Source organism: Phaeoacremonium minimum, assembly GCF_000392275.1.
Source record: "Phaeoacremonium minimum UCRPA7 unplaced genomic scaffold PA7_03_scaffold_496, whole genome shotgun sequence".
NCBI lineage: Eukaryota > Fungi > Ascomycota > Sordariomycetes > Togniniales > Togniniaceae > Phaeoacremonium > Phaeoacremonium minimum.
In genome coordinates, this window is record NW_006921398.1 from 11470 (window position 1) to 81536 (window position 70067).

General features: G+C 43.0%; 6 protein-coding genes across 6 annotated transcripts; 2 read left to right on the forward strand and 4 right to left on the reverse strand.

The window, feature by feature from the left end:
• Positions 1-38895: 38895 nt before the first annotated feature.
• UCRPA7_6767 (hypothetical protein) lies at positions 38896-39769 on the reverse strand (the record flags this gene model as incomplete). Its single annotated transcript, XM_007919303.1, has 2 exons — positions 38896-39495; positions 39707-39769. The coding sequence occupies 2 exons, from the start codon at positions 39767-39769 to the stop codon at positions 38896-38898; spliced, it is 663 nt and encodes a 220-aa protein (XP_007917494.1).
• Positions 39770-45311: 5542 nt separating this feature from the next.
• UCRPA7_6768 (putative major facilitator superfamily transporter protein) lies at positions 45312-45936 on the reverse strand (the record flags this gene model as incomplete). The annotated part of the gene is made up of 3 exons (XM_007919304.1): positions 45312-45507; positions 45572-45856; positions 45923-45936. The coding sequence occupies 3 exons, from the start codon at positions 45934-45936 to the stop codon at positions 45312-45314; spliced, it is 495 nt and encodes a 164-aa protein (XP_007917495.1).
• Positions 45937-53424: 7488 nt separating this feature from the next.
• On the forward strand, positions 53425-54099 carry UCRPA7_6769 (putative c6 zinc finger domain protein; the record flags this gene model as incomplete). The annotated part of the gene is made up of 1 exon (XM_007919305.1): positions 53425-54099. One exon carries the CDS (start codon positions 53425-53427, stop codon positions 54097-54099), a length of 675 nt encoding a protein of 224 aa, XP_007917496.1.
• A 269-nt stretch (positions 54100-54368) lies between these two features.
• Positions 54369-56270, reverse strand: UCRPA7_6770 (putative beta-n-acetylhexosaminidase protein; the record flags this gene model as incomplete). Its single annotated transcript, XM_007919306.1, has 1 exon — positions 54369-56270. The coding sequence occupies one exon, from the start codon at positions 56268-56270 to the stop codon at positions 54369-54371; it is 1902 nt and encodes a 633-aa protein (XP_007917497.1).
• A 1977-nt stretch (positions 56271-58247) lies between these two features.
• UCRPA7_6771 (putative aldo-keto reductase protein) lies at positions 58248-59376 on the reverse strand (the record flags this gene model as incomplete). Its single annotated transcript, XM_007919307.1, has 2 exons — positions 58248-58915; positions 58980-59376. The coding sequence occupies 2 exons, from the start codon at positions 59374-59376 to the stop codon at positions 58248-58250; spliced, it is 1065 nt and encodes a 354-aa protein (XP_007917498.1).
• A 6940-nt stretch (positions 59377-66316) lies between these two features.
• On the forward strand, positions 66317-67949 carry UCRPA7_6772 (hypothetical protein; the record flags this gene model as incomplete). The annotated part of the gene is made up of 3 exons (XM_007919308.1): positions 66317-67144; positions 67204-67274; positions 67325-67949. 3 exons carry the CDS (start codon positions 66317-66319, stop codon positions 67947-67949), a joined length of 1524 nt encoding a protein of 507 aa, XP_007917499.1.
• Positions 67950-70067: the final 2118 nt, after the last annotated feature.

The following is a 70067-nucleotide window of genomic DNA, read 5'->3' on the forward strand; positions in this document are numbered from 1 at the left end:
TAAGTATAATATTATAATACCTAGGATTCATACATTTAAGTCGAAAAAGTTTGTGTAAACTATATAGCTTATTATTCCTTACCGCTAATGGAAGATATAGACTCTTCTATTTACTTAAAAAATCATAATAAATAAGCTAGATAGACTAATTAAATAATAGCGTCTAACTACTCTATTCTAAACGATATCAAACATAATAAGATTCTTTCGTTAGTTATAGCTTAAATTAAATTCTAAAGAGTATATAAATATATTTGAATATAAGTTAAAAAAGTTTAATTAGGTTTTTAATCAAAGTTTAGAATATACCTAGCGAAAAGCCTCCCTTCCAGATTATATAATATATCTTTTATCTTTCCTATCGTAACTTCTAAGAGGCAACGATTCTCATCAAATCTTTGAAAAATATTTAAACCTCTTTTAACTCTCTTTAAATAAAGGTAAGCTGATTTTATATAACTTTTGTGGTAGACTTTAGTATAAATAAGAAAATCTAAGTTGCTAGAAAATAGACCTACAACCTTAAATAAACTTTTTATTTTTTTTTATACTTTAGTTTTACGGTTTTAGTAATAGATATACTGTATATTTTCAATCTTTAGTATCATCTTTTTAAGTTTGAGTACTATTCGATCTAACTATAATCTTTCTATCAACTTAGATATCTGACTTTTAATCATTCGATAGGTTGACAATCTAGAGTTAAAATCTTTTTCAAACTTACTTTATATATTTTGATCTAAATCTAAACTATTATACTTATGTTTCTATCCGAAAGAAGTGTCATACTCTTATAAAAGATTCTACTTATATTTTTCATTATTGTCGGTTTGTGTAAAATCGATAATATTGCTTGAATCGTTATTAAGAATATTATTATTAGCAACAACTTTATTAATACCTTTCTTTCTTTACAAAGAGTTGTTTGGTTGATATAAATCTAATTCTCTAAAACTCTATACAATAGACAAAGAACTTAAGACTAAGTGAGAATCTCCAATATAAGCTACTTTAATTTATTGAATTTATAGCTTAATTATATTGTTCAATTCTGTCTAAGAACAGTTAATAATATAGCTTTTAATATATAATAGATATATAAGCAAATGATCATAATTAATTCTATAAAAGGTATTAAGAATCCTTACCTTATGGCTTATTAAGTCTTTATTAACAACCTTCTTTAGTTTTTGTCAGATTTTCCTAAGAAAAACCTAACTAAGATCGGCTGTTGAAAGTAGTTGATTGATTAGAAGGATATACTATTGAATATCCTCATAGGCTAATATCAATTACTAAGTAGCTAGAGATTTATTTTCAAGGCTTTTATTTAAAGGAATACTTATGGCATATAGAATGACTGTTTGTCTTACTTTAATAACCTAATGAAGAGAGAGAAGATTATTTCTCTAGCTTAAGGTATATTATACTAAAGATTCTATAAAACTTAAGTGTAGGCTTAACTGATAGAATCCCACTATACTAAGACAAAAGTATTAAAACAGTGTTGCCACTCTTATCATAAGCCTTTTTAAAACTTATGGTTTTAGTAGATTCGATGCTTATAGGATATTGGATGATCAACTAGGCTTATAGAGTATATAGTATGTAGGATACTTTGAAGATCTTATATATTAGAAGAAATATTTTGAGAGTCTATAATAATATAAAGAGAAGTGAATCTACTATAAAACCAAGAAGAGGATTATTTAAATACTATATAGTATAATATAGGGTTTCTTATACGATAAGAGAAGTTCATGCTAGACTATAGTATAATTCTAAACTAGGTTATCTTCCTCCATCCTTTATCTTCTTTAGGATTATATTATCCAAGATATCTAAAGAAGTATGTAAAATATATGGTAAGTCTACTCATTTGATTATATTGTCAATATAAAAAAGGAGGCAAAAGAGGTTTCTTTCTTCTAAGGTATTACTGCTCTTAGATCATCAGTCATTAAATCTAAGACTTTATTAAAGTAATGATAATATAATCATATTAAAGTGGCTCAATCATTTATACTTTCTCTCTCTATAAGTGTAACTTTACCTAGTCTAGTATTGAATCGATTATAGTATAAAGATAAATAAAGTTAGATTCACCCTAAAACTATCATAGCTTGTTAATATTATCTACTATAAAATGACAGTTAGATAGGATAGATTCTGGCTAAATAGAGGAGAGGTTAATGCTAATAATATCTATAAAAGGAAACTTACTTATAAAGTCTTTAAATAGTTTATAAATATAGATTAAAAGAGAAAAAGATAAATAATTTTATATTGTCTAAAGATCTATACTATACCTAACATTAAGAACTTGCTAGCTTTAGGTTAGTATTGTAAGTACTATAGTTATCAAACTATATACCTATAGGTTTTCTAAGATTAAAGTAAGATTAAGCTTATCGTCTAAAATCTAAAAGCATATTTTATAACTATTTAAATTATCAAATATATTTAAAACGTTAAGATTCTATCATACCTAATATCCTCAGCTTTTTATTGAATGTCGTCATTTAAAGCCCTACAAAACGCTCAATCATATATACTTAAGAGTAGATACTTAAAGAGATATAATACTAATACTATCCGTCTTTATATATATAATATCTTTGACTATACTTAGTCTTAAAGTTTAGAATAGATGATGATAAAGACTAAGTACTTAATAGTAGTCTATATCAACATTAGTAAAACCTGATAATATAGTGGCAACATCACTTCTTACGATTTAGCATATATAGAGTCAAGCTCTTATATAGTATCCTATGATACTAAGTAAACTAGATAGATAAGAGAATAAAGTCTTTTCAAAGTTATAAGCTCGATTATATTAAAAATATATTGCTTATTAATATATTAAGGATAAGTGATAAAGACATCTTAAATAAAGTATAATATAATATAAGATAGAAGGAATATAAGATATTTCACTACTTAGACTTTATCACTTAAACCCAACTGCTAAAGCCAAGTTTAAAGAGTCTTAAAAGCCTATATGAAAGGGTGGCATAAGATATGATAGTTGACGGATCCGCTAGATATTAGATGATTAATAAGATTACTTTATAAGATTGTCCCTAAGTAGCCCTACTGTCAATAGCAGTAGTATAGCTATATAAAAAGTATCAGACATAAAAGTATTAAGACATCTGATACTATATAAGGGCGGTGTTCTACTATAGGTATAAACGTATTGATTTTAAATATTACCCTAGTTTCTACAAAACAAAGGCAAAGTTAAGATAGTGATTAGACGCCGCCAGCTAAATATTATAATAGATTTTGACATATTTAGCATTTAAGGCTTCACTATCGGCTATGAATATATAGTAGAAATGTTTCGCTAGCTAGAATATATATTGAATATATCTATATAATGATTATGCTAGAATCTATAACAATGATACTTGGCAAAGGTAGTAGAATGGTAGACAACAATCTCCTATTCATAGGTCTTATATAGCCTTTATAGTCACTTGACTATAACTTTCTACTCAAAGGATACTAGTATCGATATCAAATCGCTTTAAGTATTTATATTCTATATGTTTAAAGCTTACGTTAGCCTAGTTAATAATTCCTAATTAGATAATTTAAATATCTTTAGACTTATCTATATAATATATCCTTACATACACAAAGACAACCATAATAATCATACCTATAGGTTTTCTCCTTCATATATATACTCTTATAGTATCTTTGAAGGTCTATTCTATATATAAACTTTTTGTTATAGTCGTTGATTAGGTAAGGGAATAAGTATTTACAATTTTTATTATATGTCTTTAGATAAGTTTTATAGTTATAGCTATAACTGAATAATTTATCATACCTCTTTATATCATACTGGTAGTTTGCCTCCTCCTTTATGGTCAGTCGTTTAGATACTCTTTGTTAGGTATATACTATATATACTACCTTTCTACCATCATTAAATATAGAAGGTATCTAACTTTCTGTCTTCAAATAGTTATAGTCTAGCTTAAAGGGTAGATACTTTAGCTTATACTATATGGATGACTGGCTGTTGGATAGGTAGCTGATACTTTACTGAGAATATCTACTTAAATTAGTTGGCTGATGTGAATAGTCTAGCCTTAGGGATAGGTTTTATGGTATATTGTCTCCAACCTGATGGTACTTGCCTTAGCCTTTAAGCTTTAGCTTAAGTATTCTTTAAGCTATGTTGTCAGGCGTTAGGTTATGAATAGATGTTTTAGTTATAGATAGTCTAGAAGATTGAAAGTATATTATACTAGAGGCTAAAAGACTATATAAGATAGTATGGTTATTATATACTTATATAATATAGATTTTCTTACTATATAAATTATATAGTATAACTAGGTTATATTCTATAGTTAAAATGATAGATATTATACTGCCGGCAGAAGACTATTATAAGAAGATACTGATAGCATTTTGACTATTGTAAGCTATACTATCAAGAGAAGGTAGGAACATATCTTAGTCTATTAAAGGTAGTATAAAGTATGATGGCTCATAGCTTATATATCGAAGAGAGTTTATACTGTTTGATAACTAATTGACTGAAAGGTAGTCTGCTATAAACGGCTTGGACGGATAGTAGACATTCTATAGATAATATAGTTGATGGCAGCATAAGGTATATAACTTATTGGTTGTTAATATAAGCCGGTTAAGTAGGATGTTAATATATATTGTTATATTTTATATAATCTTTCCTAAAGGGAAAATTAAGAAGAATAAAATAGAGAGAATAAGTGATATATAAGCAAGTAGTCAATCTGATCTTAAGAGAAGATGGACGATAGTAAGGTCAACTAGGCTTCTAAGTTTTGTTGGCAATATCGTAAGTAGACTAAAGAGAATCTAATAAGTATCTTGACACTCGATTCTAAAGATATAGGTAGTATATATATATTAGTGGTTGAAGAGAAGGAAAGAGAGACGATAATATATATTTAATATACTTTCGCCCTTTATTATTCTAAGACTTTTCTAGCTATATTTATACTAAAGCCTAAAGCTATTCCTTTTAGCCTACTATTATATGTTAGAATTGCCTTAAAATTAGCTTATGATCTTAGATTCAGTTTTATACTATCTTAATAAGATAGTAAAACGAAGACTTTTATAGTTATAATATCTTAGAATATACTCTCTAAAACATACTTTGCCACCTTATCAAAATTAAAAGGTTTGTAAGGTTTATATAGTAAAGTATATATAAAGAATAACTTAGTTAGCTTATCTATCACTAGTATAGATCCACTCATATATATAAAGACTCTAATACTTAGCTAAAGGCTATAAAGAGACGGAAGGTGATACTTTAAGTTATAAAAGCTTTATATATATATAGAAAGTATATACTACTTTCTTTGAATATACTAATATAAACTAAATATACTCCTTATATATTAAAGAGTATATACTATTGCTTAATATAGTAAAAGTATATATCTACCTTATATAGCCATATATAAGTATTATAATCATAAATCTATAAACAAAGAGGTTTATTCTCTGACTATATAAGAAAGAAGAATATACCTTAATGTTGCCTAACTATATTATGTTCCCTAGAATTATCCAGCCAATCCTTAGAAACGATATATACTTATGCCTATTATAGCAAAAATACATACTTTAATAATCTACTTTCGATTTAAAAGAGTATACTATCCTTTCCTAGATTCTAGACTTTTGTCCTAACTTTATTAAACCTTCAAAAGATACTGACTATTATACTTTACTGTCAGTCTATTAGGCCAAAATATATGATAATCAATTTTTTAGGCTAAAGTAGTCGTCTATTTTTAGTGGCTATAGGCTAACAATATAGTATAATAATCGATATATTTGTTTCTAGCTATATCTTTATCTTTATCGTCTATCATCTTAAAAGGCTAGCTAGATCAAACAAAAAAGTTTGATATAAGAAGATAATCTTAAGATTTCTTCTTAAATTGAAAATAATTATCTTAAGAAGGAAATTATTTAAAGTTTTATATATTAGCTATCAACTTAAGCTTATAAAGAGAAGGTACTAAAGTAAGATTATCTAACAAGAAGCTAGCATTTATATCTATTTACAGCTTTAAGTGTGAAGATACTGCCAGATTCTATACTAAGATAACGCTAGATTCTATACTAAGACTGGCTTAAAGAAGGAAATTAAAATCAATTTTCTAAAGATGAAGATATTAATAGACAATAGGATTGGAACGACCTTTTCGTAACAGACGGAACTAATATAGTTTCTGAAAGTATATAGTTTTACTTTAAGCTACTTTTAAATAAATGAATGACTTAGTTTATATACTAAAACTCTCTACTATTTAATGGAGCTTATAATAAAGTCATTTTCTAAGCAAATGTTATAGATATAGTAGAAATTGAGTATTTAGAATATTTAGGTTATCTTTAAACTAGTTATATAATAAGTATAAGTTAAAAATATAACTAAAATACTAAAAAGATTGTCTACTTAGATTGAAATAAGGATATAGCCACTATTTTATATAAACAAGAGATATTTAATAAACACAAAATATCTAGAAGCTAGATTATTGATTAGACTAATAATGAGTCGAACTTAATATATATTGTTTCTAGCCCTAAATAGTGTTGGCAAAAGATATAAATTAAACTAATATTATGATAGAATAACTATAAATAACTTACTATCTAATCTAAAAAAGATCTTAATAGTTGTCAGTCATTTTATCTGTTGATCGCTTATCAATACTATCAATATATAATTATTAAAAACAATCGTTTTTTTATTCTAAATCTTATAAACAGTCCTATAATCTAAAAGACGTTCGATGCTTATAATGACATTTCCTAAGAAGATAAATATTATATAAGATATTAAAATAAAGATTTCGCTAGTCTTAAGAGTATTTTATATTTTTTCTTACCTTATTATGTTAAGCTATAAACAGTTAGTATCAACCTTCCTTTATAGTCTGGCCAATATATATAGTTAAAGATAAGCCTAACTATCTTATCGTTCGAACGTCTTAGCTTAGCTTACAACTTTTTTTTCTCTTTTAAAGTCTTAGTGATACGTTCGATGATAGACATCAGTCTCTAGCAAACCATTCTAAAGACTGATAAATTTATAGATGAAGATAAGTTATAATAATCGATGACTTAAGCTAATATAATTTACTTAAATATAGCTTTTCTTTATATTATCTTATATAGTGTCGATGATATAGCTTATTAGGTATCGCTACTTTAAAAGTCATAGGCTTTATTAAGTATAAGATAAGTAGGCTACTTTCGTCTAACTAAGCTTAGCTTAACATCCTATTTTATAGTATTAAGGTATGGTTTATATAGCTAAAGAAGCCTAACAGATTAAGGTATAGCTACTTACAGACTTAAGTCAAAAACAATTAAGTACTTGCCGACTTCTCACTATATTATGAATCTATGTTTAATGTCTTATAATAGCTACTAATTCATAGAACTTTGACAAAAGGCGTAAAATCGTGACTTAATTCTTTAATTTTAATCGAGACGAAAAGTTATATCTAATAGAGTGTATATTTTTCTCAACTTTGACAAGTCTTAGCGCTTTAAGGGTGCCTACTAACGTTCTTGTTTTAATAGCCTCTTATAGGATTATTTGCTAAATCTTTACAAAGTCTTTAGTTCTTGGTACCAGCTTTGACATAATTAATAACTTAAGGTAAGATTATTTCTTAAAAGATAGGTTATATTTGCTAATGGTTAGATATAGCTACCTTATCCTTCGACTATAACGAAGACTATTATCTATACGATCAATATGGTAGATACTGTATGATAGTATAGTATGCCTAACCTAATATCATTTCGGTCGTTGCCTTCTATTATCTTTGGATACTGATCCTTATACTCTACTATAAAATAACTGTTTAGCGCCAGCTGAGCCTATTATACTTGTTGAAATCTGAAGAGGAAATATAACAATCGGCAACTCGATATTTAAGGGTAAATCCTTCAGCAGCCGTCCTTAGGACACTGTCTTAGCTTATTGGCTGAAAACCGTGACAATGTACAATGGCTAGGTACTGACACTCCTATCTATGGACACTATTCTAGCACAATAGTATGTTGATAATGTAATATAGCACATAGTAAAACTCTTAAGAGGCTAGTAAAGATGATCTTGACACATTGACGTAGGCGCTAACAAGGGAGCTAAAGAGCTAGCCGACACAATAGCTGTCAGAATATATGGCATTTTGTTAAAGAATGAAAGAGGAACATATCTACGATTAGGCATTCTTCGAGCTCTATCGGCACTATCTGGGCTTGTCTAGGTTCTGGCAGGATGATTAGTAACAATGGTAGACTTACGATGTATACTTAAAGGCTTATCTAATCAATAGAATAATATAGTATAAATCATTAAGTATTGGTAAATCTATCTTTTATTTTGAACCTTCGATTAGTAATGAATGTTACTATCTTTATTTTAGTATTAAATTAGCTTAGTTTATAATAGTATACTTAAAACACTATTTATCCTTCAATATCTTAATTACTTATGCTAACAGTATCCTTTCTTATAACCTTCATAGAGTTTAAGCTTATAAGGTAGGCTCTTCTTACCAACATAATACTCTTTATCTATCCTTACGCCCGCCTACTTCTTAAGTCAATATACAATTCATTCGATATATAAGTCTTTATCAAACGTCAAAATACTAAGTCTATTATATGCTTAACATCTCTAATTAAATACGATAGTATTATACCTATTTCTAAGATATTTTCTTATCAAAATAAACATTTTTTTACTACTCTACCTATACTTTAAATAGCTGCCATTTTTATATCTGAATTTACTTATCATATTTGTTGAGTATTCGTTGTTAGCTTTACTAGTCTTTTGGTTAAACTATATCTTATAGATTTTGTCAAAGATTATTCTTAAAACGTTATTATAAAGCGATGGATATATATAGAAGACCTTTACCTTATATTTAAGTTTTAGCTTAGAAGTTTTGTTTAACATTATAGTTAAAGCTATAAGGAAGTTGGTATTATAAGTAAGGTAAAACTATTTGTATATAAACATTTATGGCAGCCTTCTTTCTTACATAATAAGCGTATATTCTCGATTGGTTAGATAAAGTCATTGATCTAGTAGTCGACCATCTACGAGACCTTATGCATGAATATAGTCTATAGTATCGTATCTTAAGGACGGTTATAGCGGAAGTTCCGTTCGAATGGTATATATATACTGTTGAGGATGAAGACTTAATTGACGTCGACCTTTAGTCTTCTCTCAACAGTACCATTCTGATATCATAGAAGACCTTAAGAGTATGAAGTCTTCGTACACTATATACCGTTCTCACGCCTGTCTGAATTGCCGAGAAGATGATAAACAATCTAATAATTAAGATAGCTCTAGACAAGGCTAAGCTGCTGGAAGTAGACGAGGAGACGTTTATTCGCTTAGGAGATTTAGCTTATCTTAACAGTCACTCTATACTGCTAGTATCCACCTCTTCCCAAAATAAGCCACTTCAAATATAAACATACCCCAGATACTCTAGAAAGAGACTCTCTGATTGGTCTTAACAGGAAAAGATAAAGAAGGTAGGATGTGGCGGAGAGAGCTATAAGATATGACGGAGATAGCTCTAGTCTGACTTCAAATCCCTTTATAACTATAATAGACTCTCCAATATATTCCTCCTTGATTTGGCAAAGAGAGATATTTCATATAGGTGTTTCTTATCCACACACTCTTACATATCGTTGCCGATTAGATTCTTATCATCTCCAATAGACCTTGATGTTGGACAAGCTGTAAGAAACTCATTGATGCTTCTATCAGGCTATCTACCTTACTGCTGGAAAGGTACGAATCTGATTTCATCATATTATGGCTTACAGACGATATCAATATAAGACTATTTAAGGTATCCATAGGTTCGTCAAATTAGCCAACCTTTGCTAGACAAGCCAAACTCTACCGCTACCTCATAATCAGTAGCACACTCTTACACTCTATTAAGGACAACAGACACAGCACCTACCACAAATAAGATAGGTTTCCAGAACCATACGATATACACCTGCTGGTAATGCATCTACGGAAAGGAGGAATGATCTCACCACTGTCAGTAGTATCATTCCCCAATATCCAACCAGACCGACACAAGCTAAGGACCTAGACGACGCAGAATTCAAAGTCACACCATACACCCGCTGCCACTACAAAGGTGACCCTACAAGAACCTTTACAAGACAAGATAGCATGAGAATGATTTGACGAAGATACGTTAGTCAAGCATGTCCCCGCCAATATAAAGTAACAATTGGCAAAGCTTGCTGACTTCCATCCTCACATACTCTCCACAAGAGCTTCTTGACACCATTCATATAAACATTTTCCTCAGTAATAGAGCTCTCTAATTCTATCAATAGAGAAGATACCATTACACAATTAACAAGCAAGGCATCATTCTGTCGTAACTCCTATATATTAGAGTCCATAGGCAACAGTAGCCAAAGGACAAGATTTCTAAGTGAATATATAATAGATAGATTATACCACATATAGATAAGCTATTATCTATTAAGTTATATCAAAACATATATTATGATAATCAGTACTTATTCAAAGCGGTTAAACTTGATTTATTTAAGTATATACAACAAAAGAAGACGTTTTCGCAAATATTTCAATACACATTATTATATATCGTTTACCTATCAAAGCTATACCCTATTCAATTTGACATCGTATATTGGTTATAAGCCCTACTATCAAGCAGACTTCAATGCAAGCTAATATAGCAGACATAAAGCAATATTATAGGAAACTAATTATAGCTAAGAGTTGACACCAGCCGACCGCCAGGTTAGGCTGCTTTATCAGCCATATAGCTTTTTGTTGACATATCCTCTATTTCCTTTGATTTTAATCCTACTCTTACTTATTCTAGGCTATAATAATCTACTGATAATATACTTAGATATACCAGCTATATGAAAAGTCTTAAGTTTGTAAGAGAGAGAATTCTAAGATACTTTCGACCTAGATAACTATCAAGCTATAATATATACTTTAAAACAAAAGATATACTTAAACAAATAACCTAAGAAAACTAAATTTTGACAGTCATTTAGTTTCAACGATCTAAGCTAGCTAATAAGATCTATTTTGCCGGCAGCTATTCTTTAAATTAGCTTTCTAATATACTAGATATAAAAATCGGTTTTGACTACCTACACAATTATCTAGTATTTCTACTCTATAAGGTATTAATCATTAACAGACAGAAAGTATTCATCGAATCTAGCTATATATATTGTCAAAGACAAAGACTAGATAAGGCTTAAGGGAAACACTACTATATTCATCATAAAACAAGGAGAGATAAAAGGCATATATTCTAAAAAAACAAAGAAAGTATAAAAGAAGTATTAGACTGAGAGAGAGGCTATGGAAAAAAAGCATAACAAGCTATAGAATAAGTTGTTTTCCAGTCTTTGCTAAGGAGAACCAAAAGTAGAGTAAGTATAGTATACTATACAATAATTCAACATTAGTAATAAGACTTCCACAATGATTTAGTTTCGTCAAATATAGTAGACGCTGAATAGCTCTATCTATAATTACATGCTATTATAAGATGTTTTCAACATTAAATAGAATATAGCACTTCTAAATTAACCTCGAAAAACATATAGTAAATGCCGTATGGCATAGATCTTGTCCCTTCAGCCATTATAGTCATAACATACAGCTCGCTCAGTTAAGAGATTGTTTTCGCCTGACGATAGTATAATTCCATCATCCAAATCTTAACGTCCTCCTTATAACTTCACCTTTTGCTTTTGTTGTCTTTTATGCGTAGATAAGTCAGTACCCCACAATTTAGCTACCTTACAATTTGGATAGGCACTTTACCTTTACCGCCATCTACTTTACCATAACTTTTCTCAACCAATTCTTATCTTGATAACTTAAAAGATATATCATTCAAATCACCGTCTTCTCAGATATTCAAAAATGACAAAATATTCCCAATATTCTGAAGAGAACCTTCTCCAAGCTATTAAACAATATAAAGAAACTAATAACCTCTCTAAGGCTTTAAGAGACTGGGAAGTCCTAAGAACAAGTATTCGGAACAGAATGAAGGGTCATTTACCTCACTTAGAAGCTTATAACCTTATCAAAAACCTTACTTCAGCTTAAGAAGCTTTCTTAGTTGACTGGATTCAAACTCAATCTAACTTAAGCTTATTTTTAAGTCATAATTTTATCAAAGAATTTGTTCGTCAACTACTTCACTTTAAAAACTCAACTATACCACTTGACCACCACTAGATGAATCGATTTCTAAAGAGAAATCTAGTTTTAAAGACTCTAAGAAAGTAAAGAGTTAACTTAAAATGAATAAATAAAGCCATTATTTTAGTTATCAAAGACTAGTTTAAGCTTCTTTAGATTCTAAAAATTAAGAAGATTTCTCTTTAGAATCGATAGAATATAGATAAGACTAATATTATAAAAGGTAGAGAAGATAATAAACTAATAGTTAGAAAAGCTAAGAAGAAAAAAGCTTTAACTTTAAAAACTGAAGAGAGAATTTAGACTATTATTATTAAAGGAGTGAATCTAGAAGGTAAATCCTTATTATCTTTAGTCATTTTTCAAGGTAAATCTCTTCAACAACAGTAGTTTCTAAAGAACGATCTTTTACCTTTTAAAGACTAACACTTCACTTACTCTCAAAATAGTTAAACTTCTAATAAGATCACTCTAGAATGGTTAACTAGTGTTTTTATACCTCAAACTAAGCTAACTAAACCTAAAAAGGCTCGTTTACTTATATTAGATAGTCATAAAAGTCATAAGACTGACGAGTTTATATGAAAGTGTTTTTAGAATAATATTTTCTTACTTTACTTACCTCCTCATACTTTACATATTCTTTAGCCTCTTAATCTCTCAGTCTTTTCTTCACTTAAGTCTTATTATAAAACAGAAATCTCTAAACTAGCTTTTTATACTGATTCTTCACCTATTAGTAAACAAAACTTTCTTAAAAGCTACTCTTCAGCTAGGTTAAAAGCTCTTCAAGTGAGAAGTATTCGAAATAGTTAGAAAGCTTGTAGGTTATAGCCTATGGCTATGGCTAAGCCTCTGATAAGTCATTTTGTGATTCCAGACTCTTTAGAGACTCAAGAAGCTACTTCAGAAGCTTCTAAAAGATCTCTAAGAAGACAAAAAAAACACCAGAAAACACTCAAATAAGTCAGTTGAGTAATCTTGAGAAAATAGTCTCTACTTCTCATACTGGAAAAGAGGTAGTATTAGCATTGAGAGCACTTAAGAAAGAGACTTCCAGATTCACTTCAACCTTAACAATAAGACTCTTATTTAAAAAAATAAGAGTATTAATATGAAGAACTATCAATTAGCTTTTCACTAACAACAAATTAGTAGATTAGAGACAAAGGTAGATAGTTTAAAACCACTTAAACGGAAGAAGGTAGCTTCTCAGAATCTAAATACTAAGTTTTCAAAGATTAAACAGATTATAAAAGCTAAGGAGAATCTAAGAAAAGAACGAGAAAAAACTCAAAAAGTAGTAGTAAAGACTAGAAAAGTAAAAAGAGCTCGAAAGTAGAGTTATTTTTTGTCGAGAAATAAATACTTCTTTTAATTAAGTAATAGTTATCACAGGTTACAACCCAAAGGTAGCTTCAGAGTGCCTTTCAGCCAAATAACTAACCACCAACATCACCACACCACCGTCTACACAATACCATAATCAATAAATAAAAGGCATTTGGGAACTAATCAAGCTATAGAGAAATAGAATGGAAGAGATTGGCCTGATTATACTACGTTAAGGTAGAGATATTAGTGAAGGAGAAGAGTAGGTTGAGGATTTCTAAGGTGACTACAAACCTAAGAGTCTACTACCTCAAAGGCAACCTAAAGGTAAGTAAACTTTAGACTATAAGGATTGATCAGTAGGAAGAGAAGACAACAAATTAATAAGGATGAGAAGGGGCGTAGAGAACTGTTATTCTTTTTCTTTCTTTTCTCTTTAGTTGAATTATTCTCATCATTAAGATTATAGCTAGTTGAATAGACTACCTATCTGGCCCGTTACAGTGGTTGAGGTAAGGGGTAAAGTGCCTGTCCAAATTGTAGAGTAGCCAAATTATGGAGTACTGACTTACTTGCTTGATTCAATAGGTTCTATCGAATAGACCTTCACCTTCTTATCGAGATGTTGAATATCTATATAGTACTTAGCTAGGATAAACTATTCTGATAAGAGCTTTTCTATCTGAAAATTGTATCTTATACCTTAGCTTTTATAGTATAATCTAAGCTTCTTCTTTTATTAGAAAGACTTAAAAGCTACTATCTTAAATATCTATTATGAAAATTTGCTTCTTAAGTCCTACTTTCTAGATAAACTTTTTATAATCATTCTAGTTAAATATTGATCTAGTCAATTGTTTTAATAGTTATAGTATAGGTGTTAATATAACCTTTAGTTATATACGTTTGAAAACTTTATAGAGTATTCTATACTAAAACCTTGGCTATAGTTTATAATCGAAGAAAGAGTTACTATATATAAGTATTATTAGAAGAATAATAGCTTCTTCTTCTTAACCTACTAAGCCTTCTAGACTATCTAGACAGTAAGATCAAGCTAATACTCTTCCGAAAGAAAGGAAAAGCTTCTTCAGACATTTCTCCTAAAAGATCTGCTAGTATAAGGTGAACAATTCCTAGGCTATATCTCTTTTGACAGAGTTCTAACAAATAATAAAGATAAGCTCCTAAAATGATTATCTAACTTTAAGTCTTTTCATACTCTTATATTATCTGTAGGAAATCATAAGTAGGATTTATCTTTCAAATGCCTTAAATACGCCATAGATCGAAGAATTAACTATAACAACAGACATCATAATAGTAACGTTAGGAAGCTTTTCAAGAATCTGTGCATATACTTTGGCAGGAAGGTTGGTAAAGTAGCATAATAGAACGTTTACACAATTTCGCTTGACTTGGTTAGTGTTTTTGACTTCAACTTTAAGATGAAAGGCCATTACAGAGCTTTCTAGAAGACGCTAGTGTTTCCCCATCCGTTGGCTCCCTTTCCAGATGATTTGTAGATAGATCGTAAATAAGAGATTATAGTATAGAAGAAAAGAATGAGAATTTGCAGGGTTGTCGGTTTTAAATGCTTATATCTCCCTAATACTGACCATGGTTCGAAGGGTATAAGGTCTAGATACGGGGCATGATTAGATTGCAGAGGCATTAACATGATTTTCTTAAACGTCTTATAGTCCACTCTAGAGAGAATATCTATAAATGCTAGCCTACTATAAGGGGGCCTAAGCTACATATATTGTTGTACAGTTGAGGCTACCTCATCTTTAGCATCTTCACAAGTCATAGACCCCTCCACTCAATTTACAGCCAATTCGATCCGCCTCTCCTAATAGTCTCTACCAAACCGACATTTCGTCTTCAGCTAGCTCGCTCCAAGATCTCAACTACATGACCATACCCATTCTTCTTTGCTATAGATACTACCGTCTCTCCATTCTTATCCACAATCGCCACATCTGCCCCAGCATTCGCCAGGAGTTCTATAATGGGAATATTACCACTTGCGCATGGCCAGAACATAGGCGTCTGGCCTGCCTCACACACCGAATTCAGATCAACGTCAGACCTCTAAATAAGCACTTCCACAACGCTTCTATATCCCCAGGCCACAGCAACCCATAACGGCGTTTGAGATTGGAGGTTTCTTATGTCCGGGGTTACTCCATTGTATAGGAGTTTTCGGACAGTTTCCACGTCCCCAGTTTTTGCCACCTTATAAAATGTGGCGATTAAGACACAGTCATCTTGGAGTGTTAAGAAATGATAGTGCCTAGAAAGCAGGTCAAGGACTCCATACTGGCCGCTGGCAGCAGCAACAAGACATATCGACATATTCAGCAATGGCATAACATCCGTTTGTCGCTTCCTCAAGAGTAGTTCCATCACTTCCTCACCCGCCCGCTCGTTCCCCACTACTATCTTGAGCACCTCAACTATAACCTCAATCTCATTACCACACCTTTCCAGTAAGAGCTCCATCACCTCCTTACCACTTCCTATATTCCCTGCCGCAGCCTTGACCACATCAGCTATAACCTCGATCTCATTACCACACTTCTCCAGTAGTAGCTCCATCAACTCCTTACCATTCCATACATTTCCAGCCGCTACCTTAACCACATCAGCTATGAGCTCAATCTCACTGCCACGCTTCTCTAGCAGTAGCTCCATCAATTCCTTGCCACTCCTTACATTTCCAGCTACTGCTTTGACTACTTCAGCTATAACCTCAACCCCATTACCATAAGTCTCTAATAGTAACCCCATTACACTACTTGGCCAGATTCTGGCTATTATCTCAACCACCTCTACTATAATTATAATCCTAATATCGCCTTTCTTAAGTAAAAGTTCCATCACCTCCTTACCACTCCATAAATTCCCTACCGCTACCTTGACCACCTCTACTATAATCTCGACTTCACTACTACGCTTCTCTAGTAGTAGCTCTATAATACATATGCCACTTCCTCCATTACATACTACTGCCTTGACCACATCAGGCATGATTTCAACCTCATCACCACACATCTCCAACAACATCTCCATCACCTCATCACCATTACTGATATTACCTACTGCTATCTTAACCGCTTCAGCTATGATCTCGACCTTATTGTCACATTTCTCTAGCAACAATTCTATCATCTATTTGCCACTAGAGTTTCCAGCTACAGCCTCAACCACCTCAGCTATAACCTCAACCTCATTACAACGTTTCTCCAACAGTAGCTTGATCACCTACATACCACTCCATTGATTTCTTGCTGCCACTTCGACTACTTCATTTGTTACTCGGATTCTTTGTATTATAGGATGATCTAACAGTTGACGAAGAACACCAAATCCCGAAGCTGCCGCCTTAATCAGGCAACTATCCTCGAATATCCCTAAAAGATCAGCAGACATCTGGTCCAGTAAAATTTCAGCCAGCCATACTATATCAAATCTTATGACAATATCGCAAAATGATCGTTCATTACTCATCCTCTTAAATTGTCTATCAATCCATAGGTGGCTGTTCGAACCTTGAAGAATATATTGCAACTACTCAGTGCAGTCTATGACATCCTCGGCGCATTCAATATGCTTATGCCAAAAATCTGCTGCATAGCGAAGCAAGGCATGACTTTCTCCTGGCCGTCCCATATGTCTCCACCCAGCGGCGATATTCAAGTCATCAAAAGACAAAAAAGTTATACACGTTTTCCCAAAAGCCAGGTTGGGTCGTAGTATAGTCAATGCCATTGCCCCTTGCCAGGCACAGATAGTCGTTAAGAAATCTCGTAATGATTGGTGAATTAGATAGACCTTGCCGTTGATCAGATCAATTAATATCCCTAGATTCTGTCAGAGAATACTACTGTTTAGAGTGGTCTTTTGGATACGACACTCTTTCCAGCTTGTTATACCAGGATTTACCGTGATGGCAGCGGCAGTTTCTAGCTCTTCAAGACTCAGAAGTCTCTTCGCATAGGCTATCCAAGCAAGAATAGCGACATCATACGCCTCTTTGAACACATCCTGAAGGAGCACATTATATAATTCAGCAAGCTCCGTTGGCATCTTCATGATTGTCTCCTTTATGTTTTTCTTTATAGGATACCTCAAAGCTATAAGCTCACATATGACAATGCTTATCCACAGGAAGGTGCCGCCTGAGCGCTGAAAGACAATTTCACCAATATCCTTCTCCCAGGGCTTCAGGTTCCACAATGTTTGCAGCTTCTCCTCTACAAAGCGTCTCAAATCCTCATACGGCGAACGCAGAGCCAGCATTGGCGAGAACGAAACAATCTCCATCAGTCTGGTCGGCCTGCTAGTACAGAACAGCTTAAATCAACACTGTTTGTCGCCAATCATTATTTTGAGATACGTCAGAAGATCAGCCATTCCCACCTCATATACATCCAGCCCATCGATGATACAATAGATCCAGATGTATAGGCTATACTTGACCAGATCGTCGAACGTTCGCCAAAGCTCATCAAAGTGGGCAGAATGGAAAGCATGCTTTTGGATTCTGTCCTTAAATCGATTCGGAAGCATTTGAAACAGCCAAGCGTCTTCACAAAGCTATACGATAAAGGCTCGAAGGATCATCGAGGCGTTTGACGATATTTCGTCGTTCTTGATATTACAAAAGTAGTAGATCACCTTGTTGATGCCATACTCCTCGGAAAGGCCGAGAAGATGGCTGACTATAAAGTTTGACAAAACGGACTTTCCCTACCCTAGTGGCCCTATCACAAGGAGTGGTCTAGGCATGCTAGAATCACGCCAAGTGACAAAATCCTACTTCTACAGACACTCACTATAAAAAGACAAAATTAAACTTAGCGGTTGGTTTGAGACCATTAATTGTAGGCTGCTAGGATGGGACTGGTCCGAAACTAGCCACTGAAGGGTGCCCTAGGCCGGCCTTGCCAGCTTCTCTATATTCTCCCGGAAAGCTCTATAGTCAGATATATTAAGGTCACTCCAATAGCATTTTTCATCATATGACAGCTTTAGACAAAATGTTAAGTTGCTCAGAAGCTACCTAAAGAACTAGCACATACCAATATAGGATAAGACTCGACATTGTATAGTGTCTGGTGCATCCTTGACGAGGCTCCTAAGTTTGTTCTATACTCTCTTATAAGTGTCGTCCTCAGAGCTTGGAAACTTCACCATATCTGAATAGTTAGCCAGCAGTGGTAGCCTCTCATACTCGCTATCCTCTACGCCAATACGACATGCCAACTCCTACGTCATCATGAAGCATACGTCACCCTCTTTTACCAGCTTACCATCTCTCATCTGCTAGCACATAAGACTCGTCTGCTAAGGAGGGGATACAAACTAACATATACAGTAGGCATCATCTTCTGTTCATAGTACGACACGATCCGGAAGGGTAAGGTTTGTTTCCGACAGCAGCAGATGAACTTATTCTTCAATTCCCTTAGGTACAGTGTCGGTTCCGACTCAATATCTAGCTCCAGGTCGCAAATCAGCTGCCCGTTTGGCTGCCCATCTATGATCTCCTCCAACTTCCCCTATTTTAGTCCAAGGTTAGAGACGCCAAAGAATACCAAGGCATAGGATGAATTGAAAAGGTCGCAGCTTTAGGGGTCGTCAGTATCCTCGAGAGACATCGATAGAGCCTAAGACTCGGTTAGCACATAGTAGGTATAGACGCACGAGGCTACATACCTCCTTAATAAGGAGCCCCCCAAGGCTGTGGCCAATGAAGATGATCAGCCTATGACTGGTCTCGAAGATTTCAGCAGATATATGCTATAGAGGACGGTATATATCACCTATGTCGCTTCTCGAAAAGCCTTATATAAGTCTAGAAAGGCTTTGCCCAGATCTGTGATTAAGTATTTAGCGTTCTGGTCTATGATTGTCATATCATAGCCATAGACGAGTATCCAGGCTGAGAGGACGGCTTCTGACAGGAAGTCGCAAAGCCACACGCTATTACTGTCCTTAGGCTTAAACGCGCCGATAGCATAGCTTCCCAAGCCATAAACTACGATGATACTAGTCTCTATTAGCGTCGTCACTATCTAGGGCGGCATATGGCTCACTCTACAGCAGCGTCTTCCTCACCAGATAGAGGAGTAATACCAAAGAAGTATACGTCGACAAGATATCCCATAGCCTCCGGTTTATTGGCCGATACGACAGTTACCGTGAAATATCTAGCCGACGATCATACAAGAGTCAGACGCAGGTTGGCAGCTCTAGAATAGCATACAGCCAGCTGATTCTGGATCTCGTCTTTAGTCGTCGACATCAGTATCTCTCTGATTCGAAAGCATTTCAACTTGACAGATGGTAGAAACGTCGGGAGCATCAAAGCAAGACACCATAATAGAACGAGGAGCATCGCGCCAACAAGAAACGCTACGCCAACAGCATACACTTTGTCAATCAAATCCACAAGCATAGCAGATTCTATATTCTACAGCATCTCTAGCGCAAGGACTAGGTCCTGTCATCATTCAAATTATTATTGCACGATACATAAAAGTTTGCCTATCAAAATCAATACACAGCAAGGTCAGAAAGCAAGAATGGAATTGGCAAGGCTAGGCTACGTACACATAAGACATATCTGGTAGTCAGACAAGGCGGCTACTTATATCGCCTTTTTGGCAGCTCTTATAGTAGGGAGCACTAATCTACACTATGCAGGTACCCCTCTGGCCTAGGTCCTGTTTACACGAATATACTCTCTACGCAAGCTTTCGCAAGCGTCCACTACAACGTACGGATAACCTAGACATAGTGCAATGTCTTGACCAGGCGGCAGTTGCCGAGACAAAGTATATTTAAAGACTCTGCAAACCCGTCGGCAGATGAATTGATACGTTAAGAGAAGGCTATAGATACGATAGATCGTTCCAAGCTAGGTCCATAAGCTGCTACCCAACCGCTTCGATATTTGAGGTCGGCCCACGATATAGTAGCCATTCAGATGATCACTTACGACACCACATACACATTCTTCACACAGGTTCACACCGTATGGAACGTCTCTAAGCACCATTGCGGGAATATGCTTATCTAAGCTCTATACCAATCCCTCAATACGTTATTTGTCAGTCGATATCCACTGCCACACAGCCACACTCTCTAGACACACCAGGTACAGTACGTTCATCTCTTTCCCCTCCCGTGTGTCCACCCGCCCTAGCACAGCATTCCCTTCTGGCGATATTACTGGAATGTCTATACGACCTACTATACTAGGACCCAGATGTTTAGCAAGAGGAGATCGCTAGGAGCGGGTATAGGAAGTAAGAGAGGGCTCGACTGTTGACGTATATCTTCAGTAGCATGTGATATCCAAAGCTAAGAAATGTGAGACAAATCTATAGCAGACGGCTAGATCAACCAAACCTTTGACACATAGAAACCTAACTCCAGAAGGTCGTTCATTACAAAGTAGACAGCATCAATATAGTGAATTAACAGATCTTTCATATTACTATTCGTCAGCTTACCCTGCCAACTCAATCTTCCTCTCTTCTAAGAGTCTCAGTCGGTCCCGGATCGCAAACCTCCACTCCGCCACCACCTTATACACCAGGAGAAGGAACAAGTAGAAAAATATGACACAAAAGACCAGAATGACGGCAATGCTAAACCAGAGTGCCGCCAACGACAGAACCCTATTATGCTCGACTATGACAGTGACCTACAGGCCGCTCAGGATGAGAGACATAGCGTCGATCACAAACAGGATAGGCCCATAGAAGCGCGCAAAGAAGGACCCATACTGGTACTCGACTCTCTAAAAGTGTAACCTCTCGAGCAGGAACAGCGTATAGAAGTTAAGGTATGTCAGCTAGATCTCACCATATATATAGCATGTGAAGACATTGCAGTCGGCAATGCTAGCTAGGTCAGAGGCAAAGTCGTAGAACTACTCCCATATAACGTCGCCTAGGATGAGGCATAGACTAGGATCCTAAACGATGCAAAAGTCAGACTTATGCCATATAAGGTAGCAGTATATCCTAAGATAGCCTAGGGCGGCCCTGCGTAAGTGTTCTATACGCTCGCCATCGCCGCAAAGATAATCCTGCCAGAACCTATATAAGCCTAGGTACCATAGGAGCAGCTTAACGAAGATCCGGTCGTAAATCCACACTAGATATAGCTTCGGATCCTTCGTCACAACGATTACATACTACTTCACCAGCTGGCGGTAAAGCGGCAAGATGTTCACACTATTCTACGTCGACATTTACTAGAGCCTATATACGACCCAGTCTATGTCCTCAGCCTAGAGGTCTCCCTTAAGACGCTTCTATACCTTCTGCCGATCCTTAAGTAGGATGCTAGGGTACCCTAGTAGACGCTACGTCGACAGGTCATCTAGCTTTTACGTCAGCTGGTATAAGACTGTGAAGGGTGGGGCCAAGCGTGGGAGTGGGTATGTCGGTGTCATGTTTTGAAGTTGTCTGATGTGATCAGTGTATTGTCGCAGCCTTGTATACTCAGTCTAGTGTAGCCTCTTAATAGGCACTGGCAGCCAGCGTTCGATTGTCACATACAGTCGTGGGTTTTTCAAGATGGAAAATAGGCTGCCACAAGGCTCGACGCTAGGTCATCGCCTCACCCCTACAACATCATATTAAAGCTCTGAATCCCCTACTATAGCATATGTCTAGGCCCACGAAAGGGCTACAGGTGCGGACCCGACTGCTTTGACATCTACCTTAACATCTAGACAGAGCCGGACGTTATGCATTAAAGAGATACCTCTCAATCAGATTACTAAACTATAAGGCAACCTCCAGCTTATCGCCTAGCCTTATTCTAACCTAAGTGAGACTATCACGACACTAGCATAACACTCCCTTATTCGACACCAGCACAATTCTACTGCCACAGTCATAGTCATAGTTCATATATCCATCCCTAAAAAAAAACTCTACAGCTACCTTCAGCAGATCATAGGGCCATATCCATACTGATTCAGCAGCCGATTTCTAGGCATAATGCTACTTTATAAAGATGAGGCTAGCATATCTGTCGAGTGAGTTACCTATTTCCTTGCTGACATAAACATACTAACTCTCATAGTATTGTCACAGTACCCAGCCTTAGAAGCTATACCCTCGACTCCTGGAAATCTCCAGATAGTGACAATGTCTGGCTGCTTAACTACCTCCCTAAAGACCTACCAAATATCCGAGTTCTCTTATACGGCTACGACACCATACTATAGAACAGCACCTTCAAACAGTCGATTGAGGATATAGACATTAATCTACTAAAGAAGATTATAGCATTTTGGGCACACAATAGCGTATATAACATTATATAACATCTAAACACGCTGACCATATGGCAGACAGGGCGCCACCCAATCATATTCATCAGCCATAGCCTAGGAAGTCTACTAATCAAAGAGGTAAGACTCTCTTCACCCGACAGAGCCAGCTGCTAACATACTCTAGGCACTCATACATACCGTCAGGAGCGATAGAGATCCCAAAAAGCTTGATCTATCTAGAAGCTATCATAGAATACTCTTCTTCAGTATCCTAAATCACAGTCTATAGAATAAGGAACTGATCACTATCGTCTATAGACAGCCTAACGACGCTCTAATCTACAACTTAGTCGTTAAGGACTCGGAAGCCTCCATATTCTTAGGCAGAATCTCCTCCGACTTCGCCAGGACCTATGAAGGTTGGCATAAGGTTGTCTCCTTCTATAAGCGTCGATTCAGTCATACTATCAAGGTAAATCACCCGCTATCTAACAAGTACTAATGCTGACCATTGTCTCAGATTCGCCAAGACATACTACAGAAGATAGGAAGGTAGGTCCTCTTGGTCACTAAGGAGTCTGCCACAAGTATAGGTCTGGTGGCCACATCCGCTAAGGACAACATTCCCCTTAACACAGATCATTCAAAGCTTATAAAGTATGGATCCAAGAGTTAAAACTACTATCCTATCATGCAAGGACGCCTGAAGAGGCTTATATCTAAGGTAGAGACTAAGGTTCCTAAGCATTTTACAAACTATCTATAATCTATAACTCCAAATCGATTGATTTCTAGATACCATAATCGAAGAGCAATATAAAGATCTTTGGCTAACTAGCTTCTTACCAAGCAACACAAACACACACTTTAATACAAGCAGTTCAACAAAAAGACTACATTCAAGCTCGGATACTCTTCCCATCATACCCAGCCAACACCCTAAAAAGCTATACAATGATTTGGATCGTATTAAGAACAATAACCACCAAAACCAAGATATAATAAGTCATATGATGGCCTCAAATAGTACAAACAAGGTAGAAGCCCACAGCTTCTCGACCATCCATATCAAAGACAAACATTATTACTCAACCCCAGGACCAGATGACAGACAATCAAGAACGGAAGAAACATGTTTTTTCGGTCAAGAACAGAAACAGATACTTCTCAAGTCGCTAAGATTCAAATAGAACGATACCCACCATACTAGCATCAAGTCAGACTATCTAAGGACTTACAAATAGCTACTAGATAGGAAGGCCTATCACAACTAGCTCGACCCAGACAAGCTTAAAGAACATCACAGCTTCCTTTAGATCAAAGAGAAACCTAGTACAGACAAGTCGACTCTGATGAAGTTTGTTCTATCAGAAGCACAAAAGACACACAAAGACTCTACTATCATCAGCTTCTTCTTCAATGCGCAAGGGAATAACCTAGAGAAATCTACTATCGACATATATAGATGGCTGCTATAGAAGCTCCTCACTAATATTCCAGCTCTTCAAACAGTCTTTAACGCCCACAAAAGAATATCATAGAATATTCGTGAAGACTATCAGTAGTCAATCGAGCCACTCAAAGAGCTATTCATCGACTCAATACAGCACCTCGGATCCTCACCTCTTCTTTGCTTTATCGATGCTCTAGACGAGTATGACGACACTAAGATAAAGGATATACTCTCATTCTTTGAAGACGTCTATGACAAGGCAATGGAAAGAGAGATTCAATTTCGAGTCTACTTCTCAAGTAGACACTATCCTATCCTTAGTATAAAGCACTATATCCCTCTTATACTAGAAGAAGAAAAAGGACACAACCAAGATATTGCTATATATATTAATAAAAAGCTGAACATTAGAGAAAGCAGTACCGCTAAAGAGATCAAAGAAGAGCTTAAAGTAAAGGCATCTAAAATATTCTTATAAGTCTTTCTAATAGTACAAATCCTCAACAAAGAGTTTAAAAAAGGCAAAATAAAGACACTTCGGCAAAGACTCAACAAGATCCCTACTAATCTACATAGTCTATTCCACAATATTCTTACGCAAGACGGCCAAGACAGAAAAGAGCTCATTCTTTGTCTCCAGTAGATACTATTTGCAAGACAGCCACTAGCACCAAAGCAGCTTTACTTTACCATTCAGTCTGGTCTTAAACCTAAACAATTATCAAGTTAGGATCCTAATAAGATACAAATAAAGGATATCGAAAGGTCTCTTCTCAACTCCTCTAAAGGACTCGCTAAAGTTGCCAGGTCTAATATCTCGACTGTTCAATTCATCCACAAGTCAGTTACAGATTATCTCCTCAAAGGAGGGGGACTTTATGACATCTGGCCTGATAGGGGAGATAACTATAAAGCTCAGACCCATGACAAGTTAAAGGACTATTATACCACTTATTTGAGAATGAACACTTCTAATGCATTAGATCTCGGCAAGCCTCTTCCATCTGCATCACCAAACAAGGCTACTGAAGGCCACAGTCTGGCTAGCGACAAGTTTCCTTTCATAAAATATTCTATACATAATATACTCTATCATGCCAATCTGACACAAAGCGGCGGTATCACACAAAAACTATTCATCGACAACTTCCCAGTCAAATACTAAGTTAAGCTTAACAATTTGTTTGAGAAATATAAGATACACCAATATACACCGTCTACAAGCCTTCTATACATCCTAGCAGAGAACAACCTCTCTAATCTCATCACAATCTCCCCGTTTGGCTACCTCAACGTCGATGATAAGCGTTATAGTCCTCCTCTGTTTGCAGCTCTCGCAAAAAGCAGGTACAAGGCTCTTAAAGCATTCTTAACGGCCGAAATGAAAATACAAGCTGTCAATAACCGGTTCCAACATATATGTAGCCTTTATCTCCAACGTAAGTATAAACAAGACTACTTTAGGCATAGTTTCAAATATTCAACGAAAAAAGGTATCAGTTTGCATCTAGCAGAGCAGAATAGCACTTTACTATATGCACTATCTTATATTGGTAAGGCAGATACAAATGTTCGAGACAACGACGACCAGACTCCACTATCACTAAAGGCTGAACAAGGGGAGGAGACGATTATCCAGTTGCTACTAGACACAGGAATGGCTAATATAGATACTCAAGATATACACGATCGAACGCCACTATCATGAACGGCCGAGCAAGGTCGACTTAATATAGTGAAGCTACTTATTGAGAATAACAGCAATAAGGAGTCCAAAAATACAAAATTACGAACGCCACTATATATAGCAGCCAAAGACGGCCACTCTAATGTGGTAAAGATCCTTATCAAAGCACATACCAACAAAGAAGCCAAGGACGCTAATAAACAGACGCCGCTATATATAGCCGCCAAATACAGCCACTCTAATATAACAGAGTTCCTTATTGAAATGGAAGCTAACAAAGAAGCCAAGAACAGTGGCAGATATACGCCGCTACATATAGCAGCTAGGAACAGTCATTTCGATATAGTAAAGCTCCTTATTAAAAAGGATGCTAACAAGGAGGCTAAAGATAAGACATGATAGACACCACTACATTAGGCTGCCAGAATTAGTCACTTTGATATGGTGGAACTCCTTATCAAAAAGAACGCCAACAAAGAAGCCGAGGACATCTACAAGTAGACGCCACTACACCTAGCTGCCAGCAACAGCCATTTCGATATAGCAAAACTTCTCATCAACACAGATGCCAATAAAGCCGCTACCGACACCAATCAAAAAACCCCAAAGGATTTAGCCGCCACCAAGGGGCATTCCGCCATAGTAAAGCTCCTCAAGTAGGAACTCTACTTCCTCCTGAACCCCTCATAATGAAATAAGTATAACATAAGAATATATAGGCAAAGGAACGGTTTTCTAGATATTTATAACAGTATGATAACGACCTTTCAAGACACTTGGCTTTGGTAGCAACGATAAGGGAGGTAAAGAAGACGTTCCTCTAGAGCGAGAATCCCATTTAATCAATCGAGATCTAGTCGGTATCTATAAGATCATTTATAATATCTAGAGGCCTATAACACCTACGAAGGCAACATATTGTGTTGCCGGGCCCCCCACCGACCGTCTACTCCCCTATAACCCTTGATCCAAATAAGTCATCTATATAAATCGAGTCTTATCAAATTAGCTCGAATCTTAAAACCCCCCACATACCTCCTTTAATACTTTGCAGTCATATTCCTAAATTTAACGCTGTGGAAATTTGATAACTCATGTTTATCACTGTAAGTTACCTCAAATGCCTTTATCGAAAAGAGAACCATCGTTTACACGCTCTCAGACTTCAGCTAAGATCAGACATACCCTAGAGAACCATATGATGGGCAATAACTTGCACAATCTAGCCGAGCCTTACAGCCTCGATATTAATAATAGATGCATAATATACAAGATAATGAGCATCCATCTAGCTAATCCTTGGTATAGCTGGCCCCATATCTTGAAGCAGTTTACAATCGAATCCATAGATAATAAACTTATTATCCAAGTACTAAATACTAGAGTATAGAATTTACGTTTTATAAACATATTACTAGACTTACCTCAAAAGGCTATCAGATCTTAAGTGAGATATCAGTGAATTCTATACAATATGTCTCAAGGAACACAGTCTATAGAAATGGGAAATTATATAAATATAAACTAGGGTAAGCTATATTGCCCCAGAAGAATATCAGAGGGCCTTCTCCAGAAACGGATCCTATAATCCATAATCATTGAAAGCATTTCCTTCCTTTTCAAACTTTGGATAAAGTCAAAATCGTGTTCCTTCACCAATTGTTTGAGATACATAGGACAATGGCTTATCAAGGCATTAATAGCCATACTTCGGTCAGTTGAGGCTCTGCCAGAATAGTGATCATAAAGAATCTTATAAGCTATAAGGAACCAGGCGTCACACCTTATCGCAAGCCACATCTAGTCAGCGTGAAGGGGCAGACTATGAATTATATCGATCAGATCCGTGACGACAGTGTCCTAAGGTTCCGCTCCGCGTTACAGCAGCATACATGCTTTCTCAGAACCCATCATTAGAACATAGCTGCAAGCCGTCCGGCCGGTCGAATCTAGTAAATCGATGTCAACGGCCGGGCTCTTAAACAGATATTTTACCTCTATCCAGCAGCATCTGAGAACCGCCTTCAAAAAAAGAGGCCCTTCCACTCTCTCGATAATGGAAATATTCTCATTTGAGTCTGCCCCCATATCTAGGAGCGTTTGCAGCAACGCCAGTTTTTGAATTCTTGTATGGCCTCTCGCGGATCGAACAGTCGATAGTATTGCACGTTCGAGTGGCCTTAGAGACTGAAGCATAGCGGTGCCACTCTCCCTAGCATTTACCCCTGCGGCAAGAAGCTCGCTTACAGCAGTGAAATCAAATGAACATACAAGGGCCAAGGGGCTGATAACCCGGGTGCCACAGAACGTAAGCTTATTTAGATCCAAGCAGTTTTCGAGAAGGCAGCGAACCATATGTTTTCCGCCGCTAAGTGGTGATAGGATGGCATATACAAGAGGCATATCTCCATTATCATCTGAGCAGTTGATATCACGCCACAAACCTCACACAAGATATACCACAATGGCTTTAAAGCCCACAACAGCAGCAAGATAAAGTACTCCATATCTCAACCCAGGCGTACAGATAAGCTCATCGACTAACACACCTCAGTCGATCAAGAGTCATATGGTAGTCAGTCGGCCGTAATGAATGGCCATCAAAAGAGGCATACCAACCCCTTCCTCTAGCCCAAGATTCACATTAGAAGGGCAGATATCAAGCAAATAGCGGACGATATCGTCCAGTCCATTCGCGGTGGCTAAATACAATGGCATAATACAAACTAACATTATTTTAAATCAACTTAGGTCGGCAAAGTGGCCAGCATATCAAGGAAGGATGTGTTCAATGTCATAAGATTTCCATTTCAATCTCACTCCAGCATCGAATACTACCTGTAAAATCTTAAGGATAGTGGTAGTACCATCACAATCTACTGCTTGAATGGCAGCAAAGACTGCTGATGACTCTTGAAACTACACATTGTAACAGTATAGAAAGGGATTAAAGATCCTATGATAAGACCGCAAGACGGCAGAAAGAGCAGTAAGACAGACGAAGGCATCTCAGTCAATACCCATTATCATACAGATGACCTCATTCGGGAGTGTCTCCATCTCATAGGATGTTGTATAGAGGTAGTGATATACAGATTAAGCAGCATGACAGTTACCTGAAAAATTTGCAAACGTCGATGGTCAGACCGGTGGAAAATCCTCCTTCTTATAGCTCTACCTAGGAGAGTTTAGAAGGAGGCCTCCATCGTTGCCAACAGGATTTTTCCAAGCAGCTAACAAGGGAAGAAGGTATTATAGAAAAGCGGCAATGCCAAGGCTCAATCATTATGACTCCCAAAACCTACAACAGCAAGACACCCAATATTGAAACGAAAGTCTATCAGTCTATACCCTTTAGATGGCATTTCATAATCCCAATAGGTTTGGTTGGTATGCATTATACCACCCCCATATATCATATAAGTTGAGGGCTCGTCTGCCTAGCTCATCACTCCTCCTGATAGTCTAAGGAGATCGAATAATCTAGAGATGTATGCTAGGACAACACTTCTAAGGAAGATCTTATCCTGATCGAAGAGCATCGAGAGGCTAATGCTAACACTACGCCTTACCCAGACAAGACACACTACAAGAAAGTCCCATCATAACGCTTGTCTAGCTATAATTCCATCCCTCGGCCACAACCTGAATAGTAACAACCTCAAGGACGAAGGGCTGATCACACTTATTAATTACACAGCAGCTTAGTCATGACTCCCCATAGGCTAGCCAAGGTACCCATAGCATATTTTCACACATTCATATTCTGAAAAACTCTCAGAATAGGAAGCAGGCCAGCATAGATACATATATAAGCTCTGTCACCCATCCTTACTCCTATTCTCACTCTTTCTTCTCCAATCTTCTGATTATTCATACAGATATACAAAATGACCATAGAAGGAAGAAAGCAAGCTAGTGCACACTGCTCGCCAACCGTGAAGACACACCGGTTGCCTATCCAAGACTTGAGCCCACTAACTAGAGATAAGTACCCACAGCATGCCGAACCTTTAGGGAAGGGTTATAAAAAGTTAAGCCTAAAGGAGTTCCTAGAGAAGAACAGTGAGTATCCTCCGCCAGATCATATCTACGTTTCTCAATCTAATACCTCTTCGCAAAAGAGGAAGCACGAAGGAGCAATGCTACATGCTGGGGGACCTACCTCAAGGACAATTTCTACCTAGGTTACCTATGCCTCGAATACGATACCATACTCATCTCCAGCCAGACACAAGAAGCCTTTCTCATTACTTTACCACAAGCGCCTTACAGAATTATTAAGGATGTTATTACCAAGCTAAGGGCAAACAGCCAGTATAAGCGCCCGAAAATCTTCAATTTTTTCGCAAACAATGAAGGTATTGTGTGGGTCAAACCAAGATTCATCATAAGGCCACACCTTTAGGGGAACACTGACAAGATTCTTCAAGATATCAGGCACATTTATAAGAGAAAGCTAGAGCACAGAAACTCCAAGAGAGATCTCGATTAAGACTTAGATAGTCTCAGAATAGACTAGGACAACTTATACAACGAGAATTCTCCTTTACAACATCCCTCAAAGGCCTCAATAATAAGCTCTCTAGCTCCTAGCAGACTTTTACAGCACAACCTTGCTACATAAAAGGCTTACATCTCCTCAAGGATAAGTCATACGCCAGAAGAAATATTGTCCTTATCTCTAGTACTAGCATCTATACCAACACAGGTAGCATATCTAAGAACTCTTCTTAACAGCTCGTCAGACCAGAACTCAGTTTCTGATCAGGAGCTATTCCCACTCCAAAAAGTCTAATCATAGCATATATAATGCCTCAGCCTATCTAACACCAGAGACAGCCGACAAGCTAAAACTATAATCTATCCAAGTTACCTTCTTCACGCCATTTGACAACTTCGTCGAGAGTCTCACTCAATCAAACACCCTCAACACTTCAACCAGAATATTAACGCTCACCATAGCCAGCTTCAGGGAATTTCTCAGAACACAATATAGCTTCATAGAAGAGTAGGCACGTTAACTTACCATATTCAGCGCTCACACACTATACAGGTTACTCCAGACTCCTTCCAGACATAGATGGCGGCACCCTATCGAACCTACTTGGCAGATAACATCAAGCGAAAGCCGGCAGGAAAATGACTACAGGACATAGAGTTCCTCCAACCAAGAATCATACTCTAAAATGACGACACTCTCGACAAAGCCGAAAACATAGATACAATAAACAAACCCTTGGCACAGCCGATCGATACCGTTTTGGTTGTAAAGACGAGCTTATCAATTCCTTCGATAAAGCAATTCGCCAAAGGTCTCTGCCATACAATAAAGGCGAAAAGAGGTATGGTTGTTTGAGTCCACAAAGAGCCACCAGATAACACACTCAAATCTCTTTTCACATTTAAATACCTCAGAGACTATGACAAGTTTGCCTTAAGAATGTCCGGATAAGCACTATCGTTTACAATGTTTCCAACTATATCATCACACAAAGCTAGGCACGCATGCATGGGACACACATATAAAGTAAGCCATGAAGGTCTAACTAAACAGTGAAGGAGATGTAGGGAAGGAAACACCTAATCAAAGCAAGAGAGCTCCTACAAGCTGATAAGCAAACAATCTCACCACAGCTTACAAAGTCTGCCCAAGCAGCTCCAGCACACACAAATATATATCAACATCTTTCTTATGCTTCGTTACACGTTCACGAAGGTGGCATCAGGTTGCCACTGAACCCATGGCCCCAACAATAAGGTCGGGCCCATTAGCAGTCTCATAAGGACATAGCCCCATACTCTAGAGATGCATTATGGCTAGAAGACCACAATCATTTTGCTATCTTATAGTGTCATGATTGAATACACTAGATTAGCCAATTATTGCCATACGATAGTGAGGTCCAAAATAGTAACATAAGATGACCTTATAGAAAGGCTGACGACAATTCGCAAGCCTCATTGCGGGGGCCCACAACACACGGCTCCGGTAGAGATATTGACTTAAAGGTATCTCCGTTCGCATAGTCATGTGGCCAAGCTTGGCATAGCTGTTATATAAGGCTTAGATAGACAGTCTTTATGACGTTTCCCTTTCCCAAACCGTTTTCTCACCACAGGCTCCCACCATAAATAATACCCACCAGGTTGGCTTAACCACTTTATCAAAAGGCCTGACTCTCTTACTTCTGCCTATTGTTCTCTTTGCTCGAATACTTCCTGCCCCAATATGGTCATATAAATTTCGACATCATATCCCATTCACGCCCACCACTTCAGCATAGAGAACAGTCGAGAAGTATTTAAACCTCAAATCAGGATATGATCAGCAGATACGTCTATCCAAGTACACATCACAGCCCCTTTCTTCTATCCTAACATGAGAGATCAGCCATACTCTCCCAACATATCTAGTACAATATCACCTAAAGGAATGGCCACTATGACCGACTATAACCAGTTCTATCAGCAGCCACATTATTCCAGCATCTTTTGTTTAGAAAGCTTGCTTTTAGCATACCGCCAGAGCCCAACGAATCACACTAAGGATACCAGACGCTCACAAACATTCAGCAAATATCAAACTTCAATACTGTATATACCGCTTACTGAAAATACACAGGATGCTTCAGCTTAAGATACTTAAGCCTACGATACAAGCAATTGGCAATCTACGTTACAACAACATACAAGCAGAAACCTACTGTCACAAAATACTAGACCTAAAATAGTGAGGAAAACAATATACCCCTCAACATCACGACAGAAGACAAAGCTCTCCATTCGAAGGGCCTTATAACAAAGCTTAAATTATATATAGAGGGAACAAGCCTACGTCGCAATAATACTGCCGAGGGCATATTTGTCATCGCCAGACGATTTCAGGATCTTTAGATATATCGAGCCCCTCAACCTCACACAATAATTGATCGAGCTTATAAGATCACACTGCACAGGTGGACTCAGAACACAGAACATCAGCCATGCTTGCATCAAACACCTAGCCTCTAGCCCGATAGGTCAGAACAAGTATGCAGGATGCTTACAAAAGTTCGCGTCACCAGATAGGCACAGCTTCGCTAGCCAACCAGAACTAGTAGTATTTAGTATGGTAGCTTTAAGGTGGGACTACCACTGCAGCCCAAGATATTTCTCAGAGCTGTCAAATAAGTAAGCTCCTACACACAAACTCAGCTGAAGGCTCTTCCTACTTTACCTTAGCTCTACAACAAAATCACACAGAGATGACCACACCTGACAGCCCAGACAGACTCAACCGATTGTCACGATTCATAGCCAAACGATAGAGTTCTCACGCCGACATAGATCCCTCTAAGCTAGCCACAACACAATTACATTACAAGGCATAACAACAACCAACGCCGCCAGCTACTCCACAGCGAAGCATAATTGACCAAATCTCAATGATAGAAAACACAATAGATTACAACTATACCCCAAAGTCTTATCACATTCAGGACAAAGTGACACCACATAAGCCTCAGGCGGCAGCTAACCGCCCAAGCCAATACATACAACAGCTAGTCAACAATCTCAAGAAGCTCCAAAGAGATAGGCGGCTAAATCAGGGCATAGTCGCACATAGGATACTGAGTCCAAAGCATTATACAAAACTTGTAGACTATATTGAGAATCGGTCAGATGATGCTAGTTTGCAAACATTTTTCACCGATGAGTTTCGGTACATTCTATATCTTATTCCAAGAGAGACTAAAATAAAACTTATAGATATAAGCAGATACGACTATTATCTGTGGAAGCAAAAGCATCAGCTCTTTATCCATATGCCACAGACCCTATTACACGATAAACTCAGATTAGGGATTTCTGGTAAGATCACTAAGGAACTGAAAGATATTAAGGATAATTGTAAGGATGGTTGTATCTATAAAATCGTTGAGGGAATTGATGATTCAGGAGTGTCTCAATGGACATTCCCAGTCGACAGCAGCCTAATGATGACGAAGGAGGCTGACGGGTCATTCCAGCACAACGACTATGATTACCCAAGTCTCATAATCAAGGTTGCATACTCCCAGAATAAAGATGACCTTACGGACTTAGCGAAGAGATACATTGAGTCATCTACTGGTAAGATCAGAACGATGATTAGGATCAATATATACGATTATTTTCTTGTGCGTAAAGAGTGGAAAAAGAACGACGGTAGTATCCAGCAGAAACCCATTACATTTTCCATTTGGAGGGCAAGAGACATTGTTCAACAAGGAAGAATAGTCTCAACAGTTGGCGATTCTATCCTTGACAAAGTATATTGACATCTGAGTCTATTCATGTGGTGTTCTACAACCAATGACTAATTAGGGAGTAGATATTCAGAGACAATAGTAGGAACCCAGGCCCCTCACAAGGTATAAAACTCTATGTTATGGACTTCGTGCAAGGTAGCACCGTCAGACTACCAAATGACTCAGAAAATCCAGGGTTCATAATTACCTCCGATACATTATGTAAAATCTTCAAGAAGGGCTTGAAGAATCTTGAAAAGCAGGAAGAAATAAAGCGAGCTACCCAAATAAAGAATGACGAGAACCCTGGCAATTCTGATTACATAGAGAATTGCCAGACTGTTGAGGACACCAAGGCGGAGGCCCCTCAGAGGCGATTGGAGAGATAGTCTTTGCATACAAGGAAGGTATTCAGCTCTAGAGTATAAGACCTACAATACTATACTACGACTAAGTGAATACCAGTAACATTACTGTTTCGGGAAAGGCTTCAAGACGCTTCTGTTGACCCACGTACGCATAACCTACACGTATACACCGTATTCCTGGATCAGGAGTCGTTTTCAAAACATCTACGAAAGTCGTAGCCCCAGCCGAGCACCACGCCTAAGGCAACTCTTTCCTCCAGCTCCCGACCTTTCAGGCAACGCTGAACCCGCACGGCCACAGAAGCGTTGTCAGCTCCTCCCATTTTTCACAATAGACATTCTTACGTCCTTCCCGTCCTATTCGTGACTACAAGCCACAGATACTTTCAAGACGCTTGGGAAGAACTCTTAAGGAAATCGTCTTTACTAAATTATCTTAAGGCCTATCAATCTGCCGGCTTAGACATGCTCTCCCCTAATTATAATTTATATGCTTGACGCGATTGGAGTTGAGGAGGGACTCTGCAGCATATAGAGTATAATACATGAATTACAATGCCTCAGCAAGTTGGAAAAAACTACAATCTAGAAAGGCTATAGTCCTCCGGTGGCGGTAATAGCTGTTAGGCAGTTCGCGCAGGGAGATCCACATATATGATGAGTTCCAGTGGGCTCCCAGACAAAGTCACTGAAGCCGGCCGGTGACGCTGATATCTCTCTAATTGGAGATTTATAATGATATCTGCGATGCTCGGCGCTATAGGCAGTTATACCCTTTATTAAGATCGTAGCATGACTATGGACCCACCCCCTCTCTTAATCAAACCTAATGGTTTATAAGGTAGATGTCGTAATGTTTTTATGGTCATAGTGCTTGTACCAATTGAGGTGTATTTCTACCTGTCGTTAGTCTTCATACTTACTCATCATATGCCCTAATGTCAGGAAAGAGTTGCTTTATCACGCCTAGGAGATAGTTGTATACGCTCCTATCAGAGTTTCCTACTTCCTTCTTATATCCAATGAGAAATTTATAGACTTCTTTCATATGTTACAGCTAATCTAGGGTTAGAAGCGAGCGCATTGTTCCCATGACAAAGTGGTCGCCCAGGAAAAGTGGGAAGGACGTTCACCTTGCGCCATCTCTCCTGATATTCTTCGCATACCCACGTCTCCAATCGTCCAGAGTATAGCAGCAGCTGATTCGGATAACCCAAGAGGCTCAAACCGTGGAGATGACAGGCTCCCAAGCTTGAACTGAAGATCTGCATTTGCGACGGTTGTTATAATATACTCTCGTTGATACTTGTGGAGGCAGCAAGTGGAGTCATTTGTCGGCAATTCGCCAGGGAAGTCAGAGTATTACCCTTGGGAGTAGTCTCTCTCCCTAGCTACTCTCATGGAAATACAGCTCCTCCACCTGACCCCTAGGTTTCTTAGGGCTGCATTATTTAAATAAACTACTCAATAATACAACCTAGTGGCAAGGATGTCTATCGTCACCCCTGTCAGGGCGATGCGTCGCACATTATATCATGCTGGCATTGCTATATGACCTACATCAAGTACTTTATATTGATAGCATCACGACACTGCCCATCTTAACACTCTTGGTACCTCTAGGTAGCTTGTATGTCGACAATTCACTATATCATTAGGTTATGAGCTATATCCTCCTTTCGCCTTGGGTGGCCTAACAAAGGAGACGAGGAGCAGGTAGCAAGACCGACTTAGCTTCGAATAAGGGTGTATTTTCGGCTTAATGATTTCTTAGACAGTATATCGAAGCTTATAGGTCTAGGTCATATGGCTGACGAGGCAGTTCATGATCCAGGATTATGATCATATGGCTAGGGTAAGACGGCTTCACTCTAAAAGGAGGATCGCTAAGTACCCCATACCTTATATAGACTTTAGGTCTACCTTAAGATGCTATTCTCGGAAAGATGCTCATAACATATGGTATAAAATTTGAGTAATAAAAGTAGAGTCATACTAATTTCGAATCCCTATGTCAGACTCTCTATATTACCATAAGAGTACAATAGATAGTGAACGGTTTTTACATATTATCTCGGCAGCCACTCGCAGATAACATATGAACCTGATACAGTCTAGCGTCGGCAGCCTCATTCATATCCACACGCAGACACCCTTAAGATGTAGACAAGGTTCCACCTTGTTCCACCGCCTTCGTATCTAGCCCGAAGGGGGTATCAACACATCCACAAGTATTGTATAGCCCTTTTGGGAATTCAAATCAATGAAAGACCGTCGTAGCATCGCTCTTTGGAGAGCGTAGGTTTAACGATATCTTCTACCCAAGGTGTTCACAAAATTAGCGATTAACCCCAGTAAGACTTTCGACAATATCCTAAAAAGCGTGGATGGGAGTCTGAGGACGATTTCAATACTCTAGACCACATCTAAGTCATCTTCATATGAAGCATCATTAGAGTATCACCTATACCACACGCAATGACGAAGTTTCGATAGCACCTACTGACTATCATATAAATTGTTGTCTATAGTCCATCCATTTTAATCACAAAATTAAAGCCCAGTACATAACGTCAGGCATAAATCCTGACTGGCATGCCGTCCGGTTCGGCTAGGCCAAAGCGGCTACTAACATACTGGCCCATAATTCTCATTGACAATGTAGAATATGATTCCCTAGACTTATATCCGGTTAAGGGGTTTTAGTGATAATAACACCAAGGAGCATTTCACAATGACAAGTCGAGTATAATGCCTGTTCTCAGGCTCGTCACATGTTATGCCATATTAAGTCGCTTACCCAAACGTGGCAAAGTCATGGCTACCCCACACATTGACTTTGAGGCGGCCCTATTATGCCCTTGCGCACTACAGTTTCGTCCGCAAGAAGAAGCGAGCCTATCCATATGTCCACACTGTCGGAAGGTATATTAGACATCAAAATCTATTGCTATAGCCTCATTTAGCCATGAGAGATCGCTCTCATATCAGCCCAGCTAATACCTTAGGCCGGAGGAGAAAAAGGATCGGAATGCTGATAGATACAAGATCCTGCACATACTATACAATAGGTCAGACGATTTCTCTAGGACTATCGAATGGTTCCACTTAACACTTTTTTGGCATATCTTCAAACGATATCTCCGGATTTGTCAGGTTCAAGGGGGGTAGTCTTGGATCCTTCTACCTTTACAAAGCTACCTATAATCTAGGAACATCCATATGATGTTTGCTCTAGTCATAAGCTACGTATGTATGCTGTGTGAGTAGCATTGAACACTGGCTACATCTTGAGTTTAGGAATATAATCCTTGCAAATATACTTACTCTAAATCATTTCGGTATTGCTGATGGCGGTTCTTGCACTAGCATATTGTTGCCGTAAGCATGTGTTTGGGTTTGCTCTCGGTTACTGCGAAGGCTGCAGAGGACCAATGCAAATTCCTCCACACTACCTTTCCCACAAGTCTCTAACATAAGCTCTTGCTCTACAAGTCATAGCGTCATCTTGAGCGTTTGGAATTATCTCCAAATTTGATATAGTCTAATATTAACCTTACTATCAGAGTCAAAATCACACTACCTTGGTACAATCAAACAAGATAAATCACACAGAAGCTACAACCCAATTTCGGTCACATCATAGATTACTTTAAGTATGGAAATTTTAACCGAGGCCAAAAACAAGGCTATGTTCCCAGATTTAGGACTTGGGGCCATATAAAGGGCCTTTACCCGTTTTTACAAAAGTATAAGATTCTAAAAGTGGGCCAACTCTTACAGCTCAACCCAAGCTCAGCCCGAGTCAGCTGGAGCTCAGAGATGCTCACCCGATGCTCAGGGCTCGCTCAGCTTAGAGCGGCGAGAACTCACCTCTGAAGACGGAAATGGATCTTGGTACACTTGAGTTTCGTCTCCGAGTATCCTGGTATTTGATCTGCTTATAAACATAAAAAGAGGGGGGTAATGAGTAGGAGAGTCCAATGCTGTGAATCGTCCACAAACCCTCTGGTGACTCCACGACATCATCATACGTTCTTTCTAGCCACCCACTCGATATCATTCAATGTGTAGTCGTTTTCTAACCCCACCCTCAACAATCATAATGAATTTGAACTCCTCAATCCCAATGACGATAAAACGGTCTGGCTCCTTAGACCTCGATGACGACAGTCTCGCTCAGGTAGCTTGCCACACCGTCGCCCCATATGCCGACGACAGCCATCAGGAAACCGAGGCCTGCCAGAGCGGTGGACGTTATCTGCTTCTTGAGGAACACCTCGACCTCGCCGCGGACGTCCTCGCCGTTCAGCTGGTGCTCCTCCTCGGTCTCGGCCAGGTCCCTGTCGCTCGCCGAGTCGGTGGCGTCGCTGTGCGCCTCGGATCCGATGACGTCGTAGCTCATCTCCATGCGGGCACGGGCGCGCTGCTCTCTCCGCTGCTTGGCGGCGGCTGATGGCTGCTTACCGGCGGAGGCTGGCGGGGACTGGAATAGGTAGGGAGCGACAAAGTCGGCGACGGCGAGGCGGGAGGTGAGCACGAGGAAGGAGGTGTAGATGAGGTACGGATGGCGGTAGGAGCGCGGGGAGAGCAGGAAGGCGAGCAGGAAGGCACTGCTGGAGACGCCGGCCAGAGCGCGTAGCTGAGTCTTCGCGGTAGAAGCGAGGGTGTAGAAGGCCTTCGCGGCGGTGCTTGCGGAGGGGAGGGTGAGCAAGGTCGGCACGGTGAGGGTTGAGAGTGTGTAAGACAGGCCCTGGGAGTTCATCAGTGTCAAGAAACACCTGACATGAGTCGCATGAAGCGCAGCTGCGGGTCAATCTGGTTTGAGTGCACTGGCAGCAGCGGCGTGAGGTTGTTCATGGTGCTCCGACCCACGATGCGGGGGATGTCTCAATGATCGCCACGACGCCCGATCATACCATGCCACTAAGCCTCGGTGAAAGGGGCGTCAGAAAGGGACTCACCGTCAGGAGACCGAGGGAGACGGTTCCCACGAACTTGAGGACAGAAACGCCTCGCGAAGCCATGGTCGATAGCCGGTGCAGAGCTGTTCTGATGTGTGCAGTGGGTGGTGATGCTTTGCGGGCGGGAGGATGGAGGGATGTCAGGTCCCGGGCAGCGACGGAGGATAGCAGACAGACAGGCGTCACTCGTCCCGCTCCAGTTGGCGCTTGCTCAGCGGACCTTTGGCACCTGTGATTCGCCGAGGCCCACTCATCAGGAACGTCATCGCCATTGGGTGGAGCCCACGGGTCCGTGCATCCATGGATCTTCTTACCCCAGGTTCTAGGCATAGCTCGGACGCTTTAGTCAGCTTTGTGCTCTGATAAATGATACGCCTACCCAGGAGGGCTATGTAAGTGGGTGCAACATTTTTGCTGTTGTAAGAGATGGGCTTTTACTAAGGGTGTATGTTGTGTGTTATCATGCAAAATTACCAGAGTGTCTCATATGGAGTCTAGCTGTCATGGTGAACTACCTAAGAGCATGATCGTTGTCCTTGTTTTGGTCACCATTTCATTAAGTTGGGTTTTCACTAATCATTATGGAGGATTGTACCAGAGCCTAATGCACACTCTTGTAGCATCGATCATATTCTTCAGATCGTCACTAGTAACTTTCCCAATCGGTGCTGCTTTGACGTGTTCTTTCCTGAGGCACCATGTACGTTGATAATTTATAAAGCAGTCATCTGCCAATTTTGTTGACGACGGCTTCGTGATCCGCACAGTGATTGGCTTGTCTGGTTTGTTGTTCTAGCTCTGTGGCCTCTTCTATGAGAGCAGAGAACATAGCCGATCACCTCCGGCTTTAGACAAAAGAAGATGCTCAATAGCTGCTGCTAGTAGTTGAGAAGGCGAACAACAGGCGTAGTATGGTAATAGAATAAAAAGTTTACGTAGAAAGCCGCGCACATAGCAATTTGACTGTGGGGATAAGGTCGCGTCTTTTAGCGAGCCTCGGCGGCTCTTTACAGTCTTCAAGAGCTCCCCTTTGGTCCCTTGACAGGGACAACGTTGAAGTAGAGAGAGAACGGAGCACTTAATCTGAAGCTTGGAGCACTTAAACAAATCAACATACCAACATTCGGACAGGATCAAGATCCAGAATGTCAAGATGTTTGCTGCAATTTCTTTACATCGGTATATTTGATGCTTTGTCAACCAAGAGATACATTGAAAAGTCTAGGGAAATTCTAGTCATCAGACTTTGAAGGCAGATTTCTCAACAATTTCATCCATCAAATGACGCGTCTTCAAAGCTGACTCGAAAGTGGCATATCGGTCTGTATCACCTTCGGCGAACGCATCGTATTGAAGCGCTACATTATGGGAGTTATAGTCCCACTTAGGGTCGAAAACGCCAGCAGGCCCGGAGAAATCAATATCCTGTGTTTCACCCTTTCCAATTTTCAAGCGTAATGTTCTGCCAGGTGGCCCCACGCTGTAATGCTGTTCGGGGCATGTGATCTCAATTTCTCCTCGAGTACCTGTGATCAACCAGCGGAGACCAAGACCGTCCACAGGATCTTGTGCTTTGCGTAGAATAAGGGAACCAACAGCGCCACTAGCAAGGGACCCCTGTACAAGGATGTGGTCTGGTGCTGTTCTCTTATACGAGTCGTTCACTAACTTCCCTTCGGCGTTGTAGATGGCTGCTGTAGGGAACTGGGTTTTAAGTGTTGCCTGAACCGTGTCAAAGTCGCCATGGATATAAGTAAACACATCTATCACTGCCATGAACAGGTCAGTTTGATGCATATGACCCAGAGGATTTGAAAACACATACAGTGGCCGAAGTAGGTGTGATAGTCATTACCACCGCTCGACATATCAAGGTAATACTGGGCATCTTCCACCCAAAATGAGGAGGGTAATAATCCAGAGCTCGCAGAAAGTGTCGAGCAAATGACTTTACCAATCTTTCCGTCCGCAATGATCTGCTTCACTTTCTGCGTCAACCAATCTGTACGTCCCTCTAGCCCAGTAAATGTCTTGACACCTTTCTCTGCGGCTAATTGTGTCATTTTCTCGGCTTCTGCAGTGCTAGCACCAAATGGCCATTCGAGGAAGACATTCTTCCCTGCTTGGAGAGCTGGCAGAGTGTTTTCAAAATGCTTCTCGACTCTGAGTGAGACCACAACAAGGTCAATATCGGGGTCTGCAGCAATCTCCTTGGCACTAGTGTAGACTTTGGTCGTGTCGGGGAGCCCGTGTGCTGCAACAGTCTTCTTTGCTGACTCAACGGTTCTGCCAGTGATTGCGATAATTTGATACTTAGGAGAACCTTTCAGGAACGGCATATGAGCCACTGCACACCAGCCTCCAACCTCATGGGCCCCAGTACGGGAGGAGAGACCAATGATGCCCACCCTGATAGGAGTCATTACTGCGCTGTGTGATATTGAAGCTAATTTTTGTTTCTGAAACTCGACTGTCCCGGGCCACCATCCCTAACGGCATAGACAACCGGACTTCCATTATTTATAGTTGTAGAGCTTTTGGACTTGTCAAGATCTATTTTGAACCGCCTCCGGGGAACCTCGAGCTAGCCCTAGTCTAATCCGCTGAGATCTCTTGTGTAATTGGGCATTGAATGTGTTGGTGGTTGCGGTTGGCTGTGTCCACTTGACCGCCGAGCGGCGGTCCAGGCGGCCGGCGACCCGCTTGAACCCCGAAGACCCACACGAGCTCCGGAGACCCATTTCTACTCCGTCAAGGCTGCAGTTTGCATCGTGGCTGTCCAGGAAAAGTCTTTACTGTCTAATACACGACTACACGTTTGCTTCTGGACGGCCGTGACCCGGTGGCCAATCTGATACTAGCAGGTAACAACTCCGAATGCCTATCTCTCGGAAAAAGGCTTGCCGGCCATGCCGAATGGCAAAAGCTCGCTGCTCACTTCAGTCTCCATGCACAAGATGCGAGGGTAGACACCTGTATTGTGATTACAGCGGAAATGCTATCCCCAGTCAGAGCCTTCCACACACCGGGGAACTCAATAGTAGCCATCGGCGTTACACATCGGCACCGTGTTATGATGCGTTGAATAATCTCGCCAACGAGCACGAACAACAAGATGCTGGCCGGTCTCAAAATTCGCATGAAAGGAGCAATGCGATTATCACTGTTTCCAATGACTTTACTGGAATAGATTCGAACAACGATCTTCCCCAAATGTTGGACTTTTCGGGCATCAGTATGCTCGAGTCTGACATAGAACACCTTCCTATCAGTCTCATCGGTCCAACTAACCCGGAATGTTTGATAAATCCGGAATGCTCGACAATTCTGAGAAGCCCTTGGCAAACAACGACCAGACAGTCAACTTCAACCTTGATACCTTCAGGGTACACTGAGACAATGGCAGAAGGCGTCACTTTTCCAAAAGTTTCTCTTGTCACCTTTGATCAAGACGATATCGTTACAAGGAAATTCAATTCGCTTTCCCTTCTTCATCCACGGGTTATGGCCACGGTAGACGCATCTCTAACGGCTAAACTACTTGTCGGTCAACTATTGTCGTACCCGTATATGTTAATCTCAGGCCATAAATTGCCACCGTTCATACACCCTCCCTGTGCACTGGGATCTTACCAAAATGATTGTCGTGACGACGCTCCACACTCTTGCTTACCTGAATCTCTGTCCATCTGCTATGGACTTCTCCACATGTTCTACAAACGAACACCAAGAAATTGGAGATATGTATGGGATCAAATCTATGCACACCAGAGATACTTGCGTATAGAAGTATGTCATTAGTTTCTCCTCGTGTCGGAAATCTTGATTGACATACAGTATTTTTGTACAGCATGGTCACTATAATGACAAAAAACTGCTGGAAGCGCTGCAAGTTCTTACCATCTATACTCTCTTGCAAGCCGGGGAAATTGCCACGTTGAGTGAAAATGACCCTCGAGAGCTGATACTCACTACGATAGTAAGGACTTTGCTTCGATCAGTCATCATTCCTCAAAAACTAACCATATTCGGCAGGAAATCGCAACGAGACTGCAGGTAGAATTTGATCTCAAGTCACGACAATTTCCCCAAGATCCCTTCAGAAGATGCGACTGGGTATTGATGGAAAGTGCGAGACGGTAATATATTCCTTGATTATGGGTTACACTCCTGTGAACAGATACTCATCCAAATCCAGAACCTATTGTATTCTTTACGGAATCGAGCTTCTCCTTTTGGCTGATATATCTGGGGCGGCTGGCAGGACGGAAGAAGAATGTAGAGGATTTATGGGTCTTCCTGTCCCTTGTGGACGCGAGCTTTGGGAGCCAGTTGAGGATCTTGTGTGGAGAAAACGGTATAGAGAAAGGATTACAAATCATCACGGGGAGATGGCCAGAGATCTCACTATCAAGGACCTGATCCAGGCGCGGAAGAGAAGCAATGATGAGAACGGCCAGTTGCTTATCTATGGAACAGAAGATGCTATTGGCAGATGGTGTTCTAGTGTCGATGAATTTGGAACTTTGCTGTGGATGGCTGTTGGTACGGCCTAGCCTATTATCATGCGTCGAAGATTTATAACAAGGGAGACAGCTTATTTGCTCCAGCAGGGCTACATGATATACGAACTCATGGAGTTTTATTGTTCGAGTGGTCTATTATCGTCGTACGATCTTCTTAAATGATAGACCAAGGAGAATATCTGTGAATGACTGCAAAGAAAAATAAATGCGAATGTACTTGGTTTATGTCGCATCATGCAGCTTCATGCTTTCGTCGTTTTCAATCAGTACACCAACTCAAGCGCTGATAGAAGTTGTGTGCAGTGCTTTACTGTCTCCTGCTGTCTGTTGGTCTAAATCGTTGGCCTTGTCAACAGCTTCGATAACCGTTGCCATGAAAGCTTCTCTTTGAGGTCTGAACAGTTTTTTAGAACTAAAATAAAGGGGACGAACAGGGTCTTAGTAGCTCCTACCTCAGAATCTTTCTATCAATATAGACTAATCCAAGAGTCATGACGATCACAAGACCCCAGATACCGATGGAAGAACTCCAACCCAATGTGTCTGGCATTCTATTAGTTTGCCATAACGACCCAGCAAGCTGACACTTACAATAAGGTGCTTGGGACGCTGGCCAAATGAGAACTTGTGACCACGATGTGATAGCGTAATAGATGGCCACGCACAGAGCCACAATGAGAGTAAGGGATTCAGGATCTTGAGGTATTCTAGATTTGAGGCTGTCAATATTCCAAGCTAATTCAAGTCTTGAGAATTATACTCACAAGTCCGAGAGCCATGCCATCATGATAGGAGCTGTGCCTATAGTTATGAATACAAGGAAGTAGCTTGCATAAGCACCTCCGAGTGGTGTTGTGGCTGGATGGTTGGTCCATACAGTCATGTAGGCGCATCCAACTAATCCGATGATGGCTAGTTAAGAGTCAGAAAGGTGTTATGGTGGTGTTTCAAGGCTCAATTTCTAACCTTGAGCAACTAGCAAAGTCCATCGAGTTTGGAAAATATCGGAGATAAAGGCAAGTATCCATTCTTGACATTTCATTAGCGAAATGGAAACCTTCAGACACAGGAGAGCGACACTAACCGCTAGCAGCAGTCACGGCACTTCCGCCGATCGGGATGGCATTGACCTGGGAAGTGCTCCAGAGTCGACTCCCATCCGGATTCTTCAGAGCCTTGAGAAATACGGCGAAGTACCAGATTCCATATGATGCTAGGCAGCCAGCCACATATACGATGATAATAAAGTATGGCACCCACGAACGAGTAGTACGTCTATGAATACGATTAGTCCCTTTTAGTCTCAACTTGATGCTGCTATCGAGACGCATTGGCTTACTTCACACTATCGAAAGTGATCTTCTTGGGTGCAACCTTTCCGTACCGATCCAGTCGCTCCATGGCCAGTCGGGCATAATGCTTCTTGAACCAGAAAGCGCGCGGGTTTGGATTATTGGGGACATCAGGCAGAATGAAGAAGCCGCAGAGGCCGACACAAATAGTCATGATGCAGTTGATAATAAATAGCCATCTCCAGCCAGCAATGCCATTCTTTCCATCCAGAGTGTTCATGATGGCAACTGCCAACGCGCCTGACAGCATCGAACCGAAGGCCTGGCAGGAACTAGTAATGTCAATACGTTAAGCAAGTAATCGTCACTCAAGCAAGCCATCTAGAACTCGTACTTACCAATAGATACCCATCCTTTTCGCAATTTCACTAGGCGTATACCAATGCACTTAATGGCGGGTTAGAAAACCTCACCTTCTGTATAATTGGAAGGAAGGGAAACTTGTAGCACAACTCACTCAAAAGGGTCATCATTCCTGGCCACGCACTTGATTCGAAAAGTCCAAGGAAGAATCGGAGCGCATACACCTGCTTTGCATGATTAACCATAGCCATCAGTCCAGTAATCACCCCCCAAGCAATTTCTAAGCCGCAGAGCCAGAAGCTTGGTCGCACATAGGTAAGAATGACCTGGGAAGGAACTAGCATTATACAGTATGCGACACTGAAATAGGTCGTGAAACTAACGGTGGGAACCTTTTAGTGCATGATTCTTTCTACATTGCTAAGCATCACGTACTAATTCAGCTCTTTTCCATATAGCTGGAGATCTTCTTGCATACCCGAGACATATGCATTGCTGATATTGGTCTGGTCGAGATCTTCCCCGCAAGTTGTCAACTCCAGGCACACATATTATCCCTACACTGCTTACATTTGATAACTATTATTTTTGTTAATAGTTTATATCTTGCAAGGGAGACAGGTAAAGTCTAAAAAGCAGCCGAACCTTGAGAAATACACCCGAAGGTCATTAGAAATATGTCAAGCCTTCTAACAAGTTCACGTTCTTCTTGCGTACGCACATGGCGTTTGGCAACCGCCAATCTACTGAAATCGACCATTCCGAATATCTGGTTTTCGAATAGACCATGGAGTTATGGACAGATGCTGACTGTATCAGGCGTTTCTCGGCCAATCTGATCATACAAGTCAGGCTAAGAGCATGTATTGTCAGAAACAAGGCGACAGAGTCATAATTATGTCCGGCGTTCGGGATATCTACTGATCTATCTTATCTGTGGTATGACCTTATCTCTCGATCCATGTCACAAGATACTGGTAGCGGCTTGGTTCCGGATCCCTGTCGACATTGAACCACTTATCAATAATTAAATACCTTCGGAGTCCTAGTACATCACCCTAACAAGCTAGGAGGATACAATAATCCATGTGTCGAAAGCTCTTTAACCCTGAACTAACCCCTACTGGTGTACAAGAGGCTGACGACCAATCAATTCCTAAATTGTCTAAACTAGATCGGAGGTTGAGATAGGTCTTAAGTAAGGTCACTCCAATTGAGAAGGTAGAGTTTAAGTGTCGGAGTGGCTCCGACGAACGGTCCCGGAAGTTTGGACCTTTGAGCTAAACGCGGGAACTCCGATATCAAGAGATAAGGCGGAAGCACGGAAACGACAAGCGAGATACAGTCTCCCGACTGCCGATGGAAGGCCGCCTGGCCGCGGGGTGAAACTCCCATCCGCATTCCTCTAGATCTACTGAACGAAGGATGATGCAGCTTGCTAGCCGAGGTAGAAATTCCGTTATGCTGCCGACCTCGCTTCGTACCATTAGCTAACCGGGTGAAGGTTGGCAAGACCATACTCACAATTGCTCACTCCAGACACAATACCTATGTAGATTCGAGGTGCATCAGACCCAGTGTCCTTAACCAAGGAGATACTGTATTTCTATCAGTCAATAAAAGTTTCACAAGATGCAAAGCAGGCGAATTGTGTGCCTTAAAAACATTCTCAAAGGAAACCTATTTCCTCTAGCCCTCTCCTCTCACATATGCCGATAACCGGCCGCCACACTACTTCTGGTATTCTATACTTGGATCTTACATGGAGATGCAAAGCCCTAGGAGCCAATTGATACTCTGTGAAAGGTACTTGTTGGGTGGCATGACCAATTGGAGAAGTGAGCAACATTCACCACGCTCACTACTTTTCATTTGTGCTCGGCGTTCTTGATTTCACACAGACCATCTGGTAAATTCTGCTTGTCGATTAATTCTGTGAATACACAACCGCACACAGTTCATGAGCTGAGATATACCACTGCTGAAGACGGTGAAATTGTCAGAGAATGACAGGCACTCCGGGGAATTCCATTGTTGTCGAAGACGACAAATCCCGCCCTTCGCAACTTCTTTCTCCGATCAACGACACTGACGTCGAAGTGGCTGAGCAGAGGGCTTTCGATGATGGCGATGATCCGATATACTACCGGTTTACTAGCCGCCGAAAAGCCCTTTTCTCTTTCATCTTGGCTCTGTGTGGCATTCTTGCGCCAATTGCCACAACCGGTTGCTTAACGGCAGTCCCTGAGATTGCGGCTACTTTCCACACGACTGGTAGCATCATCAATGTTAGTAATGGACTCTACACAGGAGCCATGGGTATCTCTGCTTTCATCTGGGGAGTGACAAGCTCTCTCAGTGGGCGAAAAGTTGTTTTGCTGAGCAGTGTCATCTTATTCTTCTTTTTCTCGCTTGGCTGCGCACTGTCGCCAAATCTCGCCGCCTTCTTCGCGTTCCGGACGCTCAGTGGCTTCAGTGGAACAGGCCTTTTAGTTTGTGGGCCAGCAGTAATCGGTGATCTGTATAAACCTGTGAGTCAAGGACTTTGGAAACACGAAGCATCATGACTCAACTCAAGAAAGACAGATAGAGCAACCGCCTTGGCGTGGATCATGAGTGGCACATTAATTGGCCCTGCCGTAGGTAAGATAAATATACTCAAATCCCTTATTTGTGACTGCCACTGAAATATCATTGTGACGTAGGACCTCTGATTGGTGGGATAATCGTCACATATAGCAGTTGGCGAAACATCTATTGGTTCCAGACAGCTATGTCAGGCATTGCTTCAGCTCTTGCATTGGCTTTCATCCCCGAAACAGCTCATCGACGAGGCTGGGACTCCATACCAAAAAACAAGAAAGTTCGCGGGACATTAGCTGCATTCAGTCCTCTGCGGTTGCTTGTTCTCTTTAGCAGAGTGAACCTGGTCCTCGTAGCATTGGCGTCTTCTTCACTATTGTGGAACATGTATGCCTTCTTCGCACCGATAGTATATGTGATCAATCCGAGGCTTCATTTTACAATACCACTACAATCAGGATTGTTCTACCTTGCGCCTGGTTCTGGATACCTACTTGCCACTTTCTTTGGAGGCAGGTATGCCGATCATGTTGTCAAAAAATGGATTCGAAAAAGAGATGGACATAGGAGACCCGAAGATAGGCTACGAGCTGCGGTACCTTGGATGGGCTTAGGAACTCCGGTATGCATGCTCATATATGGATGGTGTCTTGAGTATAATCGGGGTGGCATACCACTTCTGGTCATTACAATGTTCATACAGGGGTTCACTCAGCTTATGATATTTCCTGCCCTCAACACATATTGTCTCGGTGAGTAAAACCCCCAACAATCGTCCGAAAATGAGATCATCAAGAGTGTCTAACAATATCCAAGATGTTGTACCTGGTAGATCCACAGAGGTCTTGGGCGGTAATTACCTGATTAGATATATCTTTGGGGCGGCGGGAACATCCCTCGCGTTACCTGCAATCAACGCGATTGGTATTGGCTGGTTCTGTACCATATCGACCGTTTTTATCCTGGCAACTTTTGGGGGTCTGCTCTTAGTCATCTATGACAAAGTTCCGCGGCTTGGTAGGAGAAGTTTCCACGTAGACATAGGTGAAAAAGTTGGATGATGTATTATTAGCCAGTGCTGCAGTTGTAAGCTCAAAAAGTAGCTCTGTTTAAGTAAAGGGTACTGGTTTAAGTGCAACTACGAGACATAAATATCTTTCCATTTGTTTGAGTGTTCCCACACGGCAGCCACTTGAAGACATAGGAGGTCTTCGTAATGCCTCCCAACAAGTTGCATCCCGACGGGAAGCTTTACTGATGCGTCTCCAACTGGGCTCGAGAACCCTACCGGAACGGAGAGCGCGGGGTGTCCCGAGAAGTCAAAGGGGGCCGTGTTCAGCGTGCAGCCTAGAGTTCGAGAGAGTCTGGCTAGAGGCTTGACCTTACCTTCATTCAACGTCGGAGCTAATGTAGGTAGAGTAGGCATGACGAGAATGTCAAAATCCTTTAGCGCCTCATTGTAATCATCCTGTCAGAGGATTTGATGAGCAAGATCCATATTATGCGCCTATGGTAAGAAGGACATACCGTCAATTTCCTCATGAGATTTGCAGCACGTGCATGCAATACAGGCCCGTATTTCTTCTCCAGATAGAGGCCCCTGAGGTAAACATTCTGGCCGCCAGCCCCGAAAGCATCAAAGGCGGCTTGGCTCATCTGACGACCTGCTTTCTCAACGCGGTCGGTCATGTACAATTGTTTGCGGCCTGTCATATCGGCTAATAGACCTTGCCTAGAACCAGCAATTGGAAGAGCGCACATCCACGCATTTGCCGACTCGCTATGTAGGGGAACGGAGCATTCCTCCACCTCAGCGCCATGCGCTCTCAAGCTCTCAGCCGCAGATCTTACGAGCTTTTCCACCCGAGGGTCCATCTTGTCCGAAACAAAGCCCTCTTTTAGAACACCGATCCGTTTGCCTTTCAGTGGCATGTCTTTTGAGAGCATTCCCTCGATCCCTTCTGTGAACTTTATGTACCCAGGCGTGACCATCGGTGGTACCCGATCGTCAATACCATCATACCCAGCAGTGACATCCATTAGTAGTGCACAATCTCGTGTAGTCTTCGTCATAGGTCCTACATGGTCAATTGTAGCCTCTAAGCTTATGATCCCCGTATACGGTACCAGACCCCATGTAGGCTTTAATCCGATTAAGCCACAGTGTGCTGCTGGCAAACGGATTGAACCCCCTTGGTCACAGCCAAGGGCCATATCAACTTGTCCGTTAGCTACAAGCCTGCCACTACCACTACTTGACCCGCCACAACTATAGCCTGGAGCATATGTGTTGTGTACAGGACCCGTGACTGAAGTGTCAGAAATAGCTCCGAAGCAGCCGTTCTCACAAGCTGCTTTGCCAGTGATGACACCAGCTGCATCTAGAATCCTGGTCGCCACTGTAGCATCGATGGTAGGAGTCCAGTCCATGGCACCGGTGCCATTTGTACATCGAACACCAGCGAGGGCTATGTTGTCTTTCAGGGCTATTGTACGCCCCTTTAGAAGGTCCGAAGTTGGTTTCGTGCATTTTACTGTAGCCTGCACTACGTGAGCAGATGTAGTTGAGAGTTTCAGCCCGTTCAATCAATTAAACTAACCTTTGTAGCCCAGCCGCCCATGTCTGTATCTTCAGGTATATGGATGTCAGTTCGAGGATACAAATCATAATCTACGGTGGGCATGTAGTCTGTAGCGGGCGGTCAGGAACATATCAATGCCAATTGTGACGGCTGACAAGGTACCGTCGAACTTCAGCATGTGTTGTGCCGCTTGATCAATGGCGCTGACTAGAACACGAAAGTCTTCGACCTCATCGTCCGGTATCGTGATACTGGCATCAGATGCCAGGGACACGAGTTCGTCTCGACCGATAAGCTTTGATCTACAAGTACACTGTTAGTTGAATGCTTTAACACTTTAAGCCTTGTCGAAACTGACTGATCCGGAAGGGAAGCAAGTGCCATTTCAAACGAAACCTTACGCAGCAAGATCAGCTCTTTCGATCGATTCGTCAGAGACAAGCGAGTGGCTACGATTTGGACCCCTATTGTTCCCTTGACATCGGCGCGGGACACTTATAACCGGAAACCGGGATGCAGCCGACACCCGTTTTGGTGAACTTTCCTTATCTTTGGTACCTTGGCGGAAGGTTCCTGCATCGCTCCGACCCGACCCTTGAACTATGAATACAACCGAGATCGGATTGTCACATTGATATACTACCGAGTAACTTTACGAGGATTGATAGATCTATGTCGACGCTTGTGACAACATCAATGGTAGCGCGCAGCGCGATATCCTCGTGCTGTTTTGAACGCTATGCCACCTTTCTTTGGCCCGCGGCCAAGAGGACGGACCCAACTCGCTCGCATACTTTCTCATTATTGACTAAACTCAGGTGAAATCTTAACCGCTAGAGTGTAATTCACACGGTTCTGAGAAGACGATCGGTTTGAATGAAAGGCAAAATGAAAAAGACCACAACACAGACACTCCATAGCTATCCCTCAGTCATCAACGTCTGCCAAACTACCCATATTGATAGCTAGTAGTAAACATATCCCTTTATTCTCTATTTTATTTTATTTAACCAAATTTATCTCATCTATTTTTCAAGCGATAGGTAGAAGCCAGACTGAACTCTTATGTTGGAGCTTGCCTCAGTAAGCTTAGGTAATCGCACTTTGTCCGTGGGTGTCGGAAATAAGCCACTCCCGTAATTGTCCAAACTCCGCCTCTAGGAATAACTTTGAACATATCACGATGATGGAGCGTCTTAATCTATTCACGTCTCTCAATATTGTGGAACAGGCATCTTCTACATCAAGGGTTGCTTTGCTCAGACCAAGCTAGCCTCCTAAAGCTCAGCCCTACAACTGATATGGGATTTCCACGGCGAGGCTGCTCCACATGTAAGAAGCGGCGAATAGGGGTACGCATCCATCCACATGCACATTAGCCTCCCAGTCTCACCGTCTTATAGTGCGATTCTGTCCGGCCCATTTGTGGCCGCTGCAACAAAGCCAACCGGGATTGCTTTTGGGACCCGAACGAAGGGGCAGGATGGCGTTTCGAGAGCGAGAATGCGTTTGCCTGTGGCCGTCCTCGACGCCCGCGAGGAGGAGCAAGGCAGGTCGTTAGCCAGCCTAAGACATCGGCAACCGGCCCTCTCACGCCTTCAAAGATTTCAGCAGCCTTGCCTGTGTCTATATATGACCAGGCGCTCAACTACTGGATACGGAATTTCATGCTTCGGTCTGACGACCTGCCGGATTTTGGACATGATTTCAGCGTCCATGTCCTCTCTCACCTGAATGCGTCTGCAGATGATTCAAGCTTGTCGCTGGCGCTGTATGCGTGTTCCCATGCCATATTTGGCCGCGTGAGGCACGTGGAGGAGGCCTGTGAGGAAGCGGAGACATTTTATGCGAAGAGCATCATCAAGACTCAACAACAAATAAGCAAGAATCTGTCGAGTGAGAATCTGGACATGCTTCTGATCACTATCATGTTGATGGCTAGCTACGAGGTCTGTTGAAGCATTCGGCTTCTTACAATTGAGACGAGATGGGAGACTAACAGGACTCGGCAGAACACCATGTATGGTAAGACGCGGCGTCAAATAGCAACCTCAGCATCCTCTCCATCCAATGAAGCTGGGTCGCGCATATGGAAAACCATCTGCCACCACAAGGGAGCATCAGGTCTCATGAACCTCGGCCAGAAGCTGGACCATGAGCCAGATCTCGCACTGCACAGGGCAATCCGACGCCAAGTAGTGAGTCCATCTACCTACTTACCCTGCTGAGCCTCGGCCTTGAGAGGTGGGGTTTTCTGACATGGGCATCAACAGATAAAAACATGTACTCTTCGCGGAAGACATGTACCGCCATGGGTCGAGGACGGCGCACAATATGGCGAATCCGGCCACTCGCTCGTCCTCGACGCCCTCATGGTCCGGGTCGTCGCCCTGCGCGAGGCCGCGATGCCGCTCTTCCACGGGCAAGGTCCCGACGCCATGGCCTGGCTCCACCTGTTGAAGGAGATCATATCTGTGGCGCAGGAACTCGACATTGCTCTTTCGGCCTGGGCACAATCCGCGCCCGAGGACTGGAAGTTCTCGACCACCACCACGCCCGCTCAAGAAGCCAAGTCGGGCAACGGAGACGACGATATGGCCTGCTCGCACGTCTACTCCACGCACGGACACGCCGCCGTCTGGAATCACTACCGCGCCGTCAGGTTGATCGTCAACAGCATCCGTATGCGCGCCTTCTCGCTCCTGCTAGAATGCCCGACGCAATGCTCTGCGATTATCGGCCTCAAGACCCTATGTCAGGAACACATCGATGCACTAGCGAAGGACTTGTGCCACAGCGTCCCGTACTTCTTTCAGACCTCGAGTGCGCTTACGAGTAATGGTGCGGAAAACGGCTTTGATTCCACGGCCGAGATCGCACCCAAGATGGCCGAACTGCTCGCGTGGCCGCTCACGGTTGCTGTCAGCACCGATGGCGTCCCGACAGTACAGCGGGAGCGGATGAAGGATGTACTGAGAATCTGCGCGAACGCCTCGGCGAATGCAGTGCTCGAGTCTGTGATAGAGCGGGGAGAGTTCAGGTTTTGACCGATGATATTGAGATTGTGGGATCGTACTGAACTGAGACAACCAACGCAAAAACATGGCTCTATACATAATGGGGTCCGCAGGCGCGTGCGTTCTGGTGGAGGTCTATCCAACGGTGAAGGTACTCGCAGAAACGTTTCACAGCCAGGAAGATGACATTAGCTTTGAACACCATCAGTCAATGCTATTAGATTACGCTGGAATATGTACACATTATTACAATCTTCTAGATCATGACCTGGCTCCTGAACCCCATCCACAAGCCTTCTTTACTCATTCACGTCCTGGTCGTAAAACAAGTCGCAGGCATGCGGGTGCTGCAGGCAGTATTTGGGCACGAGCGGCGTGGCCTCGACGCCGCTGGCCACGAGGTACTCGCGGAAGTTGAGGATGCGCTGGGTGAAGGTGGTGGTGCGCTTCTTGCCGGTGGCCGGGTCGCGATTGCCGGACCAGGTCAGCTCGGCGAGGGCGGCGGCGCGCGGCCACATCTTGCCGCTGATGATGGTGTCGTCGACCTGCTCGGACCACAGGGGCGCGCTGGCGCCGATGACGTGCGCGGCCTGGGCGTCGGTCAGGTTGAGCGTGAAGTCGTAGTCGTAGATACGCTGCCACGTCTTGTAGGGCGCGCACCACGAGCCGCCGTTGCCGCCGTAGTTGAAGGACACGGTGGCCGCCGTCGGGTCTGGGTTGGCCTGCACGTTGTAGCGGTTGTCGTTGGTCACGTAGCCGCCGAAGCCGCAGTCGAGGTAGAGGAAGTCCGAGGACGAGACGATGACGTCGAAGCCGGCTTCGGTGGCCTTGGCAATGTTGGTCAGGCCGTTGTTCCACGACTGCAGGATGATGTCGCGCGGCACGTCGATGGCGGCGGCATCGGCGGATAGGTAGATGTCCTCCCACATGATGAGGCGGCGGTCCTTGCCGGCTGTGTTGTTTTTGGACATGTAGATTGGGTAGGCACGGTCGAGCCAGTACTGAGCGAGGTCGAAGTAGGTGCGCGACGCATTGGCAGCAAACCAGTCCCGGATCGGCTTGCTGAAGTTGAAGCAGCCAGTCTGCAACTCATCGCCGCCGACGTGGAAGAAGTCGTCAGCGAAGCGCTGGGACAGCTCGGCGTAGACCTGGGTGACAACCTCGTAGGTCTTGGGGTTCATCACGTCGAGCTGGCCCGGGTTGGGCTGCACGGCGGTGTGCAAGGGCCAGTCATCGTTGGACCACCAGCTGTTCTCGCAGGTGACAATGTCCTTGTCCACCTGCTTCCAGCCTGAAGCGGAGTGCCCTGGGGTGTCGACCTCGGGAATCACGCGCACGCCGCGGGCTTTGGCATAGGAAATGATATCAGCTACATCGTCGGGCGAGTAGATCTCCCGGGCCGAGTAGGCGTCCTTGGTGAACTCGGGGAACGTGGTCAACTCAATGGGCCACGACTGCGTGTCGGTGATGTGCCAGTGCAGGATGTTCATCTTGGACAGCGCGAGGCCGTCAATCTGCTCCTTGAACTTCTTCACCGAGATGAAATTGCGGCCCGAGTCAACCATGACGCCGCGGTAGGCGAACTTGGGGTAATCCTTGATCGTGACGGGCTGCTCAACAATCAGACCGCTGCCACCGTCCGAGATGACGATCTGCTGCAGGGTGGTGAAGGCGTGCAGGGCGCCCCATATCGTAGCGGCCTCAATGTCGATGGAGGAGGACTCAGACGAGATGCTCAGGCTGTAGGTCTCGTTGACGCCGTGCTTCAGCCGCGAGGACCAGTTGTCCACTGTCACCTGCACCGATGTGAGGCCGCTGCTCTGTCTTCGTGACCGGGCATGGCCGTGGCCATGTCGCTTGGCCTTGTCGTTGTCGTCGCGCTTCGAGTTGCTGTCGCTCCCCGCGGTCGGGAAGGGGTCGAAGACGGGGATTGGCTCTTCTATGGCCTGGGGCACCCATTTCAGAGTCGTGATGGCCGTGTACGCGCGATTCCAAGCCTCAGTGAGGATGCGCGTGTTCTCGGCGGACCCGTTGACGCACTTTGTTGGGTGTGTGAGGGACAGCGTAAGCGCTGCCACGGCAAGTGGCCCTGACGTCCCCCACGAAATCTCCTGTGGCGCCGGCAGTGGGTTGACCTTGACGGCTCCCGCGCCACTAATTGCCAGAATGGCCGCAGCGACCGAAAGGGGAAGGCTGCGCATTGTGATTCAGTCTGGGACCGTCTGGGACCGTCTGGGACCGTGTATTCGTGTCTGTCTGTCGCGGGGAGGGAAGACAGCCCAGAGCCCAGGCACGTCACCGTTCGGTCAGTTGGCGATGCGATGCTCAGTGAGTGAGACAGAGCGAGGTACGGACGGGAAACTTCGAATTGACGGATGGCCCGGGGGACGGATGATGCTCTTATATACTGAGTCTGAGTATACGGGGCCAGTCCAGTCCCGTCCAGGCCATCCATGTACCGTACCTGGCAACATCCGTTCGTTTTCTTGGGGCCGACGATCTCTCTTCCTTCATTTCTTCTCCAAGGGAGCAGCCGCAAATGAAAATGTGTGGAGCAGAGGATCCCTCCTCCCTGCAACTGCATCCCGTCGCATCGCATCGCATTGGATTGGACTGGATTGGCTTGGAGATTGGGTCCCGTTGCTCCTACCCCCCATCACTCACAGCCCCTGCGGCTTGCCTTGCCCTGCCCTGCCCTGCCATGTCCTGTCGTGTCATGCCCTGCCAATGCTGTACCGTACCGTACCGTGTATGCTGCCTGCCTGCATAAGGAGGGTGTCCTGGTTGTCGAGCCTGTCTGCCTCTCAAGGCCTCTCTTACTGCATTGTACAGCACAGCACAGCACAGCACAGCACAGCACAGCACAGCACAGCTTAGCAACAGTAGCCTACCTACCCGAGCTACCTAGCTAGGGACCTGCCCAGGGAGCGTGCATGCCTTGGTAATTACCTGGTAACATTGGCGTACGGGCCACTTGATAGTCAATGCTACATCTTGATATGATCACTTGTACTATGCAGTAAGAAACACAACACCAACGAGGCGCGTCAATGTTGCAGTGCAGTGTGTTTTCGCAGCGCCACAGTAGCAGATGATTCGATCTGTCTAGCTTGACCTGCTTGACCTGCTTGACCTGCTTGACCTGGCAGTAGGCGAGCCCGCCTAAGCTGAACTGGGCTGGGCTGAAGGGACAGCTCGGCGCCTCTCCTGCCAGCCCTGGAACTGTCTCGACTTTGGGGGGAGAGAGAGTGGTGGTACAGTACATGTACAGCATCGATCATCCCCGCACCGTAAGATAAGGTTAGGGTAGGTAAGGTAACTTAGCTTATTAGCTGGGCTGGCCGCACTGCGGTGGTGGGAGCAACGTTAACGTTACCAGGTAACCACCACCGGTGCCACTCATCATTGGGCAAACAGTCGAAGCTAGAACCACAACATTTAGATTGCCAAATGTAGGGTGTTGACGATGGCGGCGGCTGCATTGTAAGCAAGTCGCTAATCGATTTGAAACTGGCGGTGAAATCTGTCCACAGCATCGTACCGTTTAGTACCTACTGTAGCTAGGTAGGTATGAAGGCAGCAACACGGTCGGGAGTGAAAATGGCCCCTTCTTCAATTTGGGCATGTTTCCTCAGGTGAAGAAACACTCACTGCGCCCCAAAGTCGCATGGATCTAATTACCCGTGCCTACCAGCTGGGCCGGAAGCCGGAAGCTGCTCATAACGTTATCTCGATAAGAGACCGACGTCACGCCTGCATCTTGCTCTTGCTTGCATCGCGCGTTCAAGGTTGTCTGGAAGGCGATCTGGACGGTTGCAACATCACGTAGGTGGGATTTTGCTGCAGTGCTCCATGGGCACATGGCAGCACGCTGGTCAATGATCACTGTACAGTGAGTTCCATTCTAGGAGAACCCCACTTCCCCGCAGATACCCAGGAGGTCGTCCCCCCCTTTTTGAAGATTGTAAAAATAGATCCTGCACATTGTAGCTTTGGACTGTGCCGTCACGCTGGAATGCCTCCAGGCACCATGTCTCGACCGACCTGTTGGGATAATTCTCGGGACCTTCACTAGCCGACCATCCGGGAGAGACCGTTACACAAGCTCCTCGGAATGGCAATGATGATCACATAACTTGTGACTATCTGAAATCTGGGTAATCTATTTGATCTCGAGTCTAGTAGTGTCCCATGACGTTCTTTGGCACATACGCCTCCTCGAGGTACTTCACCTCCTCGGGGGTCAAGACCTTCCCGCGCAGCTCACACGCCTCATCTATCCTGCTAGTCGAGTTGAACCCGACAATAGGAATCGCACCTTTGCTTCTGTGCCAAGACAATGCCACATGGCCCATGTTCCAGCCCTTGTCATTCGCCAACTTCTCGACCCTGCGGATGATCTCCTGGTCGGCCTCAGACATGTTGTTCCCCACCGGCGACGGCGTCTTCGCGCGGACCGTCTCCCCCGTGCCCAGCGGCCGGGCCAGCTGGCCCCCGAACATTGGCGAGTACGGGATGATGCCCACGCCGGTCTCCTTGCAGAAGCGCATCATCTCGCGCTCCTCCTCGCGGTAGAGCAGGTTGTACAGGTTCTGCATGCTCACGAACCTGGTCCAGCCGTTCTTCTCGGCCACGAACTGCATGCGCGCAAACTGCGTCGCCCACATCGAGCTCGCGCCAATGTACCGCACCTTGCCCGCCTGGACGAGGTCGTGCAGCGCCTTCATCGTCTCCTCGATGGGCGTCTCCGGGTCGAAGCGGTGGATCTGGTAGAGGTCGATGTACGATGTCTGGAGACGCGCGAGCGAGGCGTCTACGGCTTTGAAGATGGCGCTTCGCGACAGCCCTGTGTGTGGATGAATGGTCAGTATCTCTGCAGCAGTGGTGCTACGAAGGGCTGTGACGCATACCTCCTCGGTTGACATAGTCCTTGCTCAAGCTGAGCTGCGCCCCCAGAGCAGGCGTGAACATGTTCGGCTCCTCCCCAACGTACAACGCGCACTTGGTCATGATGACGAGCTTCTCGCGCGGGATCTTGAGCTTCGTGATGGCGTTGCCCATGACCTCCTCGGCGTAGCCGTTCGAGTACATGTCCGCCGTGTCCCAGGTGTTGATGCCCTTGTCAAAGGCGGCCTTCAGCACTTTGAGCGACTCTTCCTCGTCTAACACCCAAGGCTGCCATTGCTTGTCGCCGAAGCCCATGCCGCCGAGTATGGGGACTGAGACACGAAGGCCCGAGGAGCCAAGCTTGACGTACTCAACCTTGGTCTCCTCAAGACCCTTCTTAGCACCTGGTGGGAGCTCCATTGTGTCTGTGGCAGATTTTGAATGCTGTAAAATGTATACTGAATATCAGGGCTAGGTACTGTTAACTTCAAGAAACTGACAAGCCGATGGATACAGACTTCTGGACGGGCTCACCTTGAGGAGGTGGAGGTTCCCCTTATATATTTGCCAAAGGCCGCCAGCGGGAGTAGCTTGCATTTCGATAGACCGGCCAGACGAGGGAGATAGGCCAGGGATTTGTTCAAAGTCCGTACAACAAAATGCATTTGAAATCATCGTGGATCTGTTGCTAGCTGAAATGGCGTTTGAATCATTGAATTGTCCTTGACCGAGTCCGATAACTCCACAAAAGGTCCCTCAGCTCGCGGGTTTTCCAGAAAAGGGTATAGCGCCAAAGTGATGGGGCGTAGGATCGCCCCTATAGCTCCCGCCCTCAAGCATTAGCCTGCTGCTGATTCATGAGGCTACCTAACCTCCGCGAAACATTCAAATTTACTGGTTTCCGTGTCCTCATTGCATATCTGCGACGCTTAAGTCCGTGATTTGAGCTTGGATCCTTCTAGATTATGCAGCTGCATACGAGACGACGATGCTATGTAGCGTTGTCCGGGACATCTTGGAAGACCCATTTTCGCACGTACAGGCTAATGCTGGAGGTGAAAAAGAAGTAAGATCGCAAGAGAACTGCGGCCAGGGTGATTGATCGTTAGAATGATTCCATTCCTCTAGGGAAAAGCATGGGTCATGAAGTCGAAGACTAAACGAGCCGGTGGCCATGAACATTTGAGTAGTACTATTCTCGTTAGGCTTTTGATCCTGCTACGCGGGCCATTAGAACGGGAACTAGCACAATGAGGTAAGAACGGACAAAAACGATTATACGCGGTAATGACAATCTTGCACCTTATTTGGGGAGCTCACATTGATCTTATAATGGCGAAGACGGTCAACACGGCACGCAGCTGCTCCATCTCACTATTTATTCAAGAATGAGAGCGTACTGAGGTAAAGCGTGCCTAGGTAAAGGGACAGAATATTGTTGGTTGAGTGTGTTTCATAATTCTTTGGTATTGCCAGGTTGTTGAATTTGGCAATTTGTGTTCACAAGCTACTCGAAGACAGGTTGAGGAGCACTACAAAGTGAAAAGCGGACCCGTCATATCACCAACACATCACACATTGCAGGCAGCAGCAACAATCTTTCATGAACATTCCAGGAGTGAAAATCTAATCTGTGCCTATTTAGTACATGAAGTCAGGACAACATCCAGCTACAAGGCAGTTCCAAGGAGGCACAGAACGCCACTTTGCACCAGTCCTCTCTATCTTTGCGTCATCTTACTTTGCGAAACTGAGGGAACTACCAGACTTTGAAACAAGACAAATTGCTTCGAAATAATCAACCTTGAATCGATTGCTAAGCGTTATCATGACAATAAAATGCTGTAAATGTTGCAGTCTGGCGCCTTTATCAACACTATTCTGCAGTACTGTTCATGAACCAGGAATTTAATCATTTTACTCAATATAAAGACAAATCATTTGCTTACTTTCATCTATGGTCCTTCCAGTGCATGAAAGTCTCTTCGACAACCATAGTAACATAATAACATACAAATACTAGACCTTTCGACTTTCTAAAATCAATGCTTCTATCATCTGTAGCAAATCATCGCTTATTGCCCCCCAAATAGACAGCAGCATGATGTCGTGGTCTCCTTTCACTGTTCTCATGTCCATGCTTGTTATGCATTCCTTAGTCAAAATGCAATTTTCGTAAAAGAAAGTGTTCTACACTCTCAGCTGAGGATAAGCTCGGTGCCCATGCCATGGGAGTTGATTATCACCGATCTCTCCAGACCACTCTTATTGCAAGGCTTCCCTAACATCTTGTTTAGGCCCTACACACACTCACACAACCACACATCCTTTAGCTTTACACTGTTTCTATAGTTTATAGGAGTTCAGACAAGAGTTCTGCTTCTCTAGCCTCGAAATCGTCTTTATTCTTGTCTACAGACAGGGTTCGTGGTCGTTTTATGATCCAAGCTGGCTAATGGTGCCACTTCCAGTGTATGGTTCTGGTTCAAGCAAAATTTATTGGTTGACAAAGATCTGCTAGCCAACTTCCTGTAACCCATTACTTGGATTGGCCCATCGATCTGCTACCCAGAGCGTGCAGGTTCGCTTTCAGAGAGAGCCTGAAGAGGTGCCATCGTCATGAAACACCTATCATTAGCCTAATTGTTTTAAGCCTTGTCTCTAAAACTATCAACAACGAAGTACAGAGTATTGTGAACCGTGAGAATTCGAATAGCAAAGGCTTTTGACACATTACAGCTGTGACTCTGAAGACTCTGAAGATTTCGATGACCAGCACGATGAATATCTCTGCCTATAAACGATGCAAGCCTGTGTCCTCAAAGTGTCAGCTGCAGAACATCTCGGAATACCAAAGCAATCATTCCTTTGTTAGCTGGAAACACTGTGTTCGAGTTGTTCTTGGTCATCCCTTCCTCTTTGACAATGAAATCGTTAACTTCCTACTCCATCGCCGCGGTTACAATCAACAAGCATCAACACCAACCTGATGCTCAAGCAAAATTTGACCAGCCTTACCCATAGGTTCTTGCCTATATTCGCTTGTTTCCTTCATCAGGTTCTCCTTCCTATTCCAACGCCCTTATGCCAGCTTCTCAATGCCTACTTGTCCACTCTCTACTGCTCATATTTGCTGGTCCCTGCGTCGAGGCTGTGGCTGCTTCCATTTTCTCCATTCCCAATCTTCCTTCTTTCCTTATGTCCACTAATCAATGCCTCTCTAATGATCGACCACGTCCACTCCTCCTTACCTCCTGACCTCACGTTTGTAGGATTTACCAAATGTCTTTCCGTATCTTTCGCTCATACATTTCGCCTAGGCTTCTCGTCTATGCCCGCTTATCCACCACTCGATATTTATGCCTGCTCTCCTTGGTAGACGCACTTCACGCCGTGCATTGGCCCTGTAAGCTAGCCCCTATGCGACTTTCTGTACGTTGCTGACAATTTATTGAACAGATAGCTTTGCTATCTGGGACAGTCTAGATGGAACTCAAACAGCAATATCTCGTCTAGTACCGCTTTCATTACTCCCGTGTCTCAGAACAAACAGCGCGCTCGATCTGAGAATCTGGAAGATGCTCCCTGCGTCTCTGCACTTCCTCTAGCTAAGAGACTCGGCCGTCTTCATGTCCTCTAGTAGCGGAGCTGCTGGCTAATGTCCTTTTTGATCCAGCCATTCTACTACCATCCCGATCACTCCACGACTTCAGTTCAAAGCTTGTTGCATTACCTACATTCTGACACCATGGAGGGCTATATCAGGATTGTGTACCAATTCAGCTGCCACGCTGAAGCTCTGCGCCATGGAGAGTATCTGCTTGGGCACGATTCTACCAAGATGAAGGTATGATTGTCTGCCCGATTTAATCACACATACAGATTATTCTACCCACCAGACCACTAATAACATGGGATCTGATCAGCTAATCAGACTCGCATGCTCATAGGACCTCTTGAACGCCGAAACAACACCGGAAAGCTCTATCCTGGCTTCACGAGCACGATCACCTCTTCAATATGAGAAATCCATCCGCAATATCATAGGTCTTTTTGGCCTCTCGCTTTTACGCCTGAACCCCTACCTCGAACTCCCGGCCACCTTTGCCATCATAGAGTCAACCTCGCCCCTCCACTTGTACCTCCGTAGCGATCAACACATCTGTCCTCCTGAGGCTGATTACTATCAATTACTTTGGCTCCACTAGTACGCTCGAGGACTTGCGAGTGGCTAATACGCCATGCGACGGGAATATCCTTGGAAACAGTGATAACGGGCTAGTTTATTGGCAGAGGCTGGGATGGATGAGGGAACACTGGGCTTTCTACTCAAGCATACGAGTGATAGTCAGCATTGGCAGCTCTGGGAAGCGTACAAGATAGAGCAATGGAAGATTCCGCTGTATGCAGAAATGATTAGATGGAGCTTTACTCACATCAAGGGCAACCTATATCCCCATTGCCAGAAACCTGTCATCGCTGGTTTACCTGCCCATACCGTCTTTTCTATGGCTGTTTATTCATGCCTGGTCCACGACGTCTGTCAAAGTTGATTTCTACGGCTCACGTACTAATTCGGCGCCTCCAAGTTATTACTCTTCAACCCTTGAAACCCCAATCCCCCCCATTGTGTGACCATTATGTTGTGATACCAGCCAGTCCTCCGGACCGCAAGAGGCCGTCCTGTTCGGCCATGAACCCCGAGCTTTTCATTGAACCCCGACTTTCTCTGACCCGTCACGGCTTCACTGATATGAAGCGGACGCTTACAACCTCTGCTTTACAGCTTTTACTGAGGTGTTTTCGTCACAACGACCTAGCACGCTATCTTATTGTCTACCCTTTTCTATATCGTCTCTCTACATACGCTCTTTCTGACCAACGTGAAAGATCAACCTGTACGATAGCTGTGATATGCCCTAGGGCCCCAGGAATTGAATACTGAGTGCTCATCCAATGGCATCACATTGACCCATATAGACGCTCTCGTGAGCTAGATTTCCAATCGCAATGACATATTGTCGGAAGGGCTTTTCCTTACTTCAGGGTACCCAATGTGGCGTGTGTACTCATCCATTGTCATTACTTGACCATGCTTCTGTCCATCTCTTCTATAGAAAATGAACTGACATGGGCGACTTACTACTCCAGCGCCTCCAACTTTCTACCCTTTCAACACCCCCTTGACCGCTTCATCCCTGAAGTGTAACTACTATTCAACGGGACATATCTCTATACACGGTGACGACTTGAAAATCTCAGGTTTACCCAGGCTGCATTTGTTTGATCTCTTCAAAGCAAGAGATCTTCATACAGCAGCAGCAGCAGTATGCACAGGAGCAGTTTCTTTACGTATCTTTTTGATGATATCAACAAGCATCGTGCAACTAGATTCTCAATTTCGCCATCAACTGATATTTAAGAATGTCCAACGATTCCCGAGCGAACTACCACCCACACCAGACAGTTCCATGGCTTTTCTTCTGAAAGGGTGATCTATACAACGTGAGACAGACTAGATAGTCTCAAAATTTACGTAACGGAGGTGTCGAATACAGCTACAAATCTTCTTGACCCAACAGATTCGTCGGCAACCAACCGCTATCCTGGCACGATTACATTGATTTGGCACAAGCTGTATACGACTGTCAAGGATATAGCCGACAGCTCCTGAGCTTGACCATGGCCATCTCACTGCTTCAATCTTCGTATGGGGTCAATCCATAACGCTGTCCAAGACCTAGATTGCACCCAGCATGCATTCATACGCATCCATCGGCAATTTGATTCCTACCACAAGATAACCCCTATCTTTCAGGAACAAAGACCAGTTTCCCTCTCACATGTCCTATACACTCCATATCGGTTCCCTAACCAACTCGAATCTTATCTTCGACAATGTCTGAGTCTGGAGCATACTGATGGTGTAGAAATCTACAGTAATCCCGAGCAAGGCTGGTTTTACCTGCGGAAGTAAGCCCTGAATGCCGGACCCGGCCCATCGTGTACACGCCTTTGTCCATAGCTGCTTCCCAGAGTAAAGTGAACATCTCTACTTGCCTCATCTACTTGCGACGCTCTTTCTCGCTGATATCGATTCTTTCGTATTCATCAGGACACCAACAGAAGCGTCTTCGAGCCGAACATCTTCTGGAGGCAGCTTGTCTTTGGAAGGTTCTCTTTAAAACCCTCAATGGTATGGAAGCCAGACAGCATTGCTCAGTGATGAACCCTCGCGGCATGTACAGCAGCACCTCAGCACTGGCCGTTTCTTTTCAAGGTCATAACTCGCTTGGCGTCTCACGGAATCCACCAACTCCTCCTCTTGAACATTTGCTCTATCAGCCTCATCGTATCTTGGGCGAGAAAAAGGGAGCAATGTAGCTGGGTAGTGGCTTCCCTGGATAATGCTCCTTCTCACTACCCAGTGGCAGGATATCGCGGTATGGATGGCGTGTGGTTTCTCTATACTACCACTACTGAACAGGTTCGAGCCTTCCTCAGAAGGCGAGATCGATCTTGCCTACACTGAAGGATCATAACCTGTCTCTTACACAGAAAGGTCAGCGGACATCGACGCGGTGCCTGGTAAGAAACTGCTTCAGACATGGCTTGTACCTGGGAATCGTGTAGTGTGTCAGGGCCATACTGACCTCACGATTCAAGGGAAAACCCCGTCTGAGAAAGCTTTCTCTAATCCACTCAACTTCAAGGGCCGGTTGGCCAGCCCGGCATGCGCACTCTTCACAGGAGAAATTGAGCGGTTCTCTGGGCCAGCATGACCGGATGATGAACGTTGAAGCACACAAAGCAATTTCTTCAGCCATTCGATTAAGTGATAGAGGACTGCAGCGGTAAGGTTCTTTAGAAGCTTCCGGTTCCAGGTAGACTAACATGTTCAGTCACAAAGTAGTAGAAGGCTCCGCTCTTTCATGCAAATGTCTCCGCCGAGCACCTGACCTCCTCACGCCCCTGTCTGCAGCCCCCTGCGATTCACCAACAATATCCCCTTTCTCAGATCATTGTCCTCGGTAGCGACAAGAACATGATACAATAAGCAAATCACACCTTGCATTGTCGTTATAGAAGGACAATAGTCTATCAGACCTGCTATCTTTCAGGAGAAGGCCACTTCCGCTGCGCTCACTGGACGGGTATAAATACCTCCCATTTCTTCTCAGCCTGCTCGAGTCTCCTCCTCTCTTCTTCTTCAAGACCATCTTCAACCAGACCATCAGTCCTACTCGTTGAAGACCATCGACAAACGTCCCGGTAAAATCATCACTTTCTTCTTTTCCTCATCACTTCGTACACCACACTCTACCCTCACATCTCAGTCTTGTGCTCGGTCTTACACAAGATGTCTGACAACGACAACACGAACATCCAGGCTGCGGCTCCTGCAGACCTGGCAGCATCTCCTCCTCACTCTCACCACTCAGCTGAGACCGTCACGAACAACGATAAAGGCTCTACTCTCGTGGATACCATCAAGTCTTCGGCGGCCATGGCGGGAAACATCGATGTTGAGAAGCCCATGTCTCCCTCCCCTGAGAAAGCTCAGGAAACCTCCACTCCTACCTCCGTCACTGATGTGAAGACCACAAGTGGTCTGTCTGACGATGATTCTGATGTTGGCGAGGACTCCGCTGTTCAGGCAGCTTCTACTATCTCCGAGAAGGAGGATACTAAAGTCAATGATGTTGCTAAGAACTCTATTGAGGAGCTGGGTGCCGCAGCCAATGCTGCCACTTCTGACAACGACGATGATAAGAGCGTTACCTCCTCTACTGATGATGAGAAAGAGGGCGATGATGTCTCAACTACCGACGAGAACAAGGTGACTGGTGTCTCTTCCGGTGCCGCGATCACATCTCCCGAGGCCGACACTCCTGAGAACACAGCGGCTGTGCAGGCTCACAAAGACACCACTTCCTCCCCTGACGCAGTTCACAAGTCCATCTTTGGTGGTCCGTTCGTCAAACAGGCTGACAAAGTCGTCGGTGCTGAGAACATCACGGCTACTACCGAAGACACCGAGTTGCGCTCCGCCCCGGCTCTTGACAAAGGCAAAGAGCCCGCTTACCCAATCTCCTACGACTACACTACAACTGGCTCTGCTCCTGGTGACCGTGCTACCGACGGCGAGATCGATGCTACCAATGACATGGTCGACATCTATGGCAATGTAAGCTTCTATTATACAGAGTTTCACTTTCAGTCCATTGCTAACCACTATTTGAATAGCCCATCGATGATGAGACCCCTCCCTTCAGTTTCGGTGACTGGATCAAGTACCTTGTGTACTGCGAGCAAGGGTATGTGAATTTGGATCTACAAAAATGTTTCGTTACTGACTCTCTTCAAGAACCCAGATCTGCTGCGAGTTCGGCCGCGCTGACAAGGATGGCAATATTCGCGTCCAGAAGCGTTTCTTCGTCCCGAAGAAACTGTTGACCGACTTCTCCCCCGTGTTTAAGAAGATGCTCAGTGGCCCCTGGATGGAGGCTAAGAAAGACACCATGTCTTTTGAAGACATCGACCCGATGGAGTTCTACCGCCTGATCCAGGTTCTGAAGTCCGGCGTTAAGGTGCCCCAGATCAACCTTGGAAAGCGAGAGAACATTCTGTCCAACCTCTGCAAGATCTATCTGCTTGCCGACCGTTATTTGATGGTGGACGCGCAGGCCTGGGTCAAGCTCAGCGTCATGGATTACCTTCAGCGTCTCGCCACCAACTGGCACGTTGATTATCAGAGAGACACGGTCGTGCAGCGAGATCCCAATGCGGAAGAGTTCCATAACGCCCAGCTGATGGACGTCTCCAACACCTACACTCTCGTTGCTAAGATGGGCGAGGATCGCTGCCCAGTCAAGCTCTCTGAGCTGTCCATCTTCGCGGCTTTCCACTGCCCGCGCAACCTCTTGCGCAAGATGTGGGGTCAGATGGATGAGGACATGACCCATGAGATGGGCTACCATCTCGTCAAATAGACTGCTTCAGTCTCGGTTGCTTCACATCGTCACACGTCAACATAACGGACGCAAAATGTTGGCCCCTCGACCTGAGATCATTAGAGGACAGGGATAACCCTTGCGGCAGTTCCTTTCTCGTGGTGGATGTGTTGAGGATGGCCTTTGCTAGCAACTACACTCCGTAGAAAAATGAAACTTGTTCTGATGCACTATAGTGCTACTTCCATGGAAAGTGATGTAGTGACTTGTCTATGTTTAAGTGAAAATCCGAGTGCTGTCCGGATTGTTTCACGCCTTGTCTGCATAACTGCTATGAGCTCCGCGGCTTGAACTCACCTCTCTCCGTTCCTCCACTCAGTTTCTTCGTTCAGCAAAACATTCTCTTCCAGGTATCGATTCTCAATATAATCTTCCGCAGCATCCAGGATGGATGTTCACCATGGCAAGCACTCGCAGTGTTTACGAGTGTATATTGGCTTGCTATTTTCGAAACCATGTCTCATATTGTGCAAGATCACGTCCCTTCGCGCTCCCCTTCAGCCACAGCTGCTGATACAGTTGACAGTCTGCTTTCTCACCGTCGAGCACCGTTCAAAAGCTGGCTCAAAACGAGACGGATCTCAAGCGAAATCGGAAAAAGACGACCACAACATAACTCCTGAATCTTGTGTGACAGGAAACCACAAAGATTTAAAGAGTTGGAGTAGACAGCTGGGGTAACCTCACTCAGTCCTGACAACAAGAGGGCGACTTTGACTCAGGGGCAAGCTGTCGCATCCTTCGCCTGGGAACATCTTCACCTGAGAAGGGCAAATCTCAAAGACAGTCTGCCCAGCATGGTCTCACGGATATTTAGAAAATTAAACGAGAAAAGACAGACCAGAAGGTACTGCCTCAGATTTGCAGTGCGGCCTTGGAAGAGCGCTCAGTAGAGACGACTGGATTAAGGGGGCTGAAACCTAACTTGTTCACAGCTTCTACTATGTCTCAAAAAGCGCACGCAAGGAAAGAGCTCTAATACTCCAATAATTTTCTTTAATATCATCGTTGCTAACGCCATCCAAGGGGAGTGATTTGGATTGGTCGAGTTCGTGTGGGCCAAATGTAGGCTGATTGCGTGTGACAGGCGGGCTGATTCCAGTGGCTTGTCACCAACTGAAAGTCTGGATCATCCTCGAGGCTTCAATTGCTCCCTTTTGCAAATTAACCTAGACTTATGTTGATAAGTTGCAACACAGGTACTCGGGTGCTCAGGTATCTATAAAGTTTGAACGATATCAAGCAACAAATGTCCCATATTGGAAGAGCGAATCCAGACCAACAATGTGGTTAATCGACACGACAACTTATGAAGCTCGTCAATTATACTGACTGTGGTGATGTGGACTGCTTCATTTTCTCTCATACTTGGGAAGAGGGTGAGGTCTCATTCCAAGACATGAAAGACTTCCCACGGGCGAGGCTGAAGAAAGGGTTTGCCAAGATTCAAAATGTCTGTAATCTGGCCCGCGAGGCTTCCATCACTCGGGCCTGGGTTCACACCTGTTGCATTGACAAAAGCAGTAGCGCCGAGTTGACAGAGTCAATCAACTTGATGTTCCGCTGGTACCAAGAATCCTCAGTCTGAATCGTATGGTTGAGCGACTTACAGCCCGATTCCGACGTCTAGTCTATGGCGAAATGCAAATGGTTCAAGAGAGGATGGACACTGCAAAATATGATTGCGCCCAGATCGATCTGTTTTTATGATCAGTAATGGGTACTGAGGGGCTGCAAGTACGGATTGTCGCACCTGATCTCTTCAATCACCGGAGTCGACATCGCTGTGCTCATGAGTGCGGAAGCCATGTTTTCACTACCGGTTGCGAGGAGGATGTCGTGGGCGGCTGACCGGTTTACATCAAGAATAAAGGATCAGGCTTATAGCCTGCTTGATATCTTTGATGTGAACATGCCACTCATTTATTGAGAAGGCGGGAAGGCTTTCCTGCGGCTCCCAGAATCGATTGCGAGAGAGTCAGATGATCTCAGTCTCCTTGCTTGGTCAACTAAACGTCATCCAAACTTCTATAGGGGCGCATTCGCAAATATCCCAAAAGAGATTGGAAGTTGCGGCGACATTACTCATACCGATAA